At 41.0% G+C, this 69,246-nt stretch overlaps 1 protein-coding gene across 1 annotated transcript; it reads left to right on the forward strand.

The window, feature by feature from the left end:
- Nucleotides 1-2,015: 2,015 nt before the first annotated feature.
- Nucleotides 2,016-50,228, forward strand: LOC134569001 (cytochrome P450 4B1-like). Its single transcript, XM_063427778.1, has 12 exons — nucleotides 2,016-2,290; nucleotides 28,453-28,597; nucleotides 32,985-33,029; nucleotides 36,983-37,110; nucleotides 37,429-37,553; nucleotides 38,497-38,648; nucleotides 39,212-39,318; nucleotides 41,095-41,285; nucleotides 43,078-43,211; nucleotides 48,398-48,462; nucleotides 49,092-49,174; nucleotides 50,032-50,228. Exons 1-12 carry the CDS (start codon nucleotides 2,096-2,098, stop codon nucleotides 50,195-50,197), a joined length of 1,536 nt encoding a protein of 511 aa, XP_063283848.1. The 5' UTR covers nucleotides 2,016-2,095; the 3' UTR covers nucleotides 50,198-50,228.
- Nucleotides 50,229-69,246: the final 19,018 nt, after the last annotated feature.

Below are 69,246 nucleotides of genomic sequence, written 5' to 3' on the forward strand. Positions count from 1 at the left end.
TGAAGTGGAGGCGATGGTAAGGGTCGGCGGTGTTCGACAAAGTTAAAATGGCCGCCGCCACGTGGTCCTTTGTCCGATGCCGGTCACTTCGACGACTTTGACAACTTCGGTAACTTCGGCACCTCGGCAACTTCGACAACTTCGGCACTTCGGCTGCATCCGAAGTGCCATATAAAAAGTGCCAATCCTTCTCCCACAGTAATTAAAGGGCCAGAATGAGTGACATGCACTCTGTTAGGTCCGAACACTGTTTTTAAAGGGCCCAATCTCCCAGGGCCATAGTCCAAAGGCAGCAGGCGGGCAACCAGGCTTCTCCAATGCAATGTTGCTCTCGTCACAGAGACACTCCAGGCACCCAGACTACTTCTGCCAATTGGAGTGGTCTGGGTGCCAACTCCCATAACCCTTAACCCTGCAGCTGTAATTATTGCAGTTTTTATAAACTGCAATAATTACATTGCAAGGTTAAGTCCTCCTCTAGTGGCTGTCTATCAAGGCAAGGCCGCTGCTGATTGGTTAGGAGGGGTCAGCTGACATTCTCAGTCAATCAGTGGCTCCCAATTTACAAAAAAGACTTGAGAACAATATGTACGATTCTCAAGCTATTTTGTGCATGGGGAACCTCTGATTGGCTAAGTGTGTCAGTTGACCACTCTGTCAATCAGCAGGGCCTCTACCCTAAGCCCTAAGCTTCTGTTTTTGGAACTTTTCAGCATTTTGATGAGGTTTTTATGATGCCCTGATATTCTTTTCATTAAATAGTATATATAGAATAAAATACTTTTCTTATTTTACACAAAAGCATAATACAAATTTGCCATATTGTTATAAACATGGCATCATAGTCGCATATAAATTAATCAGACTAGTTACAGGTAAAGTAGACATATGGGTTTATTCACTAAACACTGATTTATAGAGCATTGACAATATTTAGGTAACAAGTGTCAGCTGAACTAGTCATAGTTTGGCCATTTTAGCCTCAATTTATCAATTCGATTTACAATTCTCTAAAGTTCAATGTTTTTACTCACCTACTCTCCAGCGCCGAGCCTCCTTCAGTGCGTCCTGATCTCCTCCTCCCCTGATGTCACCTCCAGGATGATGGTTTTAACACGTGCTCCTCATAACGAAGCACTGGGGGTCGTAGGCACATGTGTGGCACTTGCTGCGATGTGCCTATGATTCTGCCATAGAGAATCACTGAACACAATGATTCTACTATATAACAGACTGTAACTGCACTGCGCATGCGTGCGTGACATCACGGTATGCTAGGTTATAAGAGCCAGGAAGTAGCAGCCCGGACTCTACTAGGGCTTGGAGGCGTGGCTTGAAGCTGCACTTCCAAGCCTTATAACTATCAAAAACATTGCTTTTGTGAACCTCGAATAGAGGGAGAACTACTGTAGACACTATAACAACTTCATTTAAAAGACGTTATGATAGTCAGTACAGTGTTCATTTAAAGCTAGTGTGCACACATCCTGAATCATCGCAAATGCCAGGCAGCTAAAATGCTTTGTAAGCTGGTTTCGGATGTTCAAACTGTGCACGGTCTTGGCAGATACGGCAATGTCCGAGTCCAGATTCAGCACGTTGGCAGTGACCAAAGAGGACTTAAAGATAGCTGACTCCATGGAGTGAGGGTTAGCCACGAGATGCACTAAAATGAGGAATTTACTTACGTTTACACAATACAAAATAATACACACAGAAGTCATAATACATAGCATATTTAAAATAATTCAAATTCTGAAAGTTTTTCTGCCGTCATCCGTCCTTGTCAGATATGCCTTCCTGTGTCTTGTAGTTTCATTCATTCCAGTGCATGAAGAATTACACAACCTCGGTATGTGCTTCTGTAGCTAGAGCTGTCCAGCAAACCATCCCAGGCTTTGTTCTGTGTGTGTGAGTTCTCTTGTCTTTCCCTCCCCCTTTCATGCTGCAGCCCTGTTCTCCGCCTCTAGACCTCGTCCTATAAACTCCTTTCTTCCTATATGGTGCCTCCTGTGACATCATTAAGAGCTCTGTATACTGAGCTATTGAATGTGTTCCCAGGGCTGCAACACAGTTGCTGTCTGTCATTATTGGCATGGCATCGTTTGTGCTGCTTAACCTGCTGTCTATGAAAAATGTCTACCAGCTGTGTCAATGGGCAGCCTGGCTCTGTGCCTTGTTTGTACTGTTCACAGCTGCCAAACTTTATCTGAAGCGGAGGGAACTGATTGCCGTGTTTAGACATTTCCCAGGTCCCAGCCGTCACTGGCTCTATGGCAATGCACATGAGGTAAGAACAATATTTCTCAAAATGAAATGGACACAAGTCATAGTGAGTTACTGAAGCTACGGAGCCGCCAGTGACAGGCACTATGAGGTATTGTCCCCTCTGTTATCTTTGCACAAGATAATACCTAAATTAAAGTTAGAATTTATTTCTGTGTTTTTGTTTTTTCAAAATACCAATTCCATTTTTTTTTTAATTTTTATTTACATCATATGTAAGTTTATCATAAAGAGAAGATGTTGCTGCCAGTAACTGGAAGTCATGCGGCGTTAAGTGTGTTTTATAATCCCACTTCCATTTACTTATTTCATAAATAAAGCATTATTTTGTGTGTTTGTAAGGTGTACGGTAAGTTGACCGGCAAAAATTTGATTAAAAAAACAAAATAGTGAATTTAGTGAAATAAGTATTACTCCGCTATAAATCAGGGAAACCACATGTGGGAATCCCTGGTTTGGTATTTCATAAAACTTAGCAATTTATTAAATGAAATGTCTTCAACAGTAAACAATGTGTCAGAAGTTTGCTGCAATATAGCAAAAGATAACCATTTAACCGTCTATTCAATGATATCACAGGCTTTATTACCCATTGCCAAAAATAAACATAAAACTGACAGTTGTATCTTTATGCCAATTAGATAAAGTGATCCTAAAAATCAAGCCAACAGGTGATACATTGTGTCTATCAGTATAATAAACATCCCTTCCGAATAATTTCATGATTAACAAGATAATACCTATATTGCTGCAGGGGGAGGGGTACTGGGAGGGAGAGGGTTAATGTTGGGGGAAAATACTGGGTGGGAGAGGGTTAATGCTGGGGTGGGGGGAATACAGTGAGGGAGAGGGTTAATGCTGGGGTGGGGGGAATACTGAGAGGATTAATGCTGGGGTGGGGGGATACTAGGAGGGAGAGGGTTAATGCTGGGGTTGGGGGAATACTGGTAGGGAGAGGGTTAATGCTGGGGTGGGTGGATACTAGGAGGGAGAGGGTTAATGCTGGGGTGGGGGGATACTAGGAGGGAGAGGGTTAATGCTGGGGTGGGGGAAATACTGGGAGGGAGAGGGTTAATGCTGGGGTGGGGGAATACTGGGAGGGAGAGGGTTAATGCTGGGGTGGGGGGAATACTGAGGGGATTAATGCTGGGGTGGGGGGATACTAGGAGGGAGAGGGTTAATGCTGGGGTTGGGGGAATACTGGTAGGGAGAGGGTTGATGCTGGGGTGGGGGAAATACTGGGAGGTAGAGGGTTAATGCTGGGGTGGGGGAAATACTGGGAGGGAGAGGGTTAATGCTGGGGCGGGGGAAATACTGGGAGGGAGAGGGTTAATGCTGGGGTGGGGGAATACTGGGAGGGAGAGGATTAATGCTGGGGTGGGGGGAATACTGGGAGGGAGAAGGTCAATGCTGGGGTGGGGGAATACTGGGAGGGAGAGGGTTAATGCTGGGGTGGGGGGATACTAGGAGGGAGAGAGTTAATGCTGGGGTGTGGGGGGAATACTGAGAGGGAGAGGATTAATGCTGGGGTGGGAATACTGGAAGGGAAAGGGTTAATGCTGGGGTGGGGGGATACTAGGAGGGAGAGGGTTAATGCTGGGGTGTGGGGGGAATACTGAGAGGGAGATGATTAATGCTGGGGTGGGAATACTGGGAGGGAAAGGGTTAATGCTGGGGTGGGAATACTGGGAGGGAAAGGGTTAATGCTGGGGTGGGAATACTGGGAAGGAGAGGGTTAATGCTGGGGGGTGAGGAGAAATGTTAAATACCCTTTTACGCTCCCTTTTGGTCCGGTGACCATGACTGCCGCTCTGCAGGTCCGCAGTGTAATCCGCGTCAACACTTTGATTGGTCAGAATTCGCAAGACACATGGTCTGCAGCTCTGCACACTGCGGAGCTGCAGACCGGTGTCTGCGATGGGCGCTCTCCTCCCAGACAGACGGCACAGAGGGGCCTTGCACCCAGCGACATATCCAGGAAGCCGCCAGGCCCCCTCCTGATGTCGGGTCCTCGGTCACTGACCGAGGGTCTGCCCTAAGGCAGTTTAGGCGGCCCCAGACAGCAAAAGGCCTTAGGCGGCCACCCAAACCACCTAATTAGAGAGCCACCTCTGGGTGATTTAGTCTATTAATTTTGTTTTACACTCAGCTAAGTTTTTCTGTGTCTAGCAAACTGGTTGTCAAATTCTCAGATCTCACAGTTTAGTTAATATATTTTTACATTTTACCATTTTTCTAGACAGAAAGAGAATATGCAACTTTATGTAACAGCAATATAGGTTTAACCCCTTAAGGACGACGGGCGTTCTATGCCGTCCTTGAAGGGGTGGCTCTAAACGCCGGTGGGCGGTATAGTACGTCTCCGTCGTCCTATTTACTTACCCGATCCTCGCTGTTCCCCCGCCGGCGATCATATGTTTCATCCTGGTCTGGGGGGTCTGTCTGATAGCCCAGGCAGTCCCACCTCGGCAAATTAGGCCCTCATTGGAGATGTGATCGCTCAGAAAGAGCAGTCACATGGCCGCAATAGGCGTCCATAGTGATGCCTGCAGGGGTACTGCCTAAACCGTCAGGCAGTCTCCCTGCTTTTGTTAGAATAAAATAAAAATATGTTAATAAATAAAATTTACAAAATATGTATATATATATCTTAGAAATGTCAAAAAATTACCGGCACTCTTGGATTTTGTTCATCCAATTTATTGTTGGTACAACCAAAATAGTCAAAGTTTCAGCTCCCGATCGGAGCTTTCATCAGGACACATAATACAGGGAGTGCAGAATTATTAGGCAAGTTGTATTTTTGAGGATTAATTTTATTATTGAACAACAACCATGTTCTCAATGAACCCAAACAACTCATTAATATCAAAGCTGAATATTTTTGGAAGTAGTTTTTAGTTTGTTTTTAGTTATAGCTATTTTAGGGGGATATCTGTGTGTGCAGGTGACTATTACTGTGCATAATTATTAGGCAACCTAACAAAAAACAAATATATACCCATTTCAATTATTTATTTTTACCAGTGAAACCAATATAACATCTCAACATTCACAAATATACATTTCTGACATTCAAAAACATAACAAAAACAAATCAGTGACCAATATAGCCACCTTTCTTTGCAAGGACACTCAAAAGCCTGCCATCCATGGATTCTGTCAGTGTTTTGATCTGTTCACCATCAACATTGCGTGCAGCAGCAACCACAGCCTCCCAGACACTGTTCAGAGAGGTGTACTGTTTTCCCTCCTTGTAAATCTCACATTTGATGATGGACCACAGGTTCTCAATGGGGTTCAGATCAGGTGAACAAGGAGGCCATGTCATTAGATTTTCTTCTTTTATACCCTTTCTTGCCAGCCACGCTGTGGAGTACTTGGACGCGTGTGATGGAGCATTGTCCTGCATGAAAATCATGTTTTTCTTGAAGGATGCAGACTTCTTCTTGTACCACTGCTTGAAGAAGGTGTCTTCCAGAAACTGGGAGTTGAGCTTGACTCCATCCTCAACCCGAAAAGGCCCCACAAGCTCATCTTTGATGATACCAGCCCAAACCAGTACTCCACCTCCACCTTGCTGGCGTCTGAGTCGGACTGGAGCTCTCTGCCCTTTACCAATCCATCCATCTGGCCCATCAAGACTCACTCTCATTTCATCAGTCCATAAAACCTTAGAAAAATCAGTCTTGAGATATTTCTTGGCCCAGTCTTGACGTTTCAGCTTGTGTGTCTTGTTCAGTGGTGGTCGTCTTTCAGCCTTTCTTACCTTGGCCATGTCTCTGAGTATTGCACACCTTGTGCTTTCGGGCACTCCAGTGATGTTGCAGCTCTGAAATATGGCCAAACTGGTGGCAAGTGGCATCTTGGCAGCTGCACGCTTGACTTTTCTCAGTTCATGGGCAGTTATTTCGCGCCTTGGTTTCTCCACACGCTTCTTGCGACCCTGTTGACTATTTTGAATGAAACGCTTGATTGTTCGATGATCACGCTTCAGAAGCTTTGCAATTTTAAGAGTGCTGCATCCCTCTGCAAGATATCTCACTATTTTTAACTTTTCTGAGCCTGTCAAGTCCTTCTTTTGACCCATTTTGCAAAAGGAAAGGAGGTTGCCTAATAATTATGCACACCTGATATAGGGTGTTGATGTCATTAGACCACACCCCTTCTCATTACAGAGATGCACATCACCTAATATGCTTAATTGGTAGTAGGCTTTCGAGCCTATACAGCTTGGAGTAAGACAACATGCATAAAGAGGATGATGTGGTCAAAATACTAATTTGCCTAATAATTCTGCACGCAGTGTATAATAAGATAATTATATCGTATATAAATATAATGGCATACTAAGTGTATTTTTATAATAATTTAATAATTATTATTTTATATCAATATATACATATATTACCGTAATATAAAAATACACTTAGTTTTTCCTCCCTCAAGTGCTGCTACTCCTGTTGTCTCCATTCAAGTCAACGGCGTTCAGCACAACGGGAGCATCTTTGCAGTTTTTACCAATATATATACACACACACGTGTGTAATTTAATTCTAACAGTATTATGACATTCACAGTTAAAGACACGCAGAACTAAAAAAAAAAATGTCAATCTTAGTTTCTCATACTTTTTGAGATTTATGAATTATGGTTGAACAGACATATAGCGCAAATTCCAGTTTTTGTTTACGTTTTGTTTTTGATCACAACTTGTACAACAGTCTCCGTCCTTAAGGGGTTAATAGATGCTATCACCTAATCTATTCTACAAATAAAATATTTAATGAGTTTGTTTTCACGTTTGTCTGCAAAAAGCATAGAGTGTGATTTCATTAAACATGTATGACACCAGTGCCGGACATTTTAGCCCATATGGGGATTCTGACAAAATGTTTTTTTTTTGCTTGGCAGCCCTGATTGGCTGACTCACAGGAAGTTAGTAATACCCATTATGTCATTGACATACCTCCAGTCCAGCCCAATATAATACCCCCCCCAATACATAGCATGTCTCCCAGTGTAGATAGCTGTCAACCAGCATATAAAATGTGGGACAAAACAACTAAATGACAGATATAAAAACAAGGCTGAAATACCTCAGCTAACCTGGTCCTCAGTTTGCGAGTTGCTTGGAAACTGCTGTACAACTTGACATTTAGTGAATAGACCTCTATAGATTAGACAAATGTCTCTAGAATTTCCCAAGTGGAATCATACAGCTTAACCCCTTAAGGACCAAACTTCTGGAATAAAAGGGAATCATGACATGCCACACATGTCATGTGTCCTTAAGGGGTTAAGGTGTATGATACAACCATAACAATGTTTGTTAATGATCAGCTTACTTAGTAATACCATTCAGGACAAAGTGATGAACATGTTATTCTGTTAATCAATTTTCAGTACAAAACGCTGGAGATGTAACTGCACTTCTAGCAGCATCATTGGGATGTTATCGACCAGCCTGGAACGAGAGTTCTGGGCTGGCTTATGTCAATTCTGTGGAAATTTCATTGCACAGAATGTCATTCTTTGACGGAGTCAACTGACGGTCTCAGGCAATGAATGGCGGCGGCATCGGCTTCCAGCTGGGAACCTCAGAGTCCAGTGGGGACCCAGGAAAGAGGGCAAACTGTTACTAATTGCTTTTCCCAATTACCAGGTAACCGGATCAGGTTACTTCTCACAATTCATAACCACTACAGCTGGCTGTATTGACTGGTTACAATGTTTGGAGTAACCCTTTAAAAACATGGGACAACAAGGTTATCAGCAACGTAATCATACATTGAGCTGTAGAGGTTATATTGCCCACAGTAACGTACCCCATTAAAATTAGGGTGTGAAAATTCATGAACACATACATAGTTATGTAACAACAACTTGTGAATAGGCAGGTATATAATGACTATAAAGAGAATGAATAGGTAGGCGGGTAATGACTATAAATAGAAACTTTTTATTGTTCAAAGCAAATATGTTCACCTGTCATGATAGCAGGGACGTGTACTGAGCTGATAATGAACCAGCAATATCTTTACAAAATGGTCATGTTGAGAAAAGCAGAAAAGTCTGGAAAGTAGCTAGACGTGTGGGTTTTTTTTTTTTGGTTTTTTTTTTTATTTATTATTCTTTATATTGGTTTGTGCATAGAATTACAAGTCGGCATACTGTGCCAAAAAATAATTTAAAGTTTTGTAGAATAAATATTCTAACATTAACATGGCTGTGTGATAATTCTGTATAGTATAACTTAGCATGAGCTGGGTCTCCAGGGCTGGTTTTGGAACACTGTGTCATTAGACTGCCATATTTGAGTAGCCCTTGCACTCTAACTTGAGAAGAAGTAAGAAGAGGGAAATAGGCTGAGTGAAATAAGTGATATCCCTCAACAGAGTGTTGGTACCACACCGATCGGCCACCACACCGACCTGATGCAAATGTTCCCGCCGTCTACTAGCCGAGTGTGATTGGTTTTGGTCCCTCTGTTCTGTTTCCAGTGTGAGAACGGGATGAGTGTGGGTGGCCAGTACAGGAGGAGCCTCGTGCTGCAGCCGTTCTCCAGGCTTTATCCTGAGGGAGTCTAAGGTGAGATTCAGCCATGTCTGCCACAGCCCTGGGGAGATGTTATCTTGCAGGGAGGGAAACTCAGCCGCCTCTCTGAAGCATTTTGTTTATGTCACGGCTTCTGCCATTTTATTGGAGACTCCTGGTCGATTCTGCAGGCTGATGGATCGTGGTAGTGGTGGGGGCCACAGGGTGTGGACTGGGATCACATCTGCCAGTCCAGAGCAGGTGGGACAGGGCCAGGTTCACATAGTGTCGGGAGTCTAGCTGGGTACCGACGGGCAGGATAACAGGGTAGCGGCCATCCACTCCACTCACCGCCCAAGCAGGCGTCATCTGGGTAGACAAAGGATGGCCCTCCAAGGGACGAAAACACTGCGTGCAATCCTCTCCTTGGAGCCAGTACTCCCTTGTGTACGGGACCCCAGCTTCTAGTCACCAGGTGGGTGAGAGATCAGCTTTAATGGGCTTAAAATTCAAAAGATTTCCCCTGTGTTTTTAATTTGATTGATTTTTCTTTTTTTTAATCTAAATAAATATAGTTTATTTTTGTAAATCTGTTTTTATTGAAGATTTTGACAGTAGAAACAAGATACAGTAGAGTATATCAGGTGGGACACGCAGGTCACCAACATAACAAGTTTATGAGCATTACGTTTGTGTGACATGTGTTCTTGTGGTGTTCCCATGGGAGGCTTGTGTATCTCTCTGATTGTTTGAGCCTGAGGCCACTGCATGTAGGTTCCCATGTGATCTCTATTCCCTTCCGCATGTTTTATGCAGTTTATCCCCTTTCACTGGGCTTAGTTCACGCAGTTGCCTATGTTTTGGGCCTAAGGTTTCTCCCGTGTATGTTTTGAGCTGCGTCAACCTCGGTAGGGTATGGTCCTGGTCTGTCTTGTCGGTTGTGTCTGTCCGTTGGTTCTGATTGGGTTATGATTGTCGTCTTCATTATAGATAAGGTGATGTGTATTGGTGTGTGAGTGGTGTTGAGTGTGATCAATAGTGTTGTGGCTGCATTAGTGGCATTGACTTTTCCGTGTTCAGTGTGATATGGGTTACAGCCATATGAATTGTGTGGCTTGTGGTGTGCCGTTGAGTCTGTTGAGTGGCAGATGTCCAAGTCTGTGTATCCTTTTATCCTTTTTCTCTTGTGAGCGTTGTGATGGTTGGGTGTTGGCAGCGTGTCGTATATTTCTGTTCCTGATTAGTGATTGTGTTAGGGAGGGGGGGGGAGGAGGAAGGGGAAAGGAAAGGATAGGTAGGAGGGGGGGTTGTTGGTGGGAGTTCCGTGCTATGGGGGGTCCGGGCTCGTCCGCGCATCCACCCCGGTTCCGTGGGCATTCTCGCCCTGTGAGTGTTGGGCAATATATATAAACCACAGCTGCCACATTTCCACGTGTTTAGTTTCTCTGCCTGTTAATGAGGCATGAAGTGCCTCCGCGCTCTGTATATCTTCAACTCGTCGAATCCATTCCATTTTCGTTGGGATGTTGGTTGTCTTCCAGTAGGCCGGTATTGACGCCTTAGCCGCATTCAAGAGGTTTCGAAGTATTGATTTTTTTATAACTCGAGATCATTTGTTATGAGATGTGTAGGAGGGCGAGTTCGGCTGACCAGTCGGGTATATCCCCCAGTACCCGGGTTATCTCAGTTTTTATCATGTCCCAATATGGGAGTATGACTCGGCATTCCCACCATATATGTAGTAGTGTGCCTCTGTCTTCCTGACATCTCCAGCACGTCGGTGGCACTGCCTCGAAAATCCAATGAATTACGATAGGTGTTCTATACCAGAAGGATAGTAGCTTGTAATTTACTTCCTGGTAGTAGGAACTCATGGAACTTTTGTGTTGCCATATCAGGGCTTTATCCCACTGTGTTACAGTGAACGTCTTGCCCAGAGATTCTTCCCATTGTCTCCGGAATGTGGTGTTGCTCGTTTGGGTATCCGTTATTAGTTGTTGGTATAGCGTTGAAACCGTGTGGTCCAGTCTGGTTCCTTGTTTGCATAGGCCCTCGAACCATGTTAATTCCCTGTGTAGGCGCTCCTTATGAGTGAGCGTGTTGTATTATTGTTTCAGTTGTATATATCGGAAGGTAGCCATGACGGTCCTTGGTCTACCTTCCAGTAGCGATTCTAAATCTCGCATCCCGCCCGCTCGTGGAGCTCTGCCTATGGGGATGTATCCCCCTCTCCCAGGAAGCTCCAGGCTCTGGCTGGTAAGCCCTCACGTATTTTACTATTGTACGTGATCGGAGCATCGGGCTAGGTGTGGGTGAGATGTACGGCTTTTCCATCAGCGATTTCCATCCACGTAGTGTTTGTGCGACTGGTCCCCTGTTCTCCTCCTCGTTCCGGGGTTGCAGGGCTCCCCCCAGACCATCGATTCCATGGTCCGTTCCGCGGCTTCTCTGTCTAGTGTCTGTGTGTTTGTGTGGGGGGTTCATGTGCCAATCCAGGATGCGCTGTAGTACCGTGGCCTGGATATATTTGCGGAAGTCCGGTAGCGCTAGTCCTCCCATGAATCTAGGCAGGCACAGTATGTCATGTCTTAGTCTAGATCGTTCGCCTCGCCACGTGAAGCGTATGACTGCCGTTTTCAGGGAGGAAAAGAAGTGTGCTGGAGGTGTGAGGGGTATGGTCTGCAGGAGGTATAAAACCCTAGGGAGCACGTTCATTTTAAGCACGGCTATACGTCCGTGCCATGTTACATGGGGGAAGGCCCACCTGGTGAGGTCCGCTGTTATCGTGTGCAGCAGGGGTAGGAAATTATGTTCGTACAATTCCCGGGGTCTGTGGTTACCCAGATTCCCAGGTATTTCATTTTGCCATAGCACCACTTAAAGTTGAATTCTGGATTCAGCTCCAAGTAGTCTGATGTGGGTAGTGTGAGATTCAGCACCTCGCATTTGGATAGGTTAAGCTTGAAGCCTGATAGTTTGCTGTAGCGCTCGAACTCCGCTAGGAGGTTCGGAATAGTTATTCTAGGGTTTTTGATAAAAAAGAGCAAGTCATCGGCGTATGCCGCAACTTTATGGGTTGAACCCCGACCGTCATGTCCCAGTATGTTTGGATTCAGGCGAATCGTTTGCAGGAGGGGTTCCAGTGACAGGGCGAATAATAGTGGAGAGAGGGGACATCCCTGTCGGGTTCCATTACTGATCGCAAAGTCCGTTGTCTGGGAACCGTTAACCCTCACCGAGGCCCGCGGGGTGCTATAAATGGCAGAAATCCAGGTGAGGAGCATCTGTCCCATGCCCATCTCCTAGCGTGGCGATCATGTACTGCCAGTTGACTCGGTCGAACACCTTCTCCGCGTCAGTCGATAGCAGCAGAAGGCGCTCTCCCGTCTCCCGTGCCCGGTGTTGGATGGAGAAGAGTCGTAACGTGCTATCCCGTGCCTCGCGACCGGGGATAAATCCCGTCTGGTCCGTGTGGATTAGGTTCAGGAGGAATGGTTGTATCCTTGTTGCGAGTACCTTCGTGAGTAATTTAGTATCGACGTTTAGGAGGTATATTGGGCGGTAGCTTCCGCAGCACATCGGGTCCTTTCCCGGTTTGAGTAAGACGGTTATCGTTGCGGATAGGGATTCCGGTCCGCGTTTTCCCCTAGCCATGGTAGGAGTCTCCCTGCAAATTTCTTATAATATCCGGTGGAGAAGCCATCAGGCCCGGGTGCCTTGCCGGTTTTGGTGCCTTTCAAGGCCGCAGCTAGTTCCTGTATGCAAATCGGTGTGTCCAGGATCGCAGCGGAATCTGGGTCTATCACCTCCGTCACGTTGGAATGCAGACAGTCGAAGATCTGTCGTGCTCCATGGCCTCCTCCTTCAGGTGGTGGGAGGTTATAGAGGTTTTGGTAGAAGTCCTTGAACTCCCCCGCTATCTCCTGTGGGAAGGGAGAGAATGCTCCCGATGTAAGGCGTAATTTGTGTATTTGCGTACGTGGCATGTTGCCCTTCAGAAGTCGAGCCAGGTATCTACCCCCTTTGTTGGCATGGGCATAGAAAAAGCCCTTGGAGCTTTGTAGGTATCGGAGATGCTTTTTAACTATGAGGTCCTTCAGTGACCTCCTGGCTTCCATGAGCTCACCATAAACTTTGTGTAGTTGGGTTTGTTTATGTTGTAATTCCAGGGTCGAAATGGACTTATAGAGAGCTATCATTTCCCGTGCGGCTTCTCTTTTCTTTGTGGAGGCGATGCGGATGAGCGATCCCCGTATGATGCTCTTATGTGCTTCCCACAGGGTGATAGGCGACATCCCCTCTCTGTCGTTCTCCCTGAAATAGTTGTCTATGTCTTGTCCGATTTGCTCACGTGTGACCGGGTCTGTTAGTAGTGCTTCGTTTAGTCTCCATGTCCACGTGGAGGGTCGGAACAGGGGTGACTCGAGTTCCACGCTAACCGGGCTATGATCTGACCATGTTGCCGGTTCTATGCTCGCTTTCAGCAGGCGAGAGAGACCCTCTTGTTTAATGAAGAGATAGTCAATTCTTGCGTAGCGATCATGAAGAGCAGAATAGTGCGTGAAGTCTTTGTCGAATGGGTGTAGGACTCTCCAGCAATCGACCAGGTCCAGGTTGTTCAGCGAGTTCCTGATGGCTCGGATGCATCGTTGAGGTATACAGCTATGTCCCAAGGATGAGTCAAGCGGTGGGTCAAGGGGGGCATTAAAGTCCCCCCCCCAAGATTAACACGCCCTCTGCAAACTCCTGCAGTTTGGCCAGTGCTCCTCTAAGGTTCCGCTACCTCATGGCGTCTGTTGGTGACGTATAGGGTAGCAAATGTATATATTTTGTCCGCTATGAATCCCTTCAGGAAGCGAAAACGTCCCTGTCCATCCTGAGTTCGTGCCAGTTCCCTGAATTCCAGATCTGCTGCTGTCATTATGGCTACTCCGGATTTACGAGCGGAGGGATGGTTGCAGAAGTACACGGATACGATTTGTTGCGTAACTGGGGAGCAGAGCCTTCCCTGAAGTGTGTTTCTTGAAGCATTGCTACTGCGATATGTTTTTTCTTTAGTTCCCTCAGCAGGTGTGATCTACGTTCCGGGATGTTCAGGCAGTGGCTTGCTGCGGTATGTCATGTTTCTTCGCGGTTGTTGGCTCTCGCTCTCCAGGACTATGGGGTCTGATTCCCGAGGGCCCCCGGCCCCGCGGTAGATGCCCCCGGAACCCTTGAACCCGGCACGGACTTGAGGGGGGGGTAGGAAGGAGGGTGTTGGGTAGAGGTGTGTGTGTAGTGTGGTGTAAGTAATATGGGTGTGTGAGGGTGAGAGGTGAGACTGTGGTCTCGTAGGGGACTATATAAGTCCCTCGTCTGGCCCTCTACTCTTGAGGGTGCTCGTGCAGTGGTTGGGCACGGTAGGAATTCGCTCTGGTGACCAGCACCAGTAACGACCGTGTCCACGGTCCCACCGCAAAAATGTTTGCACGGGTGTGGGTTGGGTGACGCAGCTCGGGCCCCGTCCCAAGAAAAGGCAACAATCAAGGTGTTGTTCGGTCCGCTCCACCGAACCCTTCTCTATGCATACAATGTATCATATAATATTATTATGTTCTCTGTTCACATATAGCTCACATAGCACCAAACTGTATAAAACATTATAAAGGAATATTAACATGGGTTTAACCAACAATCCCGTATGCCCCCCGCCCCTTCCCTAAACACCCGCAGGACAGCACATGGCATTGAACTTCTGGACCCTCACCGCCCGTCCTGGCTTACCCCATCTTCTGAGTGGTGCGTTTTACTGTGTCCTGTGTGTGTAGAGGTCTGTGCCTGTCATGAGTTCCCTTACCTTCTCCTGGGCCCTTCCTTTTGTCACAGTGGTCCTCTGTCTCATACCCAGACCTCCGTCCTTTGGTCACGCCGTCCATAGGGATTTCTGTGTCATTGATGGACCTCCGTTTCGGGGTGGGTTATCGCATTTCAGGGTGGGGCTATTCGTAGCTATGTGTTCGGCCCATACGGGGGGTAGGTGTCTTGGTTATCTGTCTATGGTCAGGGTGGTGTCTAAGGTGACTGTGGGTCCGCGTATTGGCCCCCCCTGCCTATCTCCTCTCTGTCGGTCTCCTGTACTTATGCCTTAGGGCGGTCCTATGTGAGGTTCCGCTACCTCATGGTTAGTTTCATTTTTCTGTGGTCTGCCTAGTCAGGGTATGGTCCCGTCGTTTGGGGGCAGTGCTTGGGTTGGATTGGGACCGTTATCTATCAGTGTCTGCTGTCTTCTGGTCCCCATGTATATAGTGTGCCTTTCTGTCTTCTCCCTTACCCCCCTTCTCCTTGTGCCCCTCCCTCTAACAATATTTGTTATATCTTAAGTTGAGCTAGTACCCAGATATTAACACTGTCATAAAGATTGCTAACTAGTAATAACCTATCGCATGAGGCTGGTCAGGAGACGAAATCGGAGAGAGTGAGGTGATAGGGACCATCCATCACCATCAGCGTGTAGTGTTCGTGTAAGGGCTTTCGATGCGTCCCCTCTAGCTGCCCCTTTGACGTCCAATAGTCCCTTTCCTTGCATTGTGGGGTAAGATGTCCTTGAGGTGAGCGTGATAGAGTCCCATTCTCCCAAGTTCCCCCCCCAAGGCTAGTACCCCCTGCTTTTGCCACATGGGGTTGCTGTTCCTCTGCATGGTTTGCAACGTTGGAGTAGGGGTTGACTGTGAAGAGAGGGTTTCTGTGTTCCCAGTTATGTCCCGATCCCCCCTCCCAAATATGGCGGTTTAACCTCCCCCCCTCCTCCAGCCTCCTGGGGCGTTACGTGGTTGGGCCCGTTGATGTCTCATGTCCTTTAGGGTGCACTCGGTGCTATGTGTGCACACATCAGGCGCGCTAGTTGTGTGGGAGCCTTGGGTAGTCAGTGGGGAAAGTAGAGGGAAGCGTTAGTCAATGTCCCCGGGTGTGTGTATACGGCGTGGTGGCGCCGCTAGCAGTTATAGGTACTCACTCATTCCTCCGGGGCCGTCAGGTTCCTGCGCCCTTGGGAAGTACGTCCTGGTGGAGAGCGAGATTCTTGCCTCCTAGGTGGTCTCTGGGGTCTTGGTGGTGGGCCCACTGGCCCCAGAATCCAGTTGACGACTGACGTGGGTGGTAGGCCTAGCTCTTCCATGAAGCGGGGTACCTCTTCCGGCCATCTCAGTGGCACCCATCTGTTTTGGTGGCGGGCGAGTAGGGTGAACGGGAATCCCCATTTGTAGGTGATATTGTGCTCTCGTAGGGCAGTTGTTACCGGTCTAAGCGCTCTGCGTGCCTCTAGTGTGATGGGCGATAGGTCATTATAGAAGGAGACCTGTGCTCCCATGTATGGCCAGGTGGGCCTCTCGTGGGCTTTTTTCATTATTGCTTCTTTCACTGGGAAGGAGTGTAGGCAGCATACCTGGTCTCTTGGGCCGTCTTCCACCGATCTGGGTCTCAATGCCCTGTGTGCCCTCTCAAACTCAAAGCGTTGGGGGGTCGCCGCCTGCATCATAGAGTTGGAAGAGTTCTGTCAGGACTTCCTCCTCATTTTCTTCCCCTTCTGATTCAGTTACTCCTCGTATCCTTATGTTGCAGCGCCGCCCTCTGTTATCCAAGTCTTCGGTGTGCCTGCGCATTGCCAATAAGATTTCGCCCTGTCGGGCTACTGCTGTGTCTGTTGCAGTAATTTTGCCAGCATGTGTCTCAGTGGCATGCTCCAGCGTTTGGATGCGGCCAGTATGAGCTGCAACCTCTGCTTTAATACCTGCCAGCTCTGAGCGCATCATCTCTTGCAGGGTAGTGGTGAGGTTATGCAGGTCCGTTTTGGTGACCATGGAGGCTGTCAGGCTCTTCAGTTCTTCCCCTATTCGCTCCAGGGCAGTGCCGTCTGAGCTCTCTGGGGAGGTAGGCGCCATCTTGGGACTCCCTGTACCGCTGCTCCCGCTGGGTTGGGGCTGTAGGAACCCGTCAAGGGGGCCTTGTTGGGTGCCCCTCGGGGTCTGGGGAGCTTCCGGGCGTTTATTGCGACCCATGAGTGTGAGTGTGCGGAGATCCGGAGCTTTTTTCGGGTACGGCGGAGCGGAGCTCTCCTATTATGCGGCCATCTTAGTCAGCGTCCGAGCCACGCCCCCCTAAATAAATATAGTTAACTGCCATTTAATTATCTTAAACATAAGTGAACAGTAGAAAACTCCAGTTTTTCACAGTTTTTTCTTTCAGAATTGTTTGAACAGATTACAGATGCTTACAAAAAGTTATCTATAGAAATCATACAAATATAGAATATAGAAATAAATACATTTGAGAGCGAGAGTTTTAAGAGGAGTTTTAAGAATTGCTCCAAAATCACACAATAACATTACTTGTCCGAAATACACACATCAGCTCTATATACTGTTTACATAACATGATTTTATTTTTTAGTTGCGGTTAATGGATAATTTCCCACTAATGTTACAGCAGCTCCAGGACATGAAATGTAGGGAGTAGGCTTGTGTACAACACCAAAAATCTGGTTGGTCTCAAATAAGTCATTTGAAAAAAAAAAAATTGGTTAAGGCAAATCAGTTTCCATCCATGTGGCCTTTCGATTTGGACATCTCAAAACAGAGTGAAAATGTGTCTGTCGGTTTACTGCGAAATATATACCTAATATTTATTAATATATTGCTAAAAACATACGTAATATTTATATTATGTATAAATGTTGCAGTTCCCTGATAGATGCATTTTGCCCAATTTGGTTCACAGATTTAGTGAGAAGAAGTAAACAATACAAGGGAGAAAAGACATTGGACAGTGAAAAAATCTATATTTATACATTATATATTTATTAATTAAATATATCCTCATTATTTCCCTCTATTGGTCCCTTCTTACTTGATCAGTGAATAAAATTAAGATCTGGTGGGTGTTAACCCTCAATTATCACTTTTTTCCATCAATTACCTCTTCCTTGGATGGAATTCCAAATCAGGAAACAAACAAAATGGCTCGTTCATTGTTTATTATGGGTTTTTTCCCCATGATTTGGCCATATGGCATTTCAGAGTTACAGAATTCAGAAGATTCCCAATTGCCCAAAAGTTAGACAACTCACAATTCCTTTAAAACAACAAATCAACAAGTCTAGAAAAGATTTTCAACCAATGCCATTAATGTATCTCCTCTCTCAATAATAGTATCTCAATGTTTCTGTCTCCTCTGCTCCTCTCTCAATTAAAAATGTCTCAATGTTTCTGTCTAGTCTGCTCCTCTCACAATAATAATGTGTCAATGTTTCTGTCTCCTCTGCTCCTCTCCCAATAATAATATATCAATGTTTCTGTCTCCTCTGCTCCTCTCTCAATAATAATGTCGTAATGTTTCTGTCTCATCTTCTCCTCTCTCAATAATAATGTCTCAATGTTTCTGTCTCCTCTGCTCCTCTCTCACTAATAATGTCTTAATGTTTCTGTCTCGTCTTCTCCTCTCTCAATAATAATATCTCAATGTTTGTGTCTCCTTTGCTCCTCTCTCAATAATAATATCTCAATGTTTCTGTGTTCTCTGTTCCTCTCTCAATAATAATGTCTCGATGCTTCTGTCTCCTGTGCTCCTCTCCCAATAATAATATCTCAATATTCTGTCTAGTCTGCTCCTCTCAATAATAATGTCTCAATGTTTCTGGCTCCTCTGCTCCTCTCTCAATAATAATGTCTCGATGTTTCTGGCTCCTCTGCTCCTCTCCCAATAATAATATCTCAATGTTTCTGTCTCCTCTCCTCCTCTCCCAATAATAATATCTCAACATTTCTGTTTCCTCTGTTCCTCTCTCAATAATAATGTCTCAATGTTTCTGTCTCCTCTGCTCCTCTCTCAATAATAATGTCTTGATGTTTCTGTCTCCTCTGCTCCTCTCTCAATAATAATGTCTTGATGTTTCTGTCTCCTCTGCTCCTCTCTCAATAATAATGTCTCAATGTTTCTGCCTCCTCTTTCAATAATAATGTATTGACTGTTTCTGTCTCCTCTGCTCCTCTCTCAATAATAATGCCTCAATGTTTCTGACTCCTCTGCTCCTCTCCCAATAAAAATATCTTGATGTTTCTGTCTCCTCTCTCAATAATAATATCTCAATGTTTCTGTCTCCTCTGCTCCTCTCTCAATAATAATGTCTCGATGTTTCTGTCTCCTCTGCTCCTCTCTCAATAATAATATCTCAATGTTTCTGTCTCCTCTGCTCCTCTCTCAATAATAATGTCTCGATGTTTCTGTCTCCTCTGCTCCTCTCTCAATAATAATATATCAATGTTTCTGTCTCCTCTGCTCCTCTCTCAATAATAATGTATCAATGTTTCTGTCTCCTCTGCTCCTCTCCCAATAATAATATCTCAATGTTTCTGTCTCCTCTGCCCTTCTCTCAATAATAATGTCCCAAAGTTTGTCTCCTCTGCTCCTCTCTCAATAATAATGTCTCAATGTTTCTGTCTACTCTGCCCCTCTCTCAATAATAATGTCTCAATGTTTCTGTCTCCTCTGCTCCACTCTCAATAATAATGTCTCAATATTTCTGTATCCTCTGTCCCTCTCTCAATAAAAATGTCTCAATGTTTCTGTCTCCTCTGCTCCACTCTCAATAATAATGTCTCAATATTTCTGTATCCTCTGTCCCTCTCTCAATAAAAATGTCTCAATGTTTCTGTCTCCTCTGCTCCTCTCTCAATAATAATGTCTCAATGTTTCTGTCTCCTCTGCTCCTCTCTCAATAATAATGTCTTGATGTTTCTGTCTCCTCTGCTCTCCTCTCAATAATAATATCCCAAAGTTTCTGTCTCATCTGCCCCTCTCTCAATAATAATGTCTCAATATTTCTGTATCCTATGTCCCTCTCTCAATAATAATGTGTCAATGTTCTGTCTCCTCTGCTCCTCTCTCAATAATAATACCTCAATGTTTCCCTCTCCTCTGCTCCTCTCCCAATAATAATATCTGAATGTTTCTGTCTCCTCTGTTCCTCTCTCAACAATAATGTCTCAATGCTTCTGTCTCCTCTGCTCCTCTCTCAATAATAATGTCTTGAAGTTTCTGTCTCCTCTGCTCCTCTCTCAATACTAATATCTCAATGTTTCTGCCTCCTCTCTCAATAATAATGCCTCAATGTTTCTGACTCCTCTGCTCCTCTCCCAATAAAAATATCTCGATGTTTCTGTCTCCTGTCTCAATAATAATATCTCAATGTTTCTGTCTACTCTGCTCCTCTCTCAATAATAATGTCTCAATGTTTCTGTCTCCTCTGCTCCTCTCTCAATAATAATATATCAATGTTTCTGTCTCCTCTGCTCTTCTCTCAATAATAATATATCAATGTTTCTGTATCCTCTGCTCCTCTCCCAATAATAATATCTCAATGTTTCTGTCTCCTCTGCTCTTCTCTCAATAATAATGTCCCAAAGTTTCTGTCTCCTTTGCTCCTCTCTCAATAATAATGTCTCAATGTTTCTGTCTACTCTGCCCCTCTCTCAATAATAATAATGTCTCAATATTTCTGTATCCTCTGTCCCTCTCTCAATAATAATGTCTCAATGTTTCTGTCTCCTCTGCTCCTCTCTCAATAATAATGTCTCAATGTTTCTGTCTTCTCTGCTCCTCTCTCAAAAATGTCTGTCTCCTCTGCTCCTCTCCCAATAATAATATCTCAGTGTTTCTGTCTCCTCTGCTCTTCTCTCAATAATAATGTCCCAAAGTTTCTGTCTCCTCTGCCCCTCTCTCGATAATAATGTCTCAATGTTTCTGTCTCCTCTGCTCCTCTCCCAATAATAATGTCTCAATGTTTCTGTCTCTTCTGCTCCTCTCTCAATAATAATATCTCAATATTTCTGTATCCTCTGTCCCTCTCACAATAATAATGTCTCAATGTTTCTGTCTCCTCTGCTCCTCTCTCAATAATAATATCTCAATATTTCTGTATCCTCTGTCCCTCTCACAATAATAATGTCTCAATATTTCTGTATCCTCTGCTCCTCTCTCAATACTAATAATGTCTCTAAGTTTCTGTCTCCTCTGCTCCTCTCTCAATAATAATAATAATGTCTCAATGTTTCTGTCTCCTCTGCTCCTGTCCCATTCTGTCAGTATTAGGGCAAGGCCAGATTAAAATGGCAGCAGCTGTAGCACCTACTTATTTTAAGTAGGCCGAGACGTACAAGTCTCATTGCTGCCCTGAGATTAAGGGCCGGAAGCTCATGGTGTTACTCAAACAATACAATATTGGAAACAATGTATTTATGATGTCACACACCATGCAGCTCAGTATTCGCAAAAAAACATAACCTACTTATTAAGATAAAGGGCAAATTATAAAGGGATTTTTTTTTGTTTTTGTTTGGAGGGTGTGTGGTTCTTGTCCGAGTTGAGATGTTTTTGAATACAGGTTTTCCAGGTGCTTAAGCACCTTTATCTACATTCTTTATATCCTTTCTATGCAGACAATGAGGAGAATGAAGGCTATAACTGCAAGGCTAACATAGAGTTAAATCTGGAATTTGCTGAGAGAGATGTACAGCTTTCAGATGGAATAATTGTACAGTAGATACAGAATGCTCCCAGAATTGAAGAGACGGGACGAGCAGTATCAGTAATGCGCATGTATTGTGGATGTAACCCGGTTTCGGGTGAAAACAGTATACTTATAGGGAGGGTTACGAAAGATCACAAGGCTACATTTTACTACAGATAAACAGTTACACTTTGTGTAAATTCAATAGAGCGGTGGATTTCCAGAGCCTTATCATTACAACCATCACTGGAAATCATCGAATACTACACGATATGCTCTATTAAAATACACAATAATTTTTTGTTTATTTAAAAAACATTACGTAACATTTTACAATGTAACAAAAGGCAAATTCCAATGTTGCAGGGAAGCCAGATCAGTTCATTACACACTGACTGTGCTTCAAGGTCAGTGTTGGTGCCGTAGACAATGCATTGTGGGTAGCTACTGGGAGCCTGGCAGATGTAATGTGTATACTCTGACCAGAGGGTGGCAACGAGAGTAATGTTGGGATCCAGATTAGGGACTAATGCAGCACTTTCACTGTTTACAAACTCATTACTATTGTTTTCATTTATATAGCACCAACATATTCCGCAATATATTTATAAAATGGGGATATTTGACAACAAGCAACTTACATACAGAGTATAACAGACAAGAGGTGAAGAAGGTCCTGCTTAAATGAATTTACAGTCTATGAAGAAGGGGTAAAGACATAACAGCATGTCAGATGGTTGGAAAGATTGATGGATGAGATGAGATACCTGTGTTGAGATAAGCTGGAGAGAGTGAGCCGGGCTATGGAGGCTAGGGAACTGATGAGGGCTGTGAAATGAAAGAAACATCACCCAGGAAGATGGTAAACTTTCCTAAAGAGGTGTGTTTTCAGTGGCTTCTTAAAGAACTGGAGGCTAGGGGAGAGTCTGATGGCACGGGGTAGTGAATTCTTACGCAATGGGTTTAGAAAAATCTTGTTGATGAGAGTTGGCAGTGTGGGAATGAGCAGATGCCAGCAGAAGGAAACTTTCAGGGTGAAAGGAATGAAAATGGGTAGTTTGTTGAGTAAATAGGAAATATAGTTAGGAGTGGAGGTAGTGAGGGCTTTGTAGGCTAGTGATAGCAGTTTGCATTGGAAGCCAATGTAATGATTGGCAAAGGAGTGAGATGTTGGAGTAGAGGTCAGTCAGTAAGATGAGCTTGGCTGCGGCATTTTTTATAGACTAACGAGAGGCAATGCGGGTATTTGGAAGGCCAATGAGCAGTGAGTTGCAATAGTTAGTTAGCATTATAGCATTCTCCCAATTCCTCAATTGTTTGCAATTTGGACAATCGTGATTCGTTTAAAACCTGAATACAGGCATTTCTCACTTTATCAACTGTCGCTTTATGAACTCCCGCCTTTATGAACTTTTGTCTGGATGTGCTGCCATTTTGTTTCACCGCAATTTTGTGTCAGTGGTCCACGGATCAGGACCGAGAAGAGTGCTTTGGAGCACAAACAAGAAGAGAAGAATAATAATTTGTGATCAGGAGTAGACAAGAAGAGAGATGAGGATCAGGAACACAGTTCCTGAAGATAAAGGGAAGTCTAAAAAACTGTTTTAGATTGTACTGTATTATTTTTGTGCTTTCATGGGCCTACATTACAGATCCTGTAATAGTATTGCACTGTGTGCTATTGAGTATAGATTTGACTTGATTTGTCTGTGTGTGTCTGACATAGCTGTATGTGTGTATCTGTGTTTGCCATTGTGCCATGTTTTGGCAGGCAGCAATAATAAGGAGCAGGAGGAGGGCTGAAAAGGGGAGAAGGAAGAATGTTTGAAAGCTGTAAAAATAAAAGGAGTACCAGAAAAGTGCTAAAAAGAGATGCAGGCTTGAAAGTAAGAGAGGGGAAGGAGGAGAGTTTGAGAGCTGTAAAAATAAGTGCAGCATGTCTCTTTATTGAATAGTATGAGGATTGATGATAATTTAAAGAAGATTTCAATATGGTATGCATGCCTTTAACCCCTTAAGGACACATGACATGTGTGACATGTCATGATTCCCTTTTATTCCAGAAGTTTGGTCCTTAAGGGGTTAAAATTCTTACGACATTTGTACTTAATAATTTAGGTTTTCAATGGTAAAATTTGTTGATCAGGAACGGAACCCGTGTTCATTGTGTCTATGGGAAATTAGTTCTCACTTTATGAACCAGGCTTCGGAACCAATTAGTTTGTAAAGTTGGGAACTACCTGAACACAAGTTTAGTAGGGAGTTTCATCTTCAGCCAATGCCATTAATTCCTCTCCCAATAATAATCTATCTATGTTTCTGTCTCCTCTGCTCCTATCTCAATAATAATAATAATAAAAAAAATTCTGTCTCTTTAACTCCTCTTCCATGATGTCATTATTAGGACAGTGCCAGATTAAAATGGCATCAAGTCCATGTCAACCAAGTAAAAATTGGTGAATATATTTATTCTCCATAGCAATACGAGCTCAAAGATGCCGAGTCTATAGTGGAGATGTATCAAGGCAAAACAGCGGCTTTTCTGGACAAAAGGGATGGTGAGATACAGCATACAGAAATCTATTGTAAATTCCTCGTTTAGTATGTTGACCCCAGAGAAGCACCTACTTTTTAATTGATAAGTATTCCCTGTAATTACTTCCTACCAATCTATGAAAGGAAAACGTGTAGATATAGATAATGACAACAAAAAGTTCAAAACTTTTGTTGTTCAAAACGTACGGCTTACAATGTTGCAGTACGATACGAGGCACACTTTGGTGCCATTTTGATTCATCTGAATCATTTTTCCTGAAACAATCGCATACACTAAATTCGTCTGAACCGAAATGCCACATGGACGAAACCCGATTCACCTGGAACAAAATAGTTTTGGGACGAATCGTTTCAGACCGACTGAAATTTATGCACGTGCACAAGTCTAATACTTGGCGTGGATAAATAAATTACACAACAGCCAATAAACTGTGTTTATCTTTCACATGAATTTACAATAACTTACATTAAAAAATTAATGTAATTACTTCAGCTATGAGAATCATTTTATGTTAATAATGTCCTTCCAACTTCAAAACAGCTTATTCATTAATATAAAATTTAGAACAAGACTCAATTGATTCCTCAAATACGGTTTCCAGCTCTGCTATTTTTGTTTACCCTTTTGACTTGACGACCAGTTCATTTCCAAGTCTAAGTGAAAGGAGTGTGTACTTTGATTTAGGACTGCAGAGGGCAAGTGTGTTCATCCTGATAACGCATATCTCTTATTGACTATTTATACAGCAGCCCGGGGGTTGGCTCTCTTTTGAATCAGCAGTAAAATTGTAGGTGAAAGGTGTTTTAGGGCAGGATCACAATTGACAATGGTGTGTTACTGTTATAAACATATTAATATCTGTTGCTAAGATATTTCTTGATTATCTATGTTGTGAATCATATGTTCAAATTTTTGAATTCCGTAATCCTTGAGCACAAAGCAAGAGGAGGCAAGTGTCCCCTGGAATTTTCCTATCCGTTAATTAAAATTAAGTTAGTGTTAAGGGTGGCAGAAAGTACACTGCCAGTCAGCTATTGTTATTTGCAGATCCCACCATAAGCTCAGCCCCTTTCCCAAAATGGATATGTCAGAAAAGTGGATCATGAGATAGTCTCATTATGCAGTTCCTCTACAGACCCCCCTCCCCCCCCCCCCCACACACACACACACAATTACTGACAAAACATACACAAAATACATTCAGTACTTAAAAGGCTCTGGGAGGGTGGAAATGAATCCTCTGTCCCTGGTGGTTAGCGGCTGCTGCTGGGCTGAGATCTCTGTGCTCTTCCTGCACAGGTCCCTCGCGCGCCCAGCAGAGATGCCAGGATGACGTTATATCTCAACAGCCAGCTCACTGCAGGGCGCACAAGGGAGAAGCACAGCATGTAATGGGCTCCTTACCTCCCTCGCCGCCCGGCAGCACGAACGACAACCGAGCTAAATTTAAAGGAATATGTACTGTGAGCATTACCTTCCCAAATATTCCAATTCAGTTTTAGATGGTCATTTATAGGTGACAGTTGCCTTAGTGCTAATTCATAACTTCTGTTGTCAATATTTAAATATAAAACGTCCTTAAGAGATGGAACTTGGTTGTTTTCCAAAATCTGGAAATAGACTATGTAGCTGTAATTAAAATGTGTCCAATCATAATTTTGTGTATTTTAAATATGTTTTCCGGGAATCTCTTGAACAGGCATAGCCTCTGGTGACAATGTCGCTATACACTGCGCAATTTCTATTAAATTAGGTAATATGTTTAACCTGTCCTCTAGGTCATATTTTTGTTTTAAATATCTTTCCCACGCCAACATGATATCCTTTTAAGCATTAGGCCTGGGAGAAATACATGAATAACACAAAGAGATGTAACGTTTCCTTACTGGATCACAAAGATTTTTGTGTTTTCTAATTGAATGTATTAAAAATCTCAAAACATGAGATGGCAAGAGATAGAATTGTACTAGTTTCTAGTTTATATCTTACTTTTAATTTGTCAAAGAACATTAGAGAATTAATGATACAAACATCATCTAAACGAACTATGGAGTATGAATACCAAAAAGCAAAGTCAAGCTGCAATTAGCAAAAAAGTACAGCCAAAGTGAATGATCAAAGAAAATCAATCACTAAGGATGTATTTGGTTGAAGGGTATTAGGGCATAACCCAAAGTAATCATAAAAAGAGGAAAGACTGGAATGGGTTAACTGCCAAGAGTGCTCCCAAAACACAGTATATATATCCTTAGTCAAACTGCTCCACCAGTATACAGCATTAAATTGCTAATCAGAGAGCATAAATAGAACTAAAATAATACATTTTATTGACCCCTCTTGGGGGAAAAAAGGAGAAATTATATACATAAAACCAACGTGAAAAGTATATGTATAGTGAAAATAACAGAAAATAAATAAACTAAAATAGGTTCATCTGTTGGTCTGCAAAGTCGGCAGTAATTGTACTCCGTATCTATTGGCCACTAAAGATAACTGTACGTTAACAGCTTATATATTACAGTATATCTGTGGGCTAAAAACTTAAGATACGAGATGTGCACGAAAAGGAAGTAAAGTGCAATAATCTTGCCTAATTGGGTAATGTGCCTGTAGTTGCACATATGAATGTGGTCGAGTGACGATAAATCCCAGCAGATATATTGACCATACTTGCTAGATGGGGGGAGTTCCAAAAGAACGATCGTGCCAAAAGAATAGTAAGGGAACTTATGGGGAAATCTATCAAAAGAGAAATAAGCCTTAATTAAAGCGCTCCATAAGTGCCCCAAATATAAGGCACGTATGGAAGGTGTCTTACTGAAGAGAGAAACTAGTGATATAATTGGTCCGGCCGGGTACCAATACGTGAAGGCAATAGTCTCTCTAAATATTACTCTAAGAACACCTAGGATATCCCCACAGGGAGGAATATATAAATTAGAACAAAAAATATAGTAACAAACTAAATACCAAGTATTAGATGGAAAAGATACTAAAAGCCTATACTAAAATCACTGTGGAGTCTGAATGATTGGTATGAGACTGACTAAAAGTGCGGAAATCTTGATGTAAAGAATTCCTAACTAATTAAATTTTCGAGAGAAAAACGGATGACCTAAATAATGAGACTGTGTTTTGGGAGCACTCTTGGCACTTAACCCATTCCAGTCTTTCCTCTTTCAAGCTGCAAGTTGTATATTTTAACACTGATAATGGCATGGCTCTAGACCAATTAGTAGATGTTCTAATTTTACAAAACACTACATCCAAGGATTTTAAGGTAATCTTAGTGGAGGGGAACATCTTTGGGCATTTGGAAGAGGATAACCATAAACTTTCCTTCACTGAATGGGGGAGAGGTGTCCTATTTCCATTTCTAGCCATTTAGGTTGATGTCTAAATTAAATTTGAGAACAGATGCTGCATTTGTAGCGTGGTAATAGTTTTTACAATCTGGGATCCCTAAACCTCCATTAACTTTAACGTGCGATAATTTAATTAATTTTTTAAATATATTTTTCTATTAGAAAAAGGGCATCTAAATGGATTGTTCTAAAAAAAACAAAGGATTTTAGGAAGAATGGTTATCTTAATGAAATTCAATCTACCTAATCATGAGATTTTTAAATTACACCACCTGTCCATTTTTTGTTTCAGATAGGGCCATATTTTTGCCTGCATCCTAGACAGGTTCTTGCATAGACTGATACCCAAGTATGCAATATGGGAGTCCCTCCGACCAAAACAATGATTGTTCTCCAATTCTACCAAGACAGGCCATGGAATGTGAAATGGCAGTGCCTGGGCCTTATGCAATTTTAACCTGTACCACGACACTTCACCATATTGTTACAATATTAAAAGCAATGATTTAATCAAAGTTTCTGGATTTTTTAATGATGACATAATATCATCTTCAAACATCCTCATTTTATATAAATCTTATTTTTAATTCTGATGCCCTCTATTTTAAAAGTTATTCTAATTATTTCAGACCCCTTTTATCGTTTCACATTGTCCAACAAGTTCAGGTAAGTCATAGAATGGAAACAAAAAGGAAAATAAGTAAAAAAAAAAAATGTCCATTCAATTAGGTTGAGACTCGGGATCTAACTGTACGTGAAAATGTTCAATACTTATAACTTTCATGGACACTACACTGTTACTTTTCTTATTTTGCCAAGTTTTTATTGGGGTTTAGAACAGTACAGAAGATCAGTTCAACATTCCATAAACCGTTTACTGGACATGTTCATGCATTTCACTTGTTCTCTACATCAATCGCATATCAATGGTTTTAGGAGTTGTATATGTTGGTACTTTTCATCTTCACATCAATTCGAAATGAAACCATATCGATTCACAAAGAGAATGTACTTCTTTTAACATTATGTTTATGCGACATATTACTTTGCCTTTATACAAAATTTGTCCAGTATTTAAACAAAAAATAAATAAAAATAAAAAAACCTGGTATGCCGTTACCTTTGTAATCACCATATGTCATTCTTTTCATTATATTGTATCTTAACAGTTCCGTCAGGATGGGAAGGATTTGGACAATGTCGTTGAACATAGTGAAAATTTTTCAAATGCTTACCCGATGTGGCTAGGAAACTTCTTCGCTTCCCTCATTGTATATGATCCTGACTATGCAAAGGCCATTTTGTCAAGGCAAGGTAAGAACGAGCAATGCCTTCTCCTAATATTATATATAATATTACTCCTAACAGTGCAGATAGAAGAATCACTGTTGTACATCTCAAGATGGACTTCGATAAGTCTGCCTTGGGAGCAGAAACTCTAAGATATCATGTTTCCACAACTATCCCAGAGTTCCGAGCTTGACATTCAAATCATTCAGTCTTCTATCTGCATTTCTCCAGATACTGTTAGCAATGGATGCTGTTTTAAGCACAGCTTGGCACATGTGCTCACAGAGAAACTTCAGCTTCCAGGCCAGAACCCTGTGCCATGCTGATAAGACCCAAAGGTTGACATTGTACAGTCCAGGGCTGGTTTCTGGTCACAGGGTGTTTTGGATCACAACCCACTTATTGGTCATAAAAACAAACAGAGCTGTGTTTAAACAGTGTCCATTGCTCAATGACACCCTGATTGACATTACATTTTACCAATAGCTTAAACTCTGTTCATTTCTGGTCACTACTTCCAAATTTCCCCTGCTACCTCTTGTCTTAAATCCCCATTATATCCTTAAGATTGTAAGCTGTCTAACTAAGCACTTTGTATAAAAGAGCTTCAATGGCTAAATCTCAGCTTACAGGCAGGGCCTTCTTTACTTTTTGTATTGGTCTGTGTATATTGTACGTTCTAACCTTATTGTACAGCACTATGGAATATGTTGTTGCTTTATAAATGCCAGTAACAAATACATAAATTGCTAAGTGTACCTGTAGAAAAGCAGATTGACGTCCAAAACACAATCCCAACCTGTGCTTATCTGCATGGTAGATTGGTAATAATTTTAAACCCACACATGATTTCTTCAGTTTCAGTCCCCAAACAGACTTTACAAAGTCCAACTTGCGATATGCAGGTGATACGAACAGTAATTTCTATACATATTGATAAATAGACAAGCGCTCACTGATTACAGGTAAGGTTTATTGTTCTCTGTTTCTAAAAATAAGATAATTAGACTAACCAACCAAAAATAGCAAAACCAGTATATGTCATGCATTAAAGAAAAACTATAGGGTAACGGCAATTATACTTGAATACCAAGGTTTTAGTTTAGAAAAAACAACTCCTACAGTTGTCCGAACTAATTAACATATTTTGTTTAAAAGAAGAACTCAAGAGAGATTTCAATTATACAAATTATAAATAATGATACAAATAATAGATCAAATTACGCTTATATACATAAAATTCATACACACAGACTGTTGAATACAATCACAGACTGCTCAACACATTCACACACCGACTGCTGAATACATGCACACACCGACACACACACAGACTGCTGAATACCAGCACACACCAACACACACACACACAACTGCTGAATACACACACCGACAGACTGCTGAATACATGCAACCAGTCCGCTGAATAATACACACACACACAAACATACACCAAGACTGCTGAATGCATACACACACCGACACACACACAGACTGCTGAATACCAGCACACACCAACACACACACACACGACTGCTGAATACACACACAGACAGACTGCTGAATACATACACACAGTCCGCTGAATACATGCAACCAGTACGCTGAATAATACACACACACACAAACATACACCAAGACTGCTGAATGCATACACACAATCCGCTGAATACACACACACACAGACTGCTGAATACACACAAACTGCTGAATACATACATACTGCTGAATGCACACACTGTTGAATACACATACAGACAAACTGCTGAATACACAGACAGACTGCTGAATACACAGACAGACTGCTGAATACACAGACAGACTGCTGAGTACACAGACAGACTGCTGAGTACACAGACAGACTGCTGAGTACACAGACAGACTGCTGAGTACACAGACAGACTGCTGAGTACACAGACAGACTGCTGAGTACACAGACAGACTGCTGAGTACACAGACAGACTGCTGAGTACACAGACAGACTGCTGAGTACACAGACAGACTGCTGAGTACACACACAGACTGCTGAGTACACACACAGACTGCTGAGTACACAAAGACATACTGCTGAGTACACACAGGCAGACTGTTGAATACATACACCCAAACACACACAGACTGCTGAATACACGCACACAGTCCACTGAATACACACACACACACATATTGCATTGAGGTGTGCAGTGTATGTGTTTGTGTGTACGAGTGGGAGTGTGTGCGTGAGGGGTGCTGTGTGTGAGGAGTGATGTGTGTGTGTGTAGGGGGTGTTGTGTGTGTGCGAGGGGTGCTGTGTGCGAGGGGTGCTGTGTGCGAGGGGTGCTGTGTGCGAGGGGTGCTGTGTGCGAGGAGGTGCTGTGTGTGAGGGACTGCTGTGTGTGTTGGGGAGGGGTGCTGTGTGTGTGTGTGGGAGGGGTGCTGTGTGTGGGTGGGGAGGGGTGCTGTGTGTGGGAAGGGTGTGGCATTTGAGGGGGGATGCTGCAGGAAGCAAATGTGTGTGTTTTTTGTTTGTTTTTTTAATAATAAATTGTAAAAAAATACATATTAAAATCTTTATCCCCCCTCCCTTCTTCTTACCTTTGGTGAAGGAGGGGGGGGACACAGTCAGCCCTGGTGGTCCTGTGGTGGTAAGTTCTCTGTAGGTTTTGGCTGCAGGTCTCCTGTCCTCCCGCGCGCGGAATGCAGTGTGGAGCATTGCCATGGTAACGTGTGGCAACGCTCCACACAGCCTGCTCGCGGGAGTACAGGAGAGCTGCTTCCCAGATCCCTCCCCTTGCTTCCCGATATGAGAGCAGAGTAGATGCCTGACGTTTTGGGCTGGCAGGTGCCTACTCTGCATTGCTGCCAACCGGCGCCAGTGGCCCCTCTCTCCCCTGACAACCTATGGCCGTGTGCCTACAGAGATGACTCAGCGTACCACCTGTGGGATGTGTACCGTAGGTTCGCCATCACTGCCCTATGGTGTTAAAACCACCACCTATCCCCCCTTGCCTTTCTAAATATAGTAAAATCTTACTTGTAGTCAAGTCTGCAGCTGCTGACTCTGCCCCTGTCTGCCTCTGAAACTGCCTGCTGTCTGCTGACATCATCAGAAGTGGTGCTCTGAACCAATCACAATTCTTCCCCGTAGGATTGCCTGCGACTGTAAAGGAGGCAGATCAGGGGCAGAGCCAGCACAAGTCAAACACAGCCCTGGCCAGTCAGCCTCTCCTCATAGAGATACATTGAATCCATGCATGTCTATGAGGAAAGTTCAGTGTCTCCATGCAGAGGGTGAAGAAACTGAATGTCAGTCACACTGTGCAGAACTGGCCCAAGAAGCACCTCTAGTAGCCATCTGAGAAGTGGCCAGTGGAGGTATCCCTAGGTTGTAATGTGAACACTGCATTTTCTCAGTAAAGACCGTGTTTACAGCAAAAAGCCTGAAGAGAATGATTCTACTCACGAGAACAAATTCAATAAGCTGTCCCTTTAAAATACAAAGCACCTATATATATCTAGCCCCTCTTATATCTCCACACAGATCCATAGGTATGTCCCTTCTCGGTCTCTCCGCTCTGCCCGTGACCACCTCCTGTCCATGGTCCGCACCCGTACGGCCAACTCGGGCTTGCAGGACTTCTCGCGGGCGGCTCCCTTCCTATGGAATAGCCTGCCTACCGCCATCAGACTCTCCCCTAGTCTTGCATCTTTTAAGAAGTGCCTTAAAACCCATCTCTTTAGGAAAGCTTATGGTCTCCAAGACTAACCCTTACCTCACATACCTGTCTCTTGCCCTCTCCTAAAGGGCAGTCCACCTTATTTGATTACAAATTCCTGTCCTAATGTGTTTTACACCCCACCTCCTATAGACTGTAAGCTCCATTGAGCAGGGTCCTCTTCAACCTATTGTTCCTGTAAGTTTATTGGTAATTGTCCTATTTATAGTTAAATCCCCTCTCATAATATTGTAAATCGCTACGGAATCTGTTGGCGCTATATAAATGGCAATGATATTAATTATAATAATATATATATATATATATATATATATATATATATATATATATATATATATATATATATATTATGTGTGTGTTCACATGTAAAATACAAAGCACCTACATATATATGTGTGTTCACAGCTAAAAACAAAGCACCTATATATATATGTGTGTGTGTTCACAGCTAAAATACAAAGCACCTATATATATATGTGTGTTTACAGCTAAAATACAGAACACCTATATATATATATATATATATATATGTGTGTGTGTGTTCACATGTAAAATACAGAACACCGGTTTGTTTTGTTTGGTGATTTAACAAGACCATAAACTTTTTAAATTCCCTATACAATAATTCATACAGATTGCATGTTTCAGAGTTTCTCGTGAAGCTAATTTTATTTAATTGTCATATTGTTTTACAGATCCAAAGGATAATTTTGCATACTACTTTATCACTCCGTGGATTGGTATGTAACTTGATACAAATTACTTTAATGGCATTATTCCAGGAAATATTCCAGGACATTAGCACAACAATACACAGCTTTAATTCTATTAAGAAATTAGATATTGAATGGTTTCTTTGGCAATACAAAAAAGGGCAGGTTTAGGGCATTATGTTATTTAAAAAAAATTAATATGGTGTGTGGGAGCCTGGAGTGTCCTTTTAATAATATAAACCCACCCAGTATAACTAACTGTAACCTAACCTACACAGTGCACCTAACGTGTGTGGGAGCCTGGACTCTGGAGTGTTCCTTTAATAATATAAACCCACCCAGTATAACCAACTGTAACCTAACCTACACAGTGCACCTAATGTGTGTGGGAGCCTGGAGTGTCCCTTTAATAATATAAACCAACCCAGTATAACTAACTGTAACCTAACCTACACAGTGCACCTAACGTGTGTGGGAGCCTGGAGTGTCCTTTTAATAATATAAACCCACCCAGTATAACTGTAACCTAACCTACACAGTGCACCAAACGTGTGTGGGAGCCTGGAGTGTCACTTTAAAAATATAAACTTACCCGGTATAACTAAATGTAACCTAATCTACACAGTGCACCTAACGTGTGTGGGAGCCTGGAATGTCCCTTTAATAATATAAACCCACCCAGTATAGCTCACTGTAACCTTACTTACACAGTGCACCTAACGTGTGTGGGAGCCTGGAGTGTCTCTTTAAAGGGCCACTCTAGTGCCAGGAAAACATACTCGTTTTCCTGGCACTATAGTGCCCTGAGGGTGCCCCCACCCTCAGGGTCCCCCTCCCGCCCAGCTCTGGAAAGGGGAAAAGGGGTAAAACTTACCTTTTTTCCAGCGTTGGGCGGGGAGATCTCTGCCTCCGATCCTCCTCCGTTCCGCCCCGTCGGCTGAATGCGCACGCGCGGCAAGAGCTGCACGCGCATTCAGCCGGTCGCATAGGAAAGCATTTACAATGCTTTCCTATGGACGCTTGCGTGCTCTCACTGTGATTTTCACAGTGAGAATCACGCAAGCGCCTCTAGCGGCTGTCAATGAGACAGCCACTAGAGGATTTGGGGGAAGGCTTAACCCATTAATAAACATAGCAGTTTCTCTTAAACTGCTATGTTTATAAAAAAATTGGTTAACCCTAGCTGGACCTGGCACCCAGACCACGTCATTAAGCTGAAGTGGTCTGGGTGCCTAGAGTGGTCCTTTAATAATATAAACCCACCCAGTATAACTGTAACCTAACCTACACAGCACACCTAACGTGTGTGGGAGCCTGGAGTGTCCCTTTAATAATATAAACCCACCCAGTATAACTAACTGTAACCTAACCTACACAGTGCATCTAACGTGTGTGGGAGCCTGGAGTGTCCCTTTAATAATATAAACCCACCCAATATAACTAACTGTAACCTAACCTACACAGTGCATCTAATGTGTGTGGGAGCCTGGAGTATCCCTTTAATAATATAAACCCACTCAGTATAACTAACTGTAACCTAACCTACACAGTGCATCTAACGTGTGGGAGCCTGGAGTGTCCCTTTAATAATATAAACCCACCCAGTATAACTAACAGTAACCTAACCTACACAGTGCATCTAACGTGTGTGGGAGCCTGGAGTGTCCCTTTAATAATATAAACCCACCCAGTATAACTAACTGTAACCTAACCTACACAGTGCACCTAACGTGTGTGGGAGCCTGGAGTGTCCCTTTAATAATATAAACCCACCCAGTATAACTAACTGTAACCTAACCTACACAGTGCATCTAACGTGTGTGGGAGCCTGGAGTGCCCCTTTAATAATATAAACCCACCCAGCATAACTAACTGTAACCTAACCTACACAGTGCATCTAACGTGTGTGGGAGCCTGGAGTGTCCCTTTAATAATATAAACCCACCCAGTATAACTAACTGTAACCTAACCTACACAGTGCATCTAACGTGTGTGGGAGCCTGGAGTATCCCTTTAATAATATAAACCCACTCAGTATAACTAACTGTAACCTAACCTACACAGTGCATCTAACGTGTGTGGGAGCCTGGAGTGTCCCTTTAATAATATAAACCCACCCAGTATAACTAACTGTAACCTAACCTACACAGTGCATCTAACGTGTGTGGGAGCCTGGAGTGTCCCTTTAATAATATAAACCCACCCAGTATAACTAACTGTAACCTAACCTACACAGTGCACCTAACGTGTGTGGGAGCCTGGAGTGTCCCTTTAATAATATAAACCCACCCAGTATAGCTAACTGTAACCTAACCTACACAGTGCATCTAACGTGTGTGGGAGCCTGGAGTGTCCCTTTAATAATATAAACCCACCCAGTATAGCTAACTGTAACCTAATCTACACAGTGCATCTAACGTGTGTGGAGCCTGGAGTGTCCCTTTAATAATATAAACCCACCCAGTATAACTAACTGTAACCTAACCTACACAGTACACCTAACGTGTGTGGGAGCCTGGAGTGTCCCTTTAATAATATAAACCCACCCAGTATAGCTAACTGTAACCTAATCTACACAGTGCATCTAACGTGTGTGGAGCCTGGAGTGTCCCTTTAATAATATAAACCCACCCAGTATAACTAACTGTAACCTAACCTACACAGTGCACCTAACGTGTGTGGGAGCCTGGAGTGTCCCTTTAATAATATAAACCCACCCAGTATAACGATAACCTAACCTACACAGTGCATCTAACGTGTGTGGGAGTCTGGAGTTTCCATTTAATAATATAAACCCACCCAGTATAACTAACTGTAACCTAACCGACACAGTGCACCTAACGTGTGTGGGAGCCTGGAGTGTCCCTTTAATAATATAAACCCACCCAGTATAACTAACTGTAACCTAACCTACACAGTGCACCTAAAGTGTGTGGGAGCCTGGAGTATCCCTTTAATAATATAAACCCACCCAGTATAACTAACTGTAACCTAACCTACACAGTGCATCTAACGTGTGTGGGAGCCTGGAGTGCCCCTTTAATAATATAAACCCACCCAGTATAACTAACTGTAGCCTAACCTGCACAGTGCATCTAACGTGTGTGGGAGCCTGGAATGTCCCTTTAATAATATAAACCCACCCAGTATAACTGTAACCTAACCTACACAGTGCACCTAACGTGTGTGGGAGCCTGGAGTGTCCATTTAATAATATAAACCCACCCAGTATAACTAACTGTAACCTAACCTACACATTGCACCTAATGTGTGTGGGAGCCTGGAGTGTCCCTTTAATAATATAAACCCACCCAGTATAACTGTAACCTAACCTACACAGTGCACCTAACATGTGTGGGAGCCTGGAGTGTCCCTTTAATAATATAAACCCACCAGGGAGCCTGGAGTGTCTTTTGCATCCATACCTTCCTATTCATCAAAGCTGCTGTGATGAGCAAAATTGTTTCAGTTTAAAACCTAGCCCCTATGCTGTGTTGTTATGTTTACTGAACTTTATAAAGTATAAAAATTACAAATCGGTTTTGCTGCAAAAATACCTCAGTTTTGACAGCTTTACCTTTAAAGAAAAGTGTATGTGGCTTCAGCATGCATTGGAAACTCATCTGATCCCAAAAGAACTAAGTTGTACAAACGTTGTTCTTGTATTAAATAGATTGAATCACAAAATCGTGTATTTTTAGCTAGTGTGCAGTTGAAAGAGATATTAAAGACATAAACCCAACTTCAGCGAGCTCTGGCTAGGGCTGCATAATGAAAATGATTTAACTCCTAAATGGCAGATAATTGAGCAGTGAGACTGCAGGGCATGATCTGTAGACTGTTTCATTGAGCTAAAGTTGTCTTGGTGCTGTAATGATTCGTTAACTCTTATTTTTCTTTAGGTATTTCCATTATTCTGTTTGAGTTCACCATGAAGCATGTTCTTGCTTAAACCCTTTATGATTTCCATGCATTATTAGGGAAGGGTCTCCTGGTTTTGTCTGGACAGAAGTGGTTCCAGCACCGTCGCCTGCTGACCCCTGGTTTTCACTATGATGTACTGAAGCCGTATGTGAAGCTAATGGGGGACTGCACTAAAGTCATGCTGGTAATTCCCGCTGATAACCCCTTCGCCAAACCCCATTTTGGACGTGTTCTTCCTTCTATAAACTACATAGTCTCCTTAAAAAATGTAGAATTCCTTGACATGTCTCACTCAGAGTGTTCTCCATTGTAAGTGAAAAAAAAATGGTTTGATTTCTTACCTGTGGTCTGCCAAACATCACTCCCTGCCTCCACTACTCACTCCGGAGAGCTGGAAGGACTTAGCTGAGGACCTGAATTGGCTTGCTCCTGGTCACATCGAGATGTTGTTTGTTTTCTTATCTAATACACATTGATTTTATTTCTTTACATCTTATTTTAGGGCAAATGGGAGCGATTGGTCCCTGAAAATAAGCCAATTGAGCTTTTTCACTTTGTCAGCCTTATGACCCTGGACACCATCATGAAATGCGCCTTCAGTTATCAAAGCGACTGCCAGAATAACAGGTTTATTGACTGAAAAATCCCACTGTCTGCATACCGCACAATATGTCAACAATTTTATATTTATATCCTAGTGGCACATTCACTAAACAGTGAGTGTCAAATAAAGGACAACTAAGTAACACAATTCAGACAAAAAAATAAATAATGATTTTGAAACAGTTAACATTATTTTTTCTAACCCGTTTTGTTTCCATACATTTCCAATTCTTATTAATAAGAACAATTTTTTTCTAAATTGGCTCACACAGATTATGATCTCTTTAATAGGGGCTTGTTATGATATTAAATTTGCTACTTGGTTGTCAACCAACTCTCTGTTAAAGTGGATAAACCCCTTTGTTTGCTTTTAATTTCTGCTGTCAGCCCATTCAGTGGTGGTGGTGTCTCTGATAAATCTGAACATCTTTCTGAAATTAGATTAATTTGTGGTCATTTGGGGGGGGGGGGACATTGAGAGAGAAGTAGAAATACAAAGTGATGTCGTCATGCAATGTTTATTATACAGAGAGCCCACAGATTAAATCACACAATCAGGAACAAGAGACATTCGAAAGGGACAACCTGTTATACAATACTGCTTTTTATGCTGGTGCTCTACGTAAAATAAAAACATTTACCTAAATACTTCTTGTACAACAGAAAGGTTGACATCGTAGTCATTATCCAGGAAGACTGGATATAATAGGTACCATATCAGGACACTTGGGAGGTACTCTTTTAGATCTAATTACAGATACACATTTTTACACTGGAGAGAAGACAATAATTTAAAAAAAAACAGTATATTTACACTAAATAACTATGGCCGACACTGCTTTGTAAAGTAGCAGCTATTAATAGAAGTTACGACACGTCAAAAATAATTTATATGGTAGCTTGCCAAGCTTTAGCATTTTAGTGCTGTCTGTTTGAATATCTGATGATATCAACCTCTTTTCCACAGTGAAAACGCATACATCAAAGCAGTTTACGAGCTGTCATACTTGGTTGATCACAGATTCCGCTGCTTCCCGTATCATAATGACCTTATATACTATCTAAGTCCCCACGGATTGCGCTTTCGAAGAGCACTAAAAGTAGCCCATCAACACACTGGTAATTGGATTACTTAGTTTTTTGCACTTTTTATTGCGTTTGACAAATGATAAAAAATACTACGTTACAGGATGAGTTAAACTGCTGCATTCACAGCTTTCAGACCAAAGTCCAGGTTTGGATCTACTCAAACCAAGGAGAGTCGACACGAAAGAGACCCAAAGTGTATCTGTGAATGGACCCCTTGACTAACATAGATCTCACAACATTGGTGTAATTTATAATATGCCACTAGTGTGGTTCTATAGGTCAGTGTCTATTTTATTAAATACGATGTATCTGGACATCTTACCTTACCTTACATTCTTACCCAACTTAGTAAGGTAACACCGACCCAGCACTAAAACTGCTCATTTTTCACAGATGCTACATCTGGTTACATATTTTGACACTTGACTGTTCATTGGTGTTTTTATTATACATTATAGATTCAAAATATGGGTCTATTTGCTCTCCAACTGGAAATATAGTATATAGGTTGCATTCGAATAACAATTCTGTTCTTGAAATGTATTTATTTATTTATTTTTTTAAATAACTACACTCGATTTCTCGTCAACCAGAGAAAGTAATAAAGCAGAGAAAGGAGTCACTGAAATATGAAAAAGAGTTGGAGAAGATTCAACAAAAGAGACATTTGGATTTTCTTGATATCCTTCTGTGCGCAAAGGTAATCTCTTTCACCTGATAATCCCCATATCAAAGTAAATATAATCTCACATGAATCCTGCTCTGATTCAACACCCTGACTAAAGATACAGAAAGCTGTGATTGAGCTAATTTAAAGTAGGTGGACACAGTATAGTAAATACTGAATAAGCTCTTGGAAATCAAGTGGAAGAAAGAGGTTATTACAGTAAGCATATTGGGACAATAGCTCCCGACTGATTCCTCTTCTGCAACTGTCACTAGTCTAATACTATCCTTACCCTTTGTGTCATTTTACCCCACTCCCTCTAGAATGTAAGCTCATTGAGCAGGGCCCTCAACCCCTCTGTAGCTGTGTGTCCAACTTGTCTGGTTACAACTACATGTCTGTTCGTCCACCCACTGTAAAGCGCTGCGGAATTTGACGGCGCTATATAAATAACATAATAATAATAATAATAATTAGGAGTGATTTTTGAAAACCACTGCAGACAGGGCTGGATTTACCCTCTAGGCCAGTTTCCTCTATGCGCCCAAGCTAGAGCGAGTGGGTATTACTGGGAGGTAGCATGGGACGATCTAACTGGATGAATGCTAGTGGGTGCATGTGAATGACATGTGTATTTGTGTAGAGTGCTAGTGTGTGAATATAGTGGTGTGTTTTTATAGAGTGCCAGTAGGTGCATTCAGGAACACATGTGTGTAATGTTTTAGTGTGCATGCATGAGTATTTAGTGCGAATGTGTGGGTGGGTTTGTTTGTGCATTGTTTCTAATTTCCATCTGCCCCTCTTTATCTCTCCATGTCCCTCTATTCATTTATCTCTACCTCATGTTTTTTCCTCTCCCCCTTTCCCAAATTATGCCATTCTCCCAATAACCCTCCCTTTCTCCGATCATTCCTACTCCAAGTTCCCCACTCCCTTTACTTGTTCACCTCTTCTTTCCCCGATCCTTCACTTGTTCTGCATCTTCTTTCCCCCATTTCTCGCTTGTTGAGATTGTTGCTCTTTCTGAAATCACCTGTCCCACTCTTCCACCCTGCTTCACACAATTGCTCTCCTCTTGTCTTCCCCATCCATCAACTCTAACCCTCTAATCTACTCTTTCAATCACTTGTTCTCCTGTTATTTCCCATCTTCCCCAGTTATTCACTTCTAGTTTTACTTCCTTCCCATTTGTCCCTCTTCTAATCCCCCCCATTGCCCAGTGCTGTAAGAGCTTCAGCAGTAACTGCAGACAGTGAGGTTGTGCGGGTTTCTGACATTGACTTTCTCTGCTCGCTCTCCTGCAGTTCCTGCGGCTGACTGCGGGGAGAGAGGATCTGTTGCTGCAGGTTCCAGATGAGAAGGGGCATGCGGTATTCCCCTTCGTATTTGAGCACTCCTGCTGTACCACCAATTATACAGGGTTTCAGCAGGGCCACCCTACTCTTGTGTGCCTCACTGAGACCTTATGGGAAATCTGGCCCTGACAGCAGATCTAAGTTACTATGCAGGGAGACAAAGATGCTATGGTGCTTGACTGTGTCCCTTTAAAAGTAAAAACAGCCTACTTCAGGGTAAATTATAGCATTTATCCTAATAAATTCAGTCCTAAATATGACATATTTGTCATTCTTAATAAATATTTTAGCGTAAATGAGCTGTGAAGTCTCTGAGAAAATCACTTAAAATCTATCAAATCAGATAAAAATGATTTCAACTACTCTAAATCTGACTTAGAGCCTTCACAAAATGTGTTTTATATACTTATTTTATAATTTTTCAGACCGTTGATTTCTTTCTTTCTTTCTCCAGGATGAGAATGGCCAGGGTCTGTCTGATGAAGACCTGCGAGCAGAGGTGGACACCTTCATGTTTGAAGGACACGATACAACAGCCAGTGGGATCTCCTGGATCTTGTACTGTATGGCCAAGTACCCAGAGCACCAGCAGAAATGTCGAGAGGAGATCAGAGAGGTCCTGGGTGACCGAGATACAGTGGAATGGTGAGAGTCTTCTGGTCTATATTTTAGACATTTGGACCTACATTATTTCAGTCATATTACCAGTTTTTTGACAGGTTGTTTCAAGCAATTACCTCTTAAGATGTGCCATTGTCTATGTAAGAATATAATATTTCTGGTGGACCTATTTCCATTTAATACTTGTGGACAGTGTGTCAATTTAGAATCATTGCTTTTTTTTTTACCTCAGCCTCACTTACGCTGTATTCACACAATGATCAAAGTCAAGAGCATATATTCGTTCTGTTTAAAATTTATGGAAATCCTAAATGTCTAACATTTTCACTGCCTGATCCCTAGTTTCACAATTCTACATGCAGACAGACAATGGCAGAAATTTAGCAAATCATTATAAAGCAAAAAGAAGTCATTTTTGTTTTACACGTAAAATATCACAATTAAGATAACGTGCAAAACAGCATTACTCTGAGTTTAGCAGGTTTGTATTAATTAAGGAACAGAGAGAATATTCACAATTATTAGCACAATAATGAGTAACCCAACAGCATTGGGGTTCAGCAGTCTACACCATGTGGAACCCTTCATCCTTATAACGTCAGTATACCCCCAGGGATTGTCCTCTGGCTTAAAAATGGACAAAGGAAATGTGACTGTGACTCCCATCACTCGCAGCCATGTAAAGGAAGTTACAATATTATTTGGACTGTACTCCTTCTTCAACTTGGTAACTCCTTTAATCTATAATGTGGGTCTTTATCTCTAAGCCTTTGTACCCCTGTACCATTAAAACCCTGCCCTTAACTGGACATTAAAAACTAAACTCTAGTGAACTCTATTAGAAACTCTCTGTTCTGACGTCACCATTGAAATCACATATTCAGTTTAACTCTTTTGCTGCTGGAGGTGTAACGCTACATCCGAGAGCATCGTGATTGGGGCATCAATAGCCAGTTCCAGTCTGGATAATGTCAATTCCGTGCATATTTCTATGCACAGAGGGGAATTTATTGGCTGAGAGCAATTCGCTGACACTCTCCGCCAGTGGTTTGACAGCAGGATTGGCATACGGAGTCTGCAGTTTTTCAGAAGCTGGATGTTGTAAGCCTGCTGCAGAGGAAACCTAGTTAAAAGTTTAAACCATTGTAAAATGGCTTGACCCATTACCAGGAAACAGGGCCTAGGTACTCCTATCATCATAAGGACCACAGTGAGTTGTAGTGGTTATGATGGTTGGAGTACCTCTTTAAAAGAATTTAACCAATTGTATCAGTAAGTTCTTGGCATCAACCAATGACTCTGCCTACTGATTAGACATATATTTTTACTTTTCTTTCCTAATTATCATACCTACAACACTGCCCCCTCCTCCGGTCCTCCATCCCATTTCAAAATAGGCCCACAATATATGCACACTAATTTACTGACACTCGGCTTAATAAATTGCAGAGTAATACAAAATTATGCCCTTTTAGGAATTGACTTGAGAATTAAAAATTGAAACAAAAAATAAAACCTTTGGAACAATTCTCCAAATCATCTGGTTTCTAGCTCTCTCTTGACATAAATTGGAAAATTCCCCTACCAATTCGTCCCATCACATGTAATAATATAATACCGTGTATCTAGAAAGGCTATTTACTAAAGTGGGAATAGACCAGAAGATTGCCTATTTAAAAATAAAATAGCCATATTAAAAACGTTTGGCGTTGAAGAATTTAGCTAATTCAGCAGTTTTGACTTGAATTTTGTAATGAAGAATTTGACATAGATATATAGATTTGATTTTAAAGATTCTCTGTTTTGTGTGTGACAGGGAAGATTTGGGGAAGCTGACTTATACAAACCTATGCATTAAAGAAAGCCTTCGACTCTATCCCCCAGTACCAGGGGTAGCACGACAGCTGGCTCAACCAATCACATTCCATGATGGACGTAGTTTACCAAAAGGTCAGTTGTCAATTACCTTAAAATAAAATAATACTATTTTATATGATTATTTCATTTTTTTTTTATTTTATTGTTGTTATTATCTCACGTCAACACTATGTAGGTACACAGTGCCCTTGATACTTCTTTAACTAATGCAAATTGTGTCATGCCCCGCTTTCTTCCCCCCTCCCCCGTACAGAAGCCTGCACGTAACAATGTATACAGGGCTCCTGAACATCGTCCAAAGTCTTTGCATATGTTGCAGCATTTTGATAGGTTGTTTTTTTCAAACACAGATGCCTGATTGAGTTAAAGTGACTCTATCACCTTAAACTTACCGTTTTCCTATTGTTTCCTTTTGACTTTATCTTTAAGAATCTGTTCTGCTTTTCTTCATATCTGATCTATTTCTCTTTAAGGCAAATTAGGGACTTCTTCGCCTTCTGTATTTTTACTACACTGGGCAATCTTGACAAAGGGTGGAGCCCAAGGCAAGCTTCACCCTTTGTTAGTGGAAAAAGGAAGTGGAGCTTTCCTTAAGCTTGAGTTTAAGGAAAGGAAAAATGCATATAGCAAAGGAGTCCCTACTCTGTCTTATGTTTTAAAGATAAATGGAAGAAATGAAAGAAAAACATTAGAAGAAAGTTAGGTTTGAGGTGACAGAGTCACTTAGGCAACAGTATTTACTGTAAGTAGACAGGGCCGACACTACCACTAGGCAAACAACACAGCAACCTGGAGTACACAGCCACCTATGGCGCAGCCAGTGGCAAAACTACAGGGGTTGCTAAGATCGCGAGTCAGACCCCTTGTCAGGGAGGCAGACAACTGCTCACTTACTATTGCTTACCTGAACGTCAGATGCCTTCTCTGCCAAAACAAGGTGTCCAGGGAGGGCTGAGCATGAACGGTGAGCTCTTCCTCACTGCTCCCTCGTGCGTCCTCTGTGGCGATGCCGGGAGTTGGAATATGATGTTGCTCAGCCCCTGGCATCACTAAATGGTGCATGAGGGAGCAGTGAGGAAGAACAAGAAGATTCATGCAGCCCCAGGGAGATGACGCATGCCAGCTCGCCCAAAGGTAAGTAGGCTGGGTGGGTCTCAAATTTATTTTCAAAAAATCCTATAAATTAAATTAAATTGTAGTGTTTGAGAGAATGTGTATGTGTGTCAAGCTAGTGAGTGTGTCTGTGAGTTGGTGTCAGTGCATGTGTGTGTCTGTCAGTGAGTGTGTCTGTCAGTGCATGTGTGTGCCTGTCAGTGAGTGTGTCTGTCAGTGTGTGTGTGTGTGTGTGTGGCTGTCAGTGTGTGTCAAATGAGTGAGTGTATCGAATAGCTTGTGAGTGCAATCATTATCTTCCTCATTTAGCATATGTTACAATGCATCACTATGTGCCGTTTCATTTCTGTTTTTTAGTTACCGAGCTGTATCCCATACTTGTATATATAAAAATGAGTGTATCTGTCTGTTAGTGAGTGTGTCTTTCTGTCAGTAGTGATGTCCCGAGCGGTTCGCTGGCGAATAGTTCCTGGCGAACATAGCGTGTTCGCGTTCGCCACAGACGGCGAACATATGCGATGCTCGGTCCGCCCGCTATTCGTCATCATTGAGTAAACTTTGACCCTGTACCTCAAGTCAGCAGACACATTCCAGCCAATCAGCAGCAGACCCTCCCCCCCCAGACCCTCCCACCTCCTAGACAGCATACAATTTAGATTCATTCTGAAGCTGCATTCATTTTTTTTGTATTATTATTATTTTTTTTTATTTTTTTTATTATGCATTATCCTCCATAGCCAGTAACCTGTGTTTATTATACATTATCCTCCATAGCCAGTAACCTGTGTTTATTATACATTATCCTCCATAGCCAGTAACCTATGTTTATTATACATTATCCTCCCATAGCCAGTAACCTGTGTTTATTATACATTATCCTCCATAGCCAGTAACCTGTGTTTATTATACATTATCCTCCATAGCCAGTAACCTGTGTTTATTATACATTATCCTCCATAGCCAGTAACCTGTGTTTATTATACATTATCCCCCCATAGCCAGTAACCTGTGTTTATTATACATTATCCCCCCACAACCAGTAACCTGTGTTTATTATACATTATCCCTCCCATAGCCAGTAACCTGTGTTTATTATACATTATCCTCCATAGCCAGTAACCTGTGTTTATTATACATTATCCTCCATAGCCAGTAACCTGTGTTTATTATACATTATCCTCCATAGCCAGTAACCTGTGTGTATTATGCATTATCCCCCATAGCCAGTAACCTGTGTTTATTATACATTATCCCCCCCAAAGCCAGTAACCTGTGTTTATTATACATTATCCCTCCATAGCCAGTAACCTGTGCTTATTATACATTATCTCCCCCATAGCCAGTAACCTGTGTTTATTATACATTACCCCCCCATAGCCAGTAACCTGTGTTTATTATACATTATCCTCCCATAGCCAGTAACCTGTGTTTATTATACATTATCCCCCCATAGCCAGTAACCTGTATTTATTATACATTATCCCCCATAGCCAGTAACCTGTGTTTATTATACATTATCCCCCATAGCCAGTAACCTGTATTTATTATACATTATCCCCCATAGCCAGTAACCTGTGTTTATTATACATCATCCCCCCCATAGCCAGTAACCTGTGTTTATTATACATTATCCCTCCCATAGCCAGTAACCTGTGTTTATTATACATTATCCCTCCCATAGCCAGTAACCTGTGTTTATTATACATTATCCCTCCCATAGCCAGTAACCTGTGTTTATTATACATTATCCACCCATAGCCAGTAACCTGTGCTTATTATACATTATCCTCCCCGCAGCCAGTAACCTGTGTTTATTATACATTATCCCCCATAGCCAGTAACCTGTGTTTATTATACATTATCCCCCATAGTCATTTATCGTTGGACCTAGGCAGCATGATGTCTTAGGCCGGCCCAGAGAGTGAGTGAGTGAGTGAATAATATAATATATATGTTCAGAAACATATTAGTAATATATGTAAATTGGGTTCATGCAAAGAGGGTGAAAAGGTATTAAAGAAAAACACACTTATTGCATCAAATTTACAAAGCCAAACTTTTAAAAGCTTTCCTCATTTCTTTCTCGGGATGAGGAATATATCGGTTGTAGACTGAGGATTTCCATCTGCCCAAACTTTTAATAATATGCACTGGAGTGTCAGTGTTGAAGGAGACCGAAGCTGCCCCTATTCTAAATGAAAGACCCGAGACATGGATACAAAACAATCTTAGGAGTAGTGTTCTGATGTAGAAGATGAATTTAGCCGTAGTCAGAGGGATTCAGTGAGAGTAGTGGTGAAATGTGTGTGGCATGACTGAGTGTGGGTAAGTAAGAGTCAAGTATTTTAACTGGGCACTAGTTCTAGGTGGGATAAAGTGGTATAGCGGATGGATGAGTAGTTTGGTTCGTTTTAGAGGTTTGTAGAGAAAGTATATAGTGATCATGATTTTAGCGATATCCAATATTTTTAAGGTGGTCCCAGTGCCACCACTCATATCTGGTGTCACAATAGCTTGCATTTAAAAAAAAAAAAACAAAAAAAAAACTTTTTTGACTGTAATATAATAGCAGTCAGTTTCCTTCACACGTGTGCGTTTCAGGGCCTGCCAGGGCACAGTGTCACACCAGTGCAACTCATATCTGGTGTAACAGTAGTGTACATTTAAAAAAAAAAAAAACAGGGGGCTTGTTGTCACCTTTCGGGGACCCTTGGTGTTGTACGTGGCTGGGTGGAGGAAGAGACCTTCAATGACATCAGTGAGGACAAGGAACGGGACATGGCTAGCTTGGTATCCAACCTCGTGCAAATGGGGAGTTTGCGGTTGTGCAAATGGACTGTTTGCATTTGTTTTCGGTGCGTTAAACGGGGAGTTTGGTCTGTCACTGTGAAGCGGGCGTAACCCTTACATTACCTGATCGATACAACATCATACCTGATGTGTTAAAGCACGTTATTCCAAGCAATTTAGGAATGTTAGGTGATTTATGCCCTTTATGGATTAAAACCAGACTCTCCATCAACTATGTAATTTTCCATGGGAGTTTTGCCATGGATCCCCCTCCGGCATGCCACAGTCCAGGTTTTAGTCCCCTTGAAACAACTTTTCCATTACTATTGTGGCCAGAAAGAGTCCCTGTGGGTTTTAAAATTTGCCTGCCTATTGAAGTCTATGGCGGTTCGCCGGGTTCGCCCGTACGCGAACATTTGCGGAATTGATTTGACAATTACTGACAGATAGTTATGTCGCGAACATGAAATTTTCCGTTCGCGACATCACTATCTGTCAGTAATTGTCAAATCATTAAGATTGCATGTATGTCATTGTGTCAGTCGGTGACTGTGTGCATGTCAGTGTATGTGCATCTGACTGTGTGTCTGTTAGTGAAAGTGTGTTGGTTAAACAGTGTGTGCACCAATGACTGTGTGTCTGACATACTGTCACTCACAACTTGTATTTGTGTTTGTGTATCCCAAAACGTATGGATGTTATAGAAATCTTTTGTTTATTTTATTTTTTATAATGTCATACATATTTTTTTACATAATGGCTTTTTTAATTTAAAAAGTACTATTATATATATATAAAAAAAAGCACTGTAACAAGTACACACACATTTTTCCTGTGCTCCCGCCTTTTTCCTCCGTGGTAGCGATGGGAGGAAGTGATGTTTATTTCATGAAATTTAGTAGTTTTAAGTTGTATGTTCTTCATTTTTTCTTCAAATCTGTTTTTAAAAATCGAAGTTGGCAACTTTTGCTTTTTTTCATACTTTAAAATAGTCTAGCACCGGCCCTGTATGTCGGTGTTATTTTCACCTACAGTCACAATGCTTGCATCCTACTGACACTTTGGAAATCTACATTTCCAAAACTGCCAGTAGATTAATTAGAAAAATGACCATAATCAGGGTATTTGAGCGTTTTCCAAATTAATATGAAACATTCCTTTATACTCAAAAGTAAAAGTGTTAAATGCAGATAGATGTTCGGTAGACAGGATTTTACAGCAAGATCAGTCTGGATCACCATCTTTATTTGTCAGATATTCAATATAAAAACCTACATAATAACACTATAATATTTGTATTACTAGAATTTTTATCAGAACTTTACATCCCTCTGATTCCCTCTACCACCTGACAGGTACGGTTGTACTTCTGAGTTTTTATGCCATGAACAGATCATCCAGACTTTGGAGAGACCCGGAGGTAATTTTGAGATACAGGGACTACATTTGTGCTTTTTTTCTCTATTCTATGAAAGTAATCCTTTTTGTACTTACTATTTTATTATTATAGTGTCCTGGTTCAAAAAGTCATGTAACGGGGGGATGGAGGAATTGAAAGGGAATTGTTTACGGGGCAGTTGTGGTGAAAAAGATACCATGAGGGGGTTTAGGTTGTTGGTAGGATTAGTGAACAGAATGAGGGATTACAGAGTGGTAAGTCATAGATAACAGGTAATAGAGTGACTGACAGCTATAGAATGTAGCCAAAAGAGGCTCGGGTACACCAAGGCTCAATTTCAGGCAGCCTTATTGGAACATATTGAAACTAGCAACGTTTCCACCATTCAAGGAGGCCTTAGCCAAAGAGACAAGGAGAGATTGAAATATGTTCCAGTAAGGCTGACTGAAATTAAGCCTTGCTGTTCCCGAACCATTTTTGGATTTTCTGCTGTTAATTTGGGTAGTGCTGCCCAGATAGCTTGACACCCTTTTTGGCTCTCCTGAAGGAGGGCAGATCCATTTTTTTTGTGAAAAACTATAGACTTTATGCCATGGGTTTATATATATATATATATATATAACACATTATCTAAAATGCTAATTTTTCAGGTTTTTGATCCCTTGCGATTTTCCCCTGAAAATACAACTGATAGACATTCATATGCTTTCTTACCATTCTCAGCTGGATCCAGGTAATTGTCATGAAAGTTCAATGCTCATATATTCTGTTTTCTGTGTACTATAAACTCATTATTAAAGGAACACTATATGATTCGGAATAGAAACCTGTATTCTAAGCACTATGGGGTCTAGTCTATAGTTAGTTTAGTGGGCCCACCCATTTAAATTAAAATATATTAAAAAATATTATTTTACTCATGTTTTTCCAGTGCTGAAAGTCCCTCAGCGCTGCTGACCACTCCACCTATCATTACGTCATCGAGGAGAGAAGTTTTCTCATCGCTGGTCCAATCCAATACTCCTTATTGAAGAGCATTGGGGACTGTCGCAAACTCATCCAATGCTTCTCATAGGAAAGCAATAGACCCAACCCTTCCTATGATATGCAACATGGTGTGACCAAGTTTTAATCAGTCATAGCACCCCCAGTGGCTATCTGCAAAACAGCATTGAGATGAAGTGGTCTGGCGTTATGCCTACACTAAATGGCTCCCACTCATTATCAAAATATTATCAGTATAGTAACATAAATCCCTATTGAAATTGTATTTTAATGGTAAAACCTGCTGGCTAATGAAAGTCTGTACTAGATGTTGTGCTCGAGTATGTGTGTCTTCAAAAGCCATGAAATACACCAGGCGGTCTGAACTCTTTCTCAGCCACACCCATTTACGTCCCTTAAAATGGAGTACTACAAAACGTCTTGGATGAGTCAGAGGTGATCTTTTGATCGAAATGTTTTGCTAGTGTTTTTTCTAATACAATGTATATATAAAATGTTACTGTGTGCCTGAAAGTAATCTTGTTGTCACTTTAATTATTTTCGAATGAATGCCATAATGAACCTGCACATCTGTTATGTTTCCAGGAACTGCATCGGACAAAACTTTGCAATGAACGAGATGAAAGTGGCTGTAGCTCTGACTTTACAGAGATTTGATCTGACGTCCGACCCTCAACACGAGCCACTAAAAGTTCCACAGTTGGTCCTACGTTCCATCAATGGAGTTCACATCAACTTAAAGAAGATATAATGAGAAGTAAACAAACACAGAACTAAAAAAAGTATCAGAAGCCCAACACTTTTAAAGGGGCACTGTAGACCCTGTATCTGCTTCATCTAAATAATCTGGTTACAGAGTCTGCAGTCCCCTATTGACATAATTTAATTCAGCAATAAACCATTTGTAATGTTTTTAATGTTTTTATATTTTAATACTAAGCAAGAGTCCCCAGCAGCCCATCCCTTCTGAGCTGATTTGACAAATGAGTAAGTATTAGCCTAAACATCAGTTGCCAGCTGTGATTGACAGAGTGTCAGCTGACCGCTTTTAGCCTATCAGAATTCCATTGACATAATAAATGGGTATGACTACAAGGAAGTGTGTAATCTCTGCCATAGCCACACTTCCAGAAGGGGCCGGACTGTAGGTGGCTAAGGACCCCTATTTAGTGTTAAACTGCTCAAACACGGTTTAACTCAGAATGGAGGGACAGTGCCAGGGGACACCAGGCACTATAATCACTTCAAAGAGATGAAATGGTTATAGTGCCTACAGTGTCCCTTTAAGATAATTAATGAAAATGATATTTGTTTGAATTCAAAGTGAATTTCAAATTTGATGCTAGAATAGCTAAAATGGAAGCATAACAACCTTGGAGAAGTTTGGTTATCTTGGACTTATATTTGTAATTCACTTTAAATTGCCTTTCCTGACAATTTTCATTCTAGTAAATAACCCAGTTAGTGATCACCGGCTAACCAGGAACAATAGGTCTTCCATCTCAGGTTACAGCAAACTGGAAAAAGAAGTACACTCCTCATTCTAAAACAATTACATCTAAACTAGTCTAATTTTGGGAAAGACGTTTCCCTTAGTACACTGGCAGCTTTTAATGATAGTCTAAATAATAATACTCAAAAACTAACATTCAAAATTACAGTGAAGTGAAGAACATGTTTCTGCATACTGTGTTTTATAAAAACCAGCACAAAAATAGAAAATATTTCCATTTCACAAAACAAACTAAAATCGGGTTTAAACTGTGATTTGGCTAGCTTTACTGATCGTACTTCCCGGCATCCTACTACCTTCTAAGGAATTATTGGGATTACGGCTTTCGGGGCTGCACCCATGCACTTACTAACTATAGATGCTAAGAGACCCTCAGAGACAGGGGGCTCACATGTATACACCCATGACTTCTTTAGTAACAACCTGAATAGTAAATCAAAGGTTGTGGCAGTTCTTAAAAACAATAATCTGCCACGAACACCTCTTTCTAGCCTGGAGGATCCGGAAAGCCGGTATGTGTTTGTCAAGGGCAGATCTCATCACAGGTTTATATATCTCTTCCCAACAAGCAGCAGTGGCAGTACTTATGCACGATGCTCTGTACTTTACTAAGGGATGTTTGATTTTGGGGGACCACTTTAAAGTGGCACTCAACTCAAAATTATACTCATCAACTGGTAAGACCTCCATTCCCCTCCCCCCACATACTCCAAATAATGAAGAACAACTTCCACAAATATAGATTCATGGATTGTTGGCAGGTGACATTGCGAGGACTGCGACTACACCTTTTACTCCAATCATACACCACTCTATATGACTTTGACCTATGGATCTCTTAAATGGCATAAAATATTAACGTCTAACGCAAAATGTAGTGCGATTCTTATTGTTACACCACTTTATCTACAGTCACCCCTCTGATTGACCATTATATTTACTATGGTTCAAAACCTGAACTGGTTCTCCAAATTGGGTGGAGTTATTTTTTTTTACATATTTTTTTAATGTATTGGTCTTCACTGAAGTCTTCACTGAAGTAAAACTGCAATAGAAAATTGTAGAGAAATACAAACACTAGGCCGAAATAGCTGTGCCGGTAAAAACAACAAAATGTTTACAATATAGTTATTTGGGCCTAAAATTTACAAACCCTTCACAATTCTGAATTCAGTGAAAGCAACAAACACACAGTCTTTTTGTGAAAAACCTTATGATAGGGTTACATTAGAAAACACTTGGTTTAAATGCCAATGGCAAATTGGGTAACGCAATAAAGGCATTGCAGTCACAGCATCACTTAACCACCACATTTATTAAAAATTCCCGCAAATGCAAAGAACGACACAAAACCCAGCTTTATGAGGAGATATGAAAAACATTTTAAAACAAAATGAAGTTGGGAGAGACTATTACTCCAGTGGAGATAGTGCAAGTTTTGCATTGTTACTTCATTATTTGAATACTTTCTTCAGGACATAGGTGCTGTGGTGCCATAAAAGTATGAGTATAGTTTGAGATATGGGTTTATTGTTTATACTTTATATGAGTGGGTTACTAACCAATCTTCAAAGCACCCCTACCAGTCCAGGATTTAGGGATTACCCAGTTGTGTCAAGGTGTTTTTTTTGTTTGTTTTTGTTTTTTAAACAACTTACGCACAATTGGGTAATCCCTAAATCCTGGACTGGTAAGGTCCCTTTAAGATTGGTGGAAACCACTGATTTATATCATAGAAATATCAGTCCTTGGAGTCTGTGCAGTCTGTGGGCTATTCATAAAAGGGTTACTTTAATCCTTTGGAGATGGGTAACTTTTCTGTTTAATATGCCCTACTTGGAACTATGGAGAAGGAAATATAATATCATACAAGAAAATATGTTTGTATGAAACTTTCAATTTCAAAAACAAAAAATTAAACACTGCAATGTAACACCTTGTATGACAATGTTTGGATGGAAAAATCACAATTACAATGAAATTAAAAAACTAGAAGTCATATTTTTAGTCAAAGTGGCCATTCTTTGTACATTTCGCTCCATTTCTTATTATCTTATTTTATCGCTCACCCATTGGCGCACCCTAATGTTTTGTATTTTTATCATGACCACTTTAAATCAATGAAGAGGTCAGGGTGCTTGGAGCAAACCTTTTAAATAAGCTCCAGCAACGAGCCAGGACAGTAGTATTGAAAGCGGGACAGCGGAAGAGAAATACTACAATTTGTGGCTACACGGAATGCAAGATTAAAATTAATGGTGGAAGATACATCCTTAACTTAGAGCAGATTTCATAAATCAAAGAAGAGAGAAACTGGCTGCGCCAAATAATAATATAAATAAACAATATTGTCCAGTGTGTACTTGAAATGGTCTTATAGGTGGTATACAGAAGTTCATAAAAGAGAATTTCTGATAGATCCATGAGCTAGGACTATACTGATTCAAAGAAGTTCAAAACACACAAAGATGTGGAATAGGTGGCGCTTATGTATTCGTGTATAGTTTTATAAAGTAGCCGCTAAAAACACTCCGTGGGTACTCCTATAAACCCACCACACATAAAAGATCACCAAAATCAACAATGAAAAATGATATAGGAGGAAAGTAATGGTACTTGGAAACAAACAGTCTCATATCCTCACAAATCCAGGTGGGCTCTGTAATATTTAAAGACCAAAATAATAGTGTAATAAGTGAAAATACACTAACAAGGAAGCTTATAACAATATAATACTTGCCAAGAATGTGATTGGACACTCACAAAGAAAGAACTTCCAATTCACTTTAAGCAAAGGCTTGAATCAGTATAGATCACCAAAATCAACAATGAAAACCTAAGTTTTCTTGAGTGTAGCGCTGGGTGTAGTTGGAAATATAAAAGTGAATAGTGCTCTAATTGCACTTACCCTCTTTATCACACTTGTATATATGAAAAATAGAGAGAAAATATACAAATAATTGTGCAGTATATTAGAGTGAATCAAATTATATAGTGAACTCTGGAGATAGAATCAAATCCACTCACATTTTTTAGAGCCTTTTACAGATATAAGGCTCTAAACTTCCTGGTGTCTGTGTCTTTTTTGGGTAGACCACACGACCCCCCTCTCATGATATACGTATGTGTATTTTCCTCCACGTTAGATAGAAAAAAGACACAGGTAATCCAATCTGAGCGTAGTATTTCAAATACTATAAATATCAATGTAAATAAAATATAGTATTGCTCACCTTCTTTAGAGCCTTTGATAACCGGCTCTAAGTATATTGGCCTAGTGTCAATTTGTGGGGTGACACTACCCCTTTCTGGAATCACTTCAACAGGATGCAGCAAGGTTGGTTGAGTATAAAAATTTATATTTATTATAAAATCGAATTTTTAAAATTGTGTATACAATTTTACTAGAAAACAATAAAATTTAAAATACCATATGGATAATACAATTATAATTATTGCCAAAACGCGTTTCGCCGTCACACGGCTTCCTCAGTCGGCTCCTGATCTTCTTCTGAATAATTCCGCTTTTTATACCTTTAAATTGGCCGCCAAAAGTCTCTTAATCCCCAGTCCGGTGTGTTTTCAGTGTCGCGGGCCGATGCCGTCGCGTCACTTCTTGTCTTTCGTACTACATTTCCCATGATACTGTGTGGGTCCCGGCGTCATTTCCGGTGTGCGTCAGCAGTGTTATGGGAAATCGAGTCCATAGTGATATCGTTGAACAGTTCGTTTTTAGTCCGTGAACACATTTTGAACATATAGTTTATATGTTAAGGCAGGGGTAGAAGGGGACAAGTATAACATCATTATTAAAAGTATTTATAACTTTAAAGAATATAAGATTAATACAAGTGAAAAAATGTTGAGGTGATAGATAATAATGTAATAAAAATATAATAAAAACAGAGACGTGTCTAGATTTGGTATATAGATTTCTTAGTCTGATGTCATATTTCTATCCCTAAAGTTTTGACTGTGAGATGTTCTTATATTTAAAATAAATAGGTTGGGATTCCTTACATTATTAACAGCTTATGTTACAGGGGTCTCTCTTATGTACATATATTAAATTTCTTGTCTGTGTTATGAGCATTGTGGAATTGCAGATTGTTATAACTCTAAAAAGTCTTCTCAATATATATTGTAATCATAAAATATTCTTAATTTATATTTAGTAAGAGATAGAAATGAAAATGGTTACTAGCAATGAAGTTTTTTAGATATATAGTCTAATCAAAAAATGTTTAACTTAGAGTTACTAGTCCAGTTTACTTTGGAGAAATTCTATTAGGTTATTGTGCAAATTGCTATAGGCATGAAATTCTTATGAGGTTATAATTTTTAGAATAGATCTCATCATTAAAAAATGATTAAAATGATAAAAAGTTAAGAAGTTAAAGGAAATGACCAAGAGGGGCTAAGGTGTTTAAATTAAAAATCCACTTTGTCTCTATTTTTCCTGGCTTCTTTATTTCATCCTCCCCTCTCCAGTTTAGAGTAACCCTCTGAATAGCTGAAAAATTTAAAAATTGAGGATCACTGTTGTGTACTTCTTTAAAATGTTTTGAAACACTATGTTTTCCATACCCTTTCTTTATATTTCGTATATGTTCGTTTATTCTTACGTATAAAGGACGCTTTGTTCTGCCCACATATAGAAGATTACAGGAACATTGTAGTAGATATATAACTCTCTTTGAAAAACATGTAGTCATTTCTCGCATTTTATATTTATTTTCTTTCTTTGAATCTAAAAATTCTGTAACATGTCTTTTCACACTCTTTGTATTTTTACAGGCTGAACATAACCCACAGCCGAAAAAACCTTTCTTTTGAAAGAAAGGGGTAGACTTTTTGTCTTTTATATGGTTGTGTACCAATTTTTGTTTCAGATTGGGCGCTCCCCTGTATATAAATCTAGGTTTCTCTGGTAAGATAGAGTGCAGCATTGGATCATTCCTTAGCATTGGCCAGTGTCTGCTAATTATTCGTTTTATTCTGTTACTCTCCTGATTAAAATTGCTGATAAAAGGTAAAATGTTGTGTTCTTTTGTGTTTTTTTGCTTATATTTCAATAGAGAGGATCTATCCATAGTTTCTATTTGTTTAATGGTGTTTAAAATGGATTTTTCTTCGTAACCCTTCTCTATGAACTGGTTTTTAATTTTTATGGCTTGGGTCCCAAAAGTGCTTGTGTCTGTACAGTTTCTGCGGATCCTCATTAGCTGTGCTTTCGGGATGTGTTCACGGACTAAAAACGAACTGTTCAACTATATCACTATGGACTCGATTTCCCATAACACCGCTGACGCACACCGGAAATGACGCCGGGACCCACACAGCATCATGGGAAATGTAGTACGAAAGACAGGAAGTGACGCGACGGCATCGGCCCGCGACACTGAAAACACACCGGACTGGGGATTAAGAGACTTTTGGCGGCCAATTTAAAGGTATAAAAAGCAGAATTATTCAGAAGAAGATCAGGAGCCGACTAAGGAAGCCGTGTGACGGCGAAACGCGTTTTGGCAATAATTATATTTGTATTATCCATATGGTATTTTAAATTTTATTGTTTTCTAGTAAAATTGTATACATAATTTAAAAAATTCTATTTTTTATAATAAATGTAAATTTTTATACTCAACCAACCTTGCTGCATCCTGTTGAAGTGATTCCAGAAAGGGGTAGTGTCACCCCACAAATTGACACTAGGCCAATATACTTAGAGCCAGTTATCAAAGGCTCTAAAGAAGGTGAGCAATACTATATTTTATTTACATTGATATTTATAGTATTTGAAATACTACGCTCAGATTGGATTACCTGTGTCTTTTTTCTATCTAACGTGGAGGAAAATACACATACGTATATCGTGAGAGGGGGGCCGTGTGGTCTACCCAAAAAAGACACAGACACCAGGAAGTTTAGAGCTTTATATCTGTAAAAGGCTCTAAAAAATGTGAGGGGATTTGATTCTATCTCCAGAGTTCACTATATAATTTGATTCACTCTAATATACTGCACAATTATTTGTATATTTTCTCTCTTTTTTCATATATACAAGTGTGATAAAGAGGGTAAGTGCAATTAGAGCACTATTCACTTTTATATTTCCAACTACACCCAGCGCTACACTCAAGAAAACTTAGGTTTTCATTGTTGATTTTGGTGATCTATACTGATTCAAGCCTTTGCTTAAAGTGAATTGGAAGTTCTTTCTTTGTGAGTGTCCAATCACATTCTTGGCAAGTATTATATTGTTATAAGCTTCCTTGTTAGTGTATTTTCACTTATTACACTATTATTTTGGTCTTTAAATATTACAGAGCCCACCTGGATTTGTGAGGATATGAGACTGTTTGTTTCCAAGTACCATTACTTTCCTCCTATATCATTTTTCATTGTTGATTTTGGTGATCTTTTATGTGTGGTGGGTTTATAGGAGTACCCACGGGGTGTTTTTAGCGGCTACTTTATAAAACTATACACGAATACATAAGCGCCACCTATTCCACATCTTTGTGTGTTTTGAACTTCTTTGTATATCCTACTCCTTGTAGGTGTGGAGGCAGCTAAAATGTCACTGTTTGAAAGGAGAAAGAACTATTGCACGAATATAGACACTATGTTTGATACCCCCATTTCAACGCACAACTCCCAACCTCAGATCAATACCTATGACTTAAGAGAATGTCAATATAAATTAACTAAATGTATGAACCAAGAGGTTAAAATAATCTGGGAAGTAGCGACCCTAGAGAAGTATATTAAAGAAAAAATTACCCCTAGAGGTCTAAGATATAACAAATATCCCACATTTGATAAAGGGGAGGAAGAGTTTATAGAAGAATGGCAGGAAATGCTAGAAACCTTCTCCTTCACAACCATGAAGATGATAATCAAAAGGAGAAAACTTACCTTACAAAAATTAGATAAAGATATTAATGAAATTCAAACCCAACTTCTAAACCATACCACCCCTGAAGAATATGAAACCATAACAAAGACAATTCAAAAACAAATATACAAAACAGAGACTGAAACCATAAACATCAAAAGAAAGAAATACAAGAGGGATAGGTACGACTATGATAATAATCAAGTCACCACCTATGCAATAAAGAAACACACTGATACACATACCGATAATCATCACAATTATCACAATAGAAGAGATCATTCCCTACAACAGGATAGAAATAACCATGCTTATGCAAACAGAAGGGGGAACAACTACAATTCGAACTCAACACATTCTCACTGGGAACAAAACAATTCACGAGATAGGAGACACCACTCTAGAGTTAGGTCACCACATCCAAGGCTCCCCAAGCCACAAACTAATAAATTTGCACCAACCCCTACAAAGGAAAGATATGAACCAAACAGAAAAGTCAGGGAGAGATCACCTATCCTCACGAGAAATCGAAAGGAAACACAAAAAAGTCACAACTTTACCACTAATAGATTTGACATTTTAACTAACAGGCACAATGAAGATGATAATGATTTTTTTCAGGAGGGACGCCAAAAAGGGAAATACAAAGCAGCACAATCCCCACAAAATACAAACTCTCCTCAGAATACCCCCCCCCCAAAAGACAAAGGAATTTAAGAGGAGGGGCACCCGAGGAGGAAAGATACACAACAAGATAAGGAAAACATTAGCACAACCACAATCAATCATTTTTAATCTAACTGGGAACCCCCTATCATTGGCCCAACAAAAGATTCTGAACAAGGGATTAAAATTTGTTCCCACACAACCCCTAAACAAATTTGCCATTTTCATAGATCTGAACAAATATAAAAGACAGTTGTGTCTAAAGAAATGTTTTATGAGGACAGACAAACTAACGCATCAGACCCCAATTTCAAAATATACACACACTGATCTTAAAGAAAAGTCCACTTTCTTTCCAAATAACTTTATATCCAAAGAAATGGTTTCGTTCGAAAATGCGGTCATGCAGGAAATAAACAAAATCAAACCCAAAGACAAGAGACATATGAATTTAAATAAAGAGGAATGGTCAGCATTAAAAACACTTCAGAAGAATAAGGAAAAAGTTATCAAACCAGCCGATAAGGGAGGGGGGATTGTAGTCATGAGAACGGAAGATTATTTACAAGAAGGCCTGAGACTAGTTGGAGATGGAGACACATATGAAAAGTTATTGGGAGATCCAACAATTAACATTAAGAAAAAAATTGAGAATTTACTACAGAAGGGAAAGGAAATAGAGATACTGAATGATAGAAAATATAAATACCTCAATGTCACGAAACCAAAAATCCCTATATTTTATCACCTACCCAAAATCCACAAAAATGCCACTAATCCTCCAGGTAGACCGATAGTCTCAGGTATAGACTCTGTATCGAGTAGACTATCGGAATAGCTGGACAAATGCTTACAACCAATTGTACAAAAAACTAAAAACTACCTCAAAGACACACTTAATATCATCCAAGTTTTACAAGAAATAGAGTGGGAACCAAACTACATCTTAGCTACTGCGGATGTTAGTTCACTCTACACAATCATCTCACACACTAGAGGAATAGAGGCCACATAATTTTTTCTGAAGAAAGATAATTTTTATCCTGAAGAACAAATTAATTTTATAACAGATGGAATAGAACTTATTTTAAATAATAACTATTTTTGGTTTGAAAACGAATTCTTTTTACAGAAAGTCGGTATTGCTATGGGGACCAGGTTCGCTCCGAGCTACGCAAATCTCTTCATGGCATTTTGGGAGGAGAAGTTTATAAACAACAATGAAGACTGGAGAGCGAACCTGGTCTCCTACAAGCGGTACATAGACGACATATTTTTTATCTGGAAGGGTTCAGAGGATCTTTTAAAGTCATTTTTAACTTTTTTAAACACCAACGACTGGGGAGTAAAATTGACCACTGAGTATAGTAAAGAAAGCGTAAATTTTCTGGATCTCACAATTTTTATAGAAGGAAACCAAATCAAGACAAAAACTTTTTTTAAATCAGTAGATGTGAATAATTATATTTTTTTAAACAGCTGTCACTTTTCACCCTGGCTTAAAAACATCCCGAAAGCACAGCTAATGAGGATCCGCAGAAACTGTACAGACACAAGCACTTTTGGAACCCAAGCCATAAAAATTAAAAACCAGTTCATAGAGAAGGGTTACGAAGAAAAATCCCTTTTAAACACCATTAAACAAATATAAGCAAAAAACCACAAAAGAACACAACATTTTACCTTTTATCAGCAATTTTAATCAGGAGAGTAACAGAATAAAACGAATAATTAGCAGACACTGGCCAATGCTAAGGAATGATCCAATGCTGCACTCTATCTTACCAGAGAAACCTAGATTTATATACAGGGGAGCGCCCAATCTGAAACAAAAATTGGTACACAACCATATAAAAGACAAAAAGTCTACCCCTTTCTTTCAAAAGAAAGTTTTTTTCGGCTGTGGGTTATGTTCAGCCTGTAAAAATACAAAGAGTGTGAAAAGACATGTTACAGAATTTTTAGATTCAAAGAAAGAAAATAAATATAAAATACGAGAAATGACTACATGTTTTTCAAAGAGAGTTATATATCTACTACAATGTTCCTGTAATCTTCTATATGTGGGCAGAACAAAGCGTCCTTTATACGTAAGAATAAATGAGCATATACGAAATATAAAGAAAGGGTATGAAAAACATAGTGTTTCAAAACATTTTAAAGAAGTACACAACAATGATCCTCAATTTTTAAATTTTTCAGCTATTCAGAAGGTTACTCTAAACTGGAGAGGGGAGGATGAAATAAAGAAGCCAGGAAAAATAGAGACAAAGTGGATTTTTAATTTAAACACCTTAGCCCCTCTTGGTTTAAATGCGGATTTCGAACTATGTCATTTCCTTTAACTTCTTAACTTTTTATCATTTTAATCATTTTTTAATGATGAGATCTATTCTAAAAATTATAACCTCATAAGAATTTTATGCCTATAGCAATTTGCACAATAACCTAATAGAATTTCTCCAAAGTAAACTGGACTAGTAACTCTAAGTTAAACATTTTTTGATTAGACTATATATCTAAAAAACTTCATTGCTAGTAACCATTTTCATTTCTATCTCTTACTAAATATAAATTAAGAATATTTTATGATTACAATATATATTGAGAAGACTTTTTAGAGTTATAACAATCTGCAATTCCACAATGCTCATAACACAGACAAGAAATTTAATATATGTACATAAGAGAGACCCCTGTAACATAAGCTGTTAATAATGTAAGGAATCCCAACCTATTTATTTTAAATATAAGAACATCTCACAGTCAAAACTTTAGGGATAGAAATATGGCATCAGACTAAGAAACCTATATACCAAATCTAGACAAGTCTCTGTTTTTATTATATTTTTATTACATTATTATCTATCACCTCAACATTTTTTCACTTGTATTAATCTTATATTCTTTAAAGTTATAAATACTTTTAATAATGATGTTATACTTGTCCCCTTCTACCCCTGCCTTAACATATAAACTATATGTTCAAAATGTGTTCACGAACTGTTCAACGATATCACTATGGACTCGATTTCCCATAACACCGCTGACGCACACCGGAAATGACGCCGGGACCCACACAGTATCATGGGAAATGTAGTATGAAAGACAGGAAGTGACGCGACGGCATCGACCCGCGACACTGAAAACACACCGGACTGGGGATTAAGAGACTTTTGGCGGCCAATTTAAAGGTATAAAAAGCGGAATTATTCAGAAGAAGATCAGGAGCCGACTGAGGAAGCCGTGTGACGGCGAAACGCGTTTTGGCAATAATTATATTTGTATTATCCATATGGTATTTTAAATTTTATTGTTTTCTAGTAAAATTGTATACATAATTTTAAAAATTCGATTTTATAATAAATATACATTTTTATACTCAACCAACCTTGCTGCATCCTGTTGAAGTGATTCCAGAAAGGGGTAGTGTCACCCCACAAATTGACACTAGGCCAATATACTTAGAGCCGGTTATCAAAGGCTCTAAAGAGGGTGAGCAATACTATATTTTATTTACATTGATATTTATAGTATTTGAAATACTACGCTCAGATTGGATTACCTGTGTCTTTTTTCTATCTAACGTGGAGGAAAATACACATACGTATATCGTGAGAGCGGGGTCGTGTGGTCTACCCAAAAACACACAGACACCAGGAAGTTTAGAGCCTTATATCTGTAAAAGGCTCTAAAAAATGTGAGTGGATTTGATTCTATCTCCAGAGTTCACTATATAATTTGATTCACTCTAATATACTGCACAATTATTTGTATATTTTCTCTCTTTTTTTCATATATACAAGTGTGATAAAGAGGGTAAGTGCAATTAGAGCACTATTCACTTTTATATTTCCAACTACACCCAGCGCTACACTCAAGAAAACTTAGGTTTTCATTGTTGATTTTGGTGATCTATACTGATTCAAGCCTTTGCCTAAAGTGAATTGGAAGTTCTTTCTTTGTGAGTGTCCAATCACATTCTTGGCAAGTATTATATTGTTATAAGCTTCCTTGTTAGTGTATTTTCACTTATTACACTATTATTTTGGTCTTTAAATATTACAGAGCCCACCTGGATTTGTGAGGATATGAGACTGTTTGTTTCCAAGTACCATTACTTTCCTCCTATATCATAAAGACTTCTCTTTTGGAGCAACCGTATACCACCTACAAGACAATTTCAAGTGCACACTGGACAATATTGTTTATTTATATTATTATTTTATGCAGCCTGCTTCTATTTTCCTTGTGTTCTTCCCAACCATCTTGGATTATTAAGATATGCAAGTTACAGAGCTCTGCTGCTTTCAAAGACAATGCTGTTTCATCCTGTCTGTTCTTCTAAACATATTTTATAATTATTAGCCCTTAAGACAAGACAAATCCAACACTGTGAGATATTTAAGAAGGACCACTAAAATCAGCCAGGCCACTTCCTCTCAATGAATTAGTGTGGGTCCAATGGTCCTCATTTTTAACAAAATGTATATATTTTTTTTATTTTTTTTAAACGTCAATGTTTACATTGCAGAGTTAAATCAACCTCTAGTGGAGGTCATAAAAAACAGCCACTAGAGGGACATATACAGCACTGAGTAAAATGGTCGTGTATGAGGAAACTACCATATGAAAGCATTAATGTAATGGAAGCATGGATGTGCACTCACCACGCGTGTGCATTTAGTCCCCAGAGCTAATGAAGAGCATTGGATTGGACCATCATGGAGATCACATGCTATATTCCATATGTCTGCTATAAAACCATTACAAATTTAGTTAAGAAAACCATGCTTCCCAACAGTCCTGAATTCAGCGAGATAGTGCTGAATTCCGTGTCCTGTTCTGCTGTCCTGCCTTCGTTCCCTGGTGTTTCCCTTCTGGGGACACCAGCAAACTGTACCTAAGAATCATAGCATGAGCACAACAATAGAGTTAACATTAGATTAGGGAATTAGGACCCTGCCAGGAGCACTGAATCCATGCTCCATGCATATCCTGCCCTTGTTGGGCCGGCCTGCATGATGGACAGGCAGTCTGGTGTGCATTCATGCCATGCTGACCTATCATTATCTCATGCAGACCCACCCCTTTCCAAGTGGGTCTGTCCTTTTAAAGACAGAGCTAAGAACAAAATCACTTCACTGGCCCACCCCTTTATCTCTCTCCCAACTGGTGTTCCAATTCACAGGACACCAGAGTAAGTTAGTATAGAGAAAAAATATATATATTATATACACACACACAAAATGTAGTAGTTACTTAATACGATACCAACGTTAGGACGTGTCATTACGTTCTTAACATCATGGGCTTTGTAATGACACATCCCAATGTCGGTGCCGAAGAAGAAACATTTAATTAGAATTACTTCGCTGGATCTGATCTGGTTGGGGAGGGCTGCCTGGCAATCGAGGTTCCCCAACATATAATTAATAAAATCACTTACTTTTGTTAAACTTTTGCAAATGGTATGCCATGATGGAGTAAATTTCATTCCTGGGCTGTCATACCACAGGGCCAGTGCAAACATTTCTGGCTACACAGGCCAAGATGCATTTTGCAAGCCCCCACGGTACCCACCCCACAAAAAAAAAAAACACAGTTCACCTGTGTCCCCCTCAATCCCCTCTTGAATTTCTTACCCCATTTTGTCCTCTCTTTTGAATGCTTTCCCCTTTAGTATATCCTATCCCTACATTTTATTCCCCTTTGTGCATCTTCTCCCCCTTTCTTTGTGTGTCTACCTTTCCTCCTTCTCAGCCACTATGTGTTTCTTTATGTCAAACGGATCTTGCGCCCCCTAGCTGGTGTACCCTTATGGTGGTGCCATCCCTGTATACATTGCATTGATATACACAGTGTCACTGCAAAACAGAAGACAGACACACTCAGGGCCGGACTGGCCCACCAGGATACCGGGAAATTTCCCGGTGGGCCGCGGCACCTGGGGGCTGCAGAGCTCTTACTCCCTATAGAGGGGGAGCCCTGCAGCCGTTTTCAATAATATCGCGGCCGCCGGCCGCATATCGGTGCCGCCGGGTGGCCGGTCCGGCGGCACACTCTGAGGTGATTACTCACCTTGCGGCCGGCGGCCCCATCTCCTGTGCTGACAGCTATGCTGCTGTCAGTCTCAGTGAGTGTGCCGGGCGGCCGCCTAAGCGATGCAGCAGCACACTCACTGATACTGACAGCATCATAGCTGTCAGCACAGGAGGACTGAGGGAGGGGGCGGAGCTAACTACCAAGCTCCCTCGCGGTTCCCATAATTCCTAGCATCTACACATCATAGAGTAGTGATTACTCTATGATGTGGCTGTGCTGGGAATTATGGGAACCGCGAGGGAGCATGGGAGTTAGCTCCGCCCCCTCCCTCAGTCCTCCTGTGACAAGGGGCAGACAGCAGGGACACAAACAGAGGGGAAGTAAAAACTCAGGGAAAGGGGGGACAAAGAGAGGGGTAATGGAGAGACAGGGGAAGGGGGACAAAGAGGGGTAATGGAGAGACAGGGGAAGGGGGACAAAGAGGGGTAATGGAGAGACAGGGGAAGGGGGACAAAGAGAGGGATAATGGAGAGACAGGGGAAGGGGGACAAAGAGAGGGGTAATGGAGAGACAGGGGAAGGGGGACAAAGAGACAGATGGGGTAATAGAGAGACACCAGGGAAGGGGGTAAAAAGAGACAGAGGGGTAATAGAGAGACATGGTAAGGGGGACAAAGATAGGGGTAATGGAGAGACAGGGTAAGGGGACAAAGAGAGGGGTAATGGAGAGACATGGTAAGGGGGACAAAGATAGGGGTAATGGAGAGACAGGGTAAGGTGGACAAAGAGAGGGGTAATGGAGAGACAGGGTAAGGGGGACAAAGAGAGGGATAATGGAGAGACAGGGGAAGGGGGACAAAGAGAGGGGTAATGGAGAGACAGGGGAAGGGGGGGCAAAGAGAGGGGTAATGGAGAGACACAGGGGAAGGGGGACAAAGAGAGGGGTAATGGAGAGACACAGGGGAAGAGGGGACAAAAAAAAGGGGGTAATGGTGAGACACGGGGGAAGGGGGGACAAAGAGAGGGGTAATGGAGAGACACAGGGGAAGGGGGACAAAGAGAGGGGTAATGGAGAGACACAGGGGAAGAGGGGACAAAAAAAAAGGGGTAATGGTGAGACACGGGGGAAGAGGGGACAAAAAAAGGGGTAATGGTGAGACACGGGGGAAGGGGGGACAAAGAGAGGGGTAATAGAGAGACACGGGGGATGGGGGAAAGAGAGGGGTAATGGAGAGACACAGGGATGGGTGGACAAAGAGAGGGGTAATGAAGAGACACAGGGGAATGGGGGAAAAAGAGAGGGGTAATAGAGAGACACAGGATATGGGGGGGGGACAAAGAGAGGGGTAATAGAGAGACACAGGAGATGGGGGGGACAAAGAGTAATAGAGAGACACAGGGGAAGGGAGGACACAGAGACAGATGGGGTAATAGAGAGACACCAGGGAAGGGGGTAAAAAGAGACACAGGGGTAATAGAGAGACACAGGGGGTGGAGGGACAAAGAGACAGAGGGGTAATAGAGACAGGGGAAGGGGGCAAAGAGACAGAGGGGTAAGAGAGAGAGACACGGGTGGAGATGGGGAAGAGAGACACAGGGAGGAGAGGGGGAAGACAGACACATGGAGGAGAGGGGAGAAAGAGACACAGAAGGTTTGTTGGGGGAACAAAGACATACAGAAGGGAAGGGGAACAAAGTAACACAAGATTTGTGGGAGGAAACACTGGGCTGGGGGGAAAAGAGAGAGTGGCTGGGAGAAGAGAAAGAGGCACACAGAGTCTGGAGTTAGAAAGAGACACACAGATGAGATTTGGAAAGGGAGAAAGAGACAAAGGGGCTGGGGGAAAGAGACATACAGAGGCTGGAGAAGGGTAAAAAGAAACACAAAGGGACTGGAATGAAGTAAAAGAAACACAAGGGTCGCTGTAAGAGACAAAAAGGAGACAATTGGAGACGATACACTAAACAAGGTAAACGTAATAGACGTGATTGATGTGATCCTGACAGTAATACACACACATATATATATATGCATGTATATTGATGTGTGTATTAGCAACATATATAATTATGCCTATAATATATTAATATACATTTATATATGCATAATACACATATAAATGTCATTAATATATACATATTTGTAATGAGCACGTATTGGCCCAGTCTTGTTGCTAGTTGCATACTCATGCACAATAACATATTCAAAGTGAAGAGCGTACCCATAGGACTTCAAAATGAGCAAGATAACTTAATTTTTCTTTTCAGTTGTGCAACCGCATACATTCACCATTTCAATCCCAGTACTAAAATGTCCTTAATAGGCCAAATTAGTTGTACAGAAACATTGATTACATGAAAATGAATGTCTGCTTAAAATAAAGGCGCTCTTTTGTTTATTTTGAAGCCCTATATGCGTTCTTTCGCTGGAGTAATAGTTTTCAATTTTAAGTTAATTTTTCACCCTCTATATCAGCACACTATGCTGGCGCGACGCATTATTGGGCTGGTATAGAATTTTTTTCCAGGGCTGCTTTTAGTTCCCAGTCCGGCCCTGGACACACTGACAAGTCAGACAGACAGGTTCATTCCCAGTGACAATGCCAAGTTAGTGCATGTAACTACAATAGCTATTGTTCACTAAACTAGGAATTGAGTAGAATTGACATTGGAAGGAACCCTTCCTCACTCACCCTTGTGAGCACCAACTAAACAGGCTGCAAAAATAGCCGAGTTAAATGTTAAATTCGGTTCACTGCTCTCATAAATGTACTAGTCTAATAAATAGAACTTCCAGTCACTGTAAGCATTACGCAGTGTGTATATTGTCCCAAATCCCTTTTATATATTGTGTGTTTGTTACAGTGGAATGGTAGGAGGTTCTAGGTATAATTAATTATCTGTCTCATGCCAGATAAGCCTGTTCTCTAGATGGGTGCAAATTTGGCTACGTGATCACAAACTGCAGGATTATATTAATACTGAGGCCCACCAACACAACTGTGTCAAGAGCTTTAATAGCTTTAAACATCTATAAATAAATAAAAATAAAAAATAAATAATAAACCTTGCTTCACAGTCACAAAAAAAACATACTTTAATGCTGTTAATGTTGGTCTGGCTTTCCTAAATCCAAAGTATGATATTAACATGACTATCACCCACCCCACACATGTATACATACCAAGGGTCCCTATTTAGGAGGGGCAGTCCCTATTTTAGGCTTAAACCCCTCTGTCCCTTTTCTCTATCCATATTACAGGGAGTGCAGATTATTAGGCAAGTTGTATTTTTGAGGATTAATTTTATTATTGAACAACAACCATGTTCTCAATGAACCCAAAAAACTCATTAATATCAAAGCTGAATATTTTTGGAAGTAGTTTTTAGTTTGTTTTTAGTTTTAGCTATTTTAGGGGGATATATGTGTGTGCAGGTGACTATTACTGTGCATAATTATTAGGCAACTTAACAAAAAACAAATATATACCCATTTCAATTATTTATTTTTACCAGTGAAACCAATATAACTAACTATATTGCTATTCAATCTATAACAGTGAAAAAAGTTTTTGGGTTTTTAAATGCACGCTATTGTGACACCAGACCAGATATGAGTGGCACTGCGCACTGGCAGAGGTTGGCAGAGTACACGCTGTAGGCCTGACACACCCGCTTGAAGACAACTAACTGCTATTCAATCTATAACAGTGAAAAACGTTTTGGGTTTTTTAAATGCACGCTATTGTGACACCAGATATGAGTGGCACTGTGCACTGGCAGAGGTTGGCATAGTACACGCTTTAGGCCCGACACACAGACGCTTGCAGACAACTAACTGCTATTCAATCTAATACAGTGAAAACATTTTTTTTGTTTTTCAATGCAAGCTATTGTGACACCAGATATGAGTGGTGGCACTGGGCAAGTGGGCACAGTATCCACTGTGAGCCTGACACAGTAGCTGGCAGGCAGGCAACTGCAATTAGATTACACAGGAAAAAAAGCAGACTGATGTTCTATCCCTAAAATGGGCTTTTTGGGGTGCTGTCCTTACAGCAGAGATCAGATGAGTCCTTCAGGACTGTAGTGGACACTGAATACCCTAGCCTAGCTATCCATTTCCCTATCAAATGAGCAGCAGCTACACTTTACCTCCTCTATCTGAGAATGCAGCTTCAGAATGAATCTAAAATGGATGCTGTACAGGAGGTGGGAGGGTCTGGAAGGGAGGGTCTGCTGCTGATTGGCTGGAATGTGTCTGCTGACTGTGAGGCACAGGGTCAAAGTTTACTCAATGATGACGAATAGGGGCGGATCGAACCGTGCATATGTTCGCCCGCCATGGCGAACGCAAACACGCTATGTTCGCCAGGAACTATTCGCCAGCGAACCGTTCGGTACATCACTAGTTATAAATAAAATCGCTATGGCTGTTATTAGCATGCCAAGTAGTTTAATTCTTGTTGTTTCATGTCTGAAACGGCATGTACTGACTTTTCAAGGGCTGACCCAAATTCCCAATTGCATGTCATTAGACTGTCTAGTTCTTTAAGAAATCATTAAGAAAAACCCACACCTCTTTATAAAAGCTTACTAGCTTCCTCATTACAATTGCCCTCAGTTCCCTCACCTCTATAGTTCCAACTCGCACCCTCTCCTTCCACACACCACTA

Source organism: Pelobates fuscus, chromosome 7, assembly GCF_036172605.1.
Source record: "Pelobates fuscus isolate aPelFus1 chromosome 7, aPelFus1.pri, whole genome shotgun sequence".
Lineage (NCBI taxonomy): Eukaryota > Metazoa > Chordata > Amphibia > Anura > Pelobatidae > Pelobates > Pelobates fuscus.

What these genes read in the sequence shown, in the direction of transcription:
- LOC134569001 (XM_063427778.1), top strand. Translation starts at nt 2,096, where the DNA reads ATGGCATCGTTTGTGCTGCTTAACCTGCTGTCTATGAAAAATGTCTAC. An exon ending in AGTAGCCCATCAACACACTG is followed by an intron (nt 38,649 to 39,211) that starts GTAATTGGATTA and finishes CTCGTCAACCAG; the next exon opens with AGAAAGTAATAAAGCAGAGA. An exon ending in GACCGAGATACAGTGGAATG is followed by an intron (nt 41,286 to 43,077) that starts GTGAGAGTCTTC and finishes TGTGTGTGACAG; the next exon opens with GGAAGATTTGGGGAAGCTGA.